At 43.1% G+C, this 62,010-nt stretch overlaps 3 protein-coding genes across 12 annotated transcripts in view; all 3 read right to left on the bottom strand.

Moving 5' to 3' along the window:
• Nucleotides 1–2,387, bottom strand: part of LOC113837605 (heat shock transcription factor, X-linked member 3-like) — a 4,382-nt gene extending 1,995 nt beyond the window's left edge. The window contains exons 1-2 of the mRNA XM_035450111.1: nt 1,738–2,387; nt 327–862 (exon numbers count right to left, since the gene is read on the bottom strand). Coding sequence (XP_035306002.1) covers nt 327–862; nt 1,738–2,208 — 1,007 coding nt within the window. The 5' untranslated portion in view covers nt 2,209–2,387. The remainder of the gene's footprint in view (nt 1–326; nt 863–1,737) is intronic.
• An 8,237-nt stretch (nt 2,388–10,624) lies between these two features.
• On the bottom strand, nt 10,625–16,511 carry LOC103158811 (melanoma-associated antigen 11-like). Of its 9 annotated transcripts, none has more exons than XM_035450169.1 (6): nt 16,264–16,511; nt 13,317–13,411; nt 13,008–13,124; nt 12,451–12,758; nt 12,254–12,325; nt 10,625–11,910 (listed from the first exon to the last, which is right to left on the bottom strand). In XM_035450169.1, the coding sequence occupies exon 6, from the start codon at nt 11,844–11,846 to the stop codon at nt 10,923–10,925; it is 924 nt and encodes a 307-aa protein (XP_035306060.1). In that variant the 5' UTR covers nt 11,847–11,910; nt 12,254–12,325; nt 12,451–12,758; nt 13,008–13,124; nt 13,317–13,411; nt 16,264–16,511; the 3' UTR covers nt 10,625–10,922. The 9 variants fall into 9 exon arrangements, with proteins under 9 accessions (XP_035306060.1, XP_027288045.1, XP_035306059.1 ...); XM_027432244.2 differs by lacking the exon at nt 16,264–16,511 and adding an exon at nt 15,647–15,675; XM_035450168.1 differs by lacking the exon at nt 16,264–16,511 and adding an exon at nt 14,340–14,922.
• An 8,624-nt stretch (nt 16,512–25,135) lies between these two features.
• Nucleotides 25,136–58,263, bottom strand: Tmem185a (transmembrane protein 185A). 2 transcript variants are annotated; one of them, XM_027432216.2, is made up of 7 exons: nt 58,088–58,260; nt 42,801–42,977; nt 40,225–40,432; nt 32,811–32,894; nt 28,626–28,802; nt 27,952–28,075; nt 25,136–26,737 (listed from the first exon to the last, which is right to left on the bottom strand). In XM_027432216.2, the coding sequence occupies exons 1-7, from the start codon at nt 58,123–58,125 to the stop codon at nt 26,493–26,495; spliced, it is 1,053 nt and encodes a 350-aa protein (XP_027288017.1). In that variant the 5' UTR covers nt 58,126–58,260; the 3' UTR covers nt 25,136–26,492. The 2 variants fall into 2 exon arrangements, with proteins under 2 accessions (XP_027288017.1, XP_027288019.1); XM_027432218.2 differs by lacking the exon at nt 32,811–32,894 and having other exon boundaries at nt 58,088–58,263.
• Between the last annotated feature and the right edge of the window lie 3,747 nt (nt 58,264–62,010).

Genomic DNA, 62,010 nt, shown 5'->3' with positions numbered 1-62,010 from the left:
GCTGCTGCTGTCCATGAAAGGGCAAGGAGGACCCAATGGTGTAGAAGCCAAGGCCCTGAGAACACAGCCCAAGGTTAGAAAGCTTAGCACACAGACTCCGGGATCAAATTTAAGATGTTTATTTACCAACTCGAGATCTATTTTTATTTAGTAAAAACAAAACTTGGTTCATTTCGGAAAAACTTTCTGAATTTTTGGTCTTCCCTGGACTGTGACTTTATGAAGTTGTTTGGCTTTTGAACAGCCCACAGAACATACAAGAGTTTTCTCCTTCTTGTTCTTCTTCTTCTTCTTCTTCCTCCTCCTCCTCCTCTTGGTCCTCCCACTCATCATCTTCTCCCTCTTCCTCCTCCTCCTCCCCTTCCTCTGCAGTGGACTGACTTAGGGATATGGCAGAGAGGGCAGCTTTCAGGATGGAATAGCAGGTGTCATACATTGACATCATATAGCCATACCTGAGGTACCGTGAGGAGCTACTGGGCACATTCCCCGTAGCTAAAGCAGGGACTGTAGCATTATCCGATGTGCCCTCTCCACATGGGACACTTGTCTGCTGAGGTGGACAGTTGTCTGGGACACTTTCAGGGATGTTGCTCTGATTGTATGTACTAGAAAGCCGGGTGGAAAGGTTGCCTGCTGGTGTCTGGTTGTTGGGCCCCCGCTGCTGGGACTTCATGCCATCGTGCTCTCTCTTTTGGAACCATTGGTAAAGTCCGGGAGGTAAAAGCTTCACCTTCTTTGGATCCTGCCCTTGTTCAACCACACTTGGGACTGGAGATGTTGCCTTGCTCACCCATTTCTTCCTCCTAATAATCTTCAGGAGCTCTGGTTTGTCTCTCTGAAAGTTGAAGGTTCTGTAGACCTGAAACAAAATGGCCTAGGTAAGCCAATTGGTAATACAGCTACAGCGACCCCACCGAATTACACTGGTCATTTTTGAGGTGGAGAAAATGACTGAAGTGGCTGGGGAGAGGGGTTATGTGATGACAAAGGACCCCAGTAAAGAGAAATGATTCATAGGTGCTACGATAAATCTTCCTGCCAAAAGCCTCCTGAGCCCCACCGCCACGTGTGAGCTTTACGCCAGCCTCCCGTCTGAGTTAGGCCCAAATGAATACACAGAAACTTGTATTAGGTTCAAAGCTGCTTGACCAATGACTAGGATTCTTCCTCTGTTAGCTCAGTCTCAATTATCATAAATCTATATATTTTATAAGACTTATCATTTCAGATGCCTTATTGGCATTCCTCCTTGCCAGTGGCTCACATCCTGCCGCTGGAGGAGACGAACTGGAAAAAGGGACCCTTCCTGTTTCTCCTTCGCTTAAATATGAGTCTCCTTGCTATGTCATTTCCTGCCTGGATCAGCACTTCTCTACTACATTTCCCAGAAACGTCTTTGACTCCTAGTCCCGTCTACTTGCTGTCTCATTGGCCAAACAGTATTTTAATTAACAATCAATAAGATAAGCATACACAGAAATACTTCCCCCATCACATAGGTGAAGGTGGTGAATATGTATGTGACACTAACTAGCTTCTCGGGGACTGTCTGCCTCCCTGCCAACATCTATGGGGCAGCCCGGAGTTTAATGTCAAAGTCTCTTACTTTCACCAGTCAGTAAACAACATAGTCTGCTAAATGAGGAGCTTAAAGCACTTTACTCCTGGGATGTGCAGATAGGAAAATGATCTCATCAGCACAAGTAGGAGACAAAGAACAACTTTGTACTTTACCATCATTTTTCTGCTCACTCTCGACAGGAGTGAGGAATCCTTTGGGCGAATCTTTCTGAACCCATACCGGTAGAGCTGGCGAATGAAACTCTGAAGGATTTTCGTTTCAAAAATCTTCCCTGTAGCTCTGCGGTGAAGGACCTCTCTCTGAAACATGTCTACCTTAATCGTGATGCTGTCTCTGTCTTCACTCCAGTTCAAACACTGGAAGGTCTCGTTCTGCACGATGGTCCAGAGCTTCCTGGGGAAGGGCTGTTGAAAGAGGTTGGTGTTACCTTCCTCATTCGCTGTAAGTTGGCCCCCTTGGACAGCTTCGTCTTGTATCCCAACTCGGTCACCTTGCCTCAACAAATTCTCTCTGTTATACACCTGTGACTCAGAAGAATTAGATTGGTTCTCTCTTCCTGGCCTTTGCCCTACAGGTAGGACCATCTTGGTGGCAGAGTCCATCCCCACATTCTGACTGGACATCAGAAGTATTTTCGACTGTAAACCAGTAAACTTCCCCGCAGATACTCCAATCAGCCTTTCCTTGCGCTAGAGATAGCCAACCAACTGTGGCCACTGAGTTCTGGCACCAGTAGTGAGGCAATCATCTGCTGATGTCATAATTCTCTTTGTTTGTCATATGATGTCACGGGTGGCCCACAGCCAGTCTGGGGAAGGAGACTTGTCTCAGTGTAGGGGAGTTTTAAAAAGTGTATAAGATTGTGCAGATTTTCAGAATAGTCTCCTGTGTCCTGGCAGGCACATTTGGACCACCCTGCATCAGTTCTGAAAAACAATTGACATTTCTTCGTCACTCCTCAGGATTGGGGGGGGGGGCAGGAAGCTGTTTCTTAGGTCCCTGATTGCTCAGGTGTTTCACTATAACTGGATCAGCTTGTCCCCTGAGTAGTGCTGTGCCCAAGTAGGACGTGTGGATCTAACTGTATTCTACACATTGTTACCTGATTAAGAGGTCACATGTACTTTGAATTTCTGTGAGCCGCCAGGCCTGCCACCAATTCTCCTTAGAAGTACCACTCTCTTCCATCTTTTCTCAAAATATGACATTTTCATGTTCCAAGGCACACACGATTTTGAGGTCTGATTTAACCATATTTTATACCCAGGACAGACCCTATTTGTTCAGCTATACATGACTATGGTAATTCAAACTTGAAAGGAACCAGGATGCTTGTAATGATCAGATAAGTGTCTGTGTGTGAGGTAGGGTGGTAAGCTCAACTGAAACTCACCTTCCAGAGGACTTGACCCAGTGGAGACATCATGTCTTTAGTATCAATCTATGCAAGAAGATAAAGACTTACACTGAAAAGACACAACCCAGACAGAAAGGGTCCTTTGCGCCTAGGCCCATTATGTGGTACACTTGTACCCCTCTGAAGGACAGCCCATTGCTTTGTGATGGTGTGTGTGTGTGTGTGTGTGTGTGTGTGTGTGTGTGTGTGTGTGTGTATGTGTTCAGTTTGGGGACAGGACAAAGAGGGTTCTTCCCCTCTTATCTCAAAGAATAGGATAAGAGCTTGAAGAAGATCCTCTACAGGTGTATTTCAGCCTAAAGTCTCTCTAGACATTAGGCGTGCCCCATGTCTAGATTCATACTTGCTCCATTGACTGTTTCTTCCACAGACTTCATAAGCCTACAATCAAGAAGTCTGTTTCTGGGGCTGTTGAGATGCCTCAGCATGAGCAACCAAGTTTTACCAACTCATGTTCTCTTAGATTGAAACAACATAGTGGGAGGAGTGTGACAATGTACTTCCCTTTAAGACCTTGCACTAGGAAGATAAGAAATAAAGTCGAACCATCAGAATGTCTCTGAGGTGGCTTAGATTCAATAGCTTTCTCTCAACCAAACTTTGTCACTTAATTACAGAGCAATATCCTATTTCCTACACAAATTCTTTGGTGGTTTTTCTTTTTTCATAATTTATAAAAATGTTGTAAATTGATATAAAATTACCTCATTTCTCTCCTCCCTCTAGCTGCTCTGAATAACTCTCCCTTGAACCCCTCTGAGCCCAACCACTATCAAGTTGATAACCACTTTCTCTTGGATAATATTTATTCACACCCCCCCACACACACTGCACACACACAAATTCCCCATGCAGGCATATGTGCACACATGCATAGAAATATCCTTAAGATTGAGAATGGTATTTTGTCCTGGCCTTACTGTCTTACTACTTGTTGTTCCTGGAAGGAAATGCCTGAGGCAGTGTCTCAGTGCAATCATTTTATTCTACTCCCTTGTTTGGGGGCCTCTTGTGAGGGTGAGGAATCCTGCCAGAACTAACTACTCACAATTCAAAGCAGGAAGGAACAGAGACACAGTGGGCTGAGGTCCCACAATCCCTCTCTTTAAAATCCCCATGCTTTAAAATATAAGGACAAGGACTGCACCAAATTTCACTTTGTATTTTTGTTTGTACCCATAGGTAAATGCTACTCTCATCAACCTCAACTAGAGAAGCTTCTCTTTGCAGTGAATGTCACTGAATGTAGAGATTCACAGCTCCTCAAGATGCCCAGAATAAATAATGGTTGAACGCTCAGCCTTAAGCAGGACATTTATACCACCCCACCTAAAGCGTTTGGGAGGCCGGGGAACATTGAGCAACAGGGGCCAGAGAAATGTCACCGCCAGATGATGGTGGGAAGTGCTGTCTTCAGCTTGAGACACAGCAATCGCAAACAAGATCTCACAGCAGAGGTTGGGTGTCTTCACTGGGCCTGTGTGAGACAGGGCCCTTCAGTAGCCAACCTTGGATTGGGGAGGGCACATGGGGCTTGCCTTCCTTACGGTTAGGTTACAAATGCTGGGATGAAACAGCATGGAAAAGAGAAACTTGTGGAGGAAAAGATTCATTTGGCTTAAGCTTCCACTGTTTATCATTTAAGGAAGTCGGAACAGGAACTCAAGCAAGGCAGAAACCTGGAAGTGGGAGCTGATGCAGAGGCCACAAAGGGATGACGCTTACTGTCTTGCTCTCCTGTAAAATCAAAAAAAGTTAAATGCTTGTATTTGGTAGGGTTTCCATGGCTGTGCTGTGATGAAACACCATGACCAAAGAAACTTGGGGAGGAAAGGGTTTATTTGGCTTATACTTCCACAGCACTGTTCATCATTGGAGGAAGTCAGGGCAGGAACTCAAACAGGGCAAGGTCCTGGAGGCAGGAGCTGATGCAGAGACCATGGAGGGGTGTTTTGGCATAATCCTGTTGTACACTGTGAAGATTTGTCACTCGGATTGGTTTAAGAAAAAGCTAAGTGCCTGGTAACCAGGCAGGAATCATAGACAGGAAAATCAAACCAGGAGAATGATGGGCAGGAGAAGGGCAGAGTCAAGGCGGATGCCAGCCAGCCTGCAAGGAAGCAGGACATGTAGAAAATGGGATAACAAGCCATGAGCCCCACGGCACAGCATAGATAAGAAATATATGGGCTAATTTAAAAATGGAAGTATTAGGTAGTAACAAGCCTGAGCTCTCATCTAAGCATTTGTAATTTATATTAAGTGTCCTTCTCCGTGTCAGTTATTTGAGAAGTGGCTGCCAGTGATTTGGAAATGGTCAGGGCAGGACAGAAACTTCCAAATACAGGGGGGCGCTGCTTCCTGCCTGTTTCCCCTGGCTCACTCAGCCTGCTTTCTTATACCATCCAGGAGCACCAGCCCAGGGACGTCTGTAACACAAATAAATAAATGTCCCAGAGACCGATACTGGGGTTCAAGCTGAATATCAGAAAAGCCAAGAAAAGGCCACTAGCCTTTTATCTTTACCTCAGGCTGAATGGACTGGTCCTGTCTCCATGAGCTGTCACCAAGCCTCAGACTGCAACCTTTCCTCAGCCTGGCTGGAGAATGAATGCCTTTCTGAGACCTTGCTTCTGTCTTATGTACTTCCCTAATGTTGGGATTAAAGGTGCGAGCTATAATTCTTGTTTAGACTGACTCACTCTCGAATACATCTGGGTGGCCTAGAACTCAGAGAGAGCCATCTATCTCTTAATCCCGAGTCCTACTGCCCACAATTGGCTGCACCCCCCCCCCGCATAAATTACTGTGAAAATGCTTTACTGCCTGGTCCTATGCAGGCCCTTTGTAGGGGAAGCTGCCCACTTAGGGGGTGGGCAGGGTGATGTAGAGTGAGAGTTTCAGGTGGCTGGGTTTCGCTTTCAGTTTCACTTTTCAGCTTGCTGTACAGACTGCTGCCAGGCCAGCTGGCTAGGTCGCTCTGTAACTAAGGCTTTTCCCTATTAAATACCCTTATATTTCTACTTGGCTCAGTATTGGTAATTTCCCACTTTATCTGGTGTCAGGAGGGCGTGGTCAGGCATACCCCTAAGTGGGCAGCTTCCCCTACAGCCTTTTCTCAATTGAGGTTCCTTCCTTTCAAATAACTCCAGTGTGTGTGTCAAGGTGACACAAGACTAGACAGCACAGCTTCCTTACTTCAAGAGGGAAGAGCCATGGCACAGTCCCAATCTGAACATAGTAAAAACCAACTCCAACTGTTCAAACCACCCAGCCCTCCATGTTTGGGAGCCAGGCAGTGGTCTTATGGGCTCCTCCAAAAGGCTTCGGTCAGTTCTCTGGCTTTTTGTCTTCTAGGCTCTGGCTAGCCACACTCCATATGGTGCTCTGGTGCTCATCTCGTGGTACTGGTATCTCCAAAAATGCTAGGGCCTCTTGCTGCAACTGGGCTTCACTTTCACCAATAGTAGTCTCTCCAGGGCTCTCTTTAGGTATCCCGGTCCTGCCACACAGTGCCAAGCCTCACCTGTTCTCCATGACACACCCCTTCACGCCTTCAAATCTGGTACCACCTGGGTGACTCTTATTCTACCAAGTTCAGCTGCCAGCCCAAGGTCGAGCCTTGGCCACTTCTGAAACACAGCTTCTGTGTGCTAAGTCTCAGGAAACACTGAAAGGTTCAGGCATTATGTTGGCCTGCCCCTGTTACCTGGTGGAATCCACTCAGGCAATACCCTGGTCAGCCCAAGGTTCCATGGGAAAGAAGTCTGCACACAGGTGCAGAGGACCCCTTTAAAAGATAGGCTCCTGCCCCTTTACTCCTCTTTCTCTCTCTCTCTGTCTGTCTCTCTCTGTGCTCCCCCGTCTCTCTGTTCCCCGCTCTCTCTCTCTATGGCGACCGGCCATGGCGGTCAGCCATTACCCTGTTCCTCTTCTTAGTCTCCCCATTCTACCGGCCCTTATAATAAACTTATAGTAAATATGTCTGTCTCAATATTTCTCTTTTCTTCTTTTTAAACAAAAGAATAACAAACACTCCTGCAAAATTTCACCTTGCTGAAACTGGTCTCTTCTTGATCAAAAGTAATTTCTCACTTCCAGCTGACCAGCATTGACTATCCTAGTGCAGCAAAGGTTTTGCTTCGCTGCCTCTTGTCTCTTGCTAATCACAGCCGATTCTTCACCAGCTAACCAGAACCACAGATTCTGAAGTCAAAATATGAGATGACCCCAATAGACTCTTTATGTGACCCTCTTACTTCCCTCTGGAACCTCACAGTCCAGGCTTCCATCCTCTGCATTTGTCTTAACATTCTTTTCTTCCAAGCTCTCACCAAACACCTCACCAAACTTAGAAGACTCAATGACCAAGGGTCCCAAGTCCTCCGACCATCTTCTCCAAAACAATATGGTCAGGTCTGTCCTGGCTGTACCCCACTCTTGGTACCAATGGCTGTTGTGGCTAGGTTTTCTATTGCTGTAATGACTTGCCATGACCAAAATCAACATGGGGAGGAGAAGATTTGTTTGTCTTACACTTCCACATCACTGTTCGTCAGTGAATGAAATCAGGACAGGAACTCAAAACAGGCAGGAACCTGGAGGCAGGAGCTGATACAGAGGACATGGAGAAGCACTGCTTGCTGGCTTGCTCAGCTTGTTTTTCTTAATGTACCCAAGTGGACCAGCCCAGGGATGGCACCACTCACACTGTGCTGGGCCCTCCCACATCAATCACCGATTAAGAAAGTGCCCTACCGGCTTGCCTGCAGCTGGACCTTATGGAGTCATTTTCTCAGTTGAAGTTCCCTACTCTCAGGTGACTGTAGCCTGTGTCAGGTTGACTTAAAACTAGCCAGTGTAGGGTTCTCTGGCTCCCTGCTGAGCTATTTGGATGGGTTGGTGTTGTGCTGACCGGGAGCAATAATGGAAAGAGGGACCAGGTGGGAGGGAGTTGCATAAGAGGAAAACATGCTCATGTGTCCAGAGTCCTAATGCAGTCACGTAATACATGATGTAGCCAAGCAATGCAGGGCCCCTTGAGCTGTCTAAGTATCTGCCTTAAAGCCAGTGTGTGTACCGTGCCAGATGTCACCTCTTATTATTATTTAAAGGTGGGAGGTTAAACATGGGGTGTCAGGGCAGGAATATGGGGTGCCAAATCATCAAGACTGCTCTTCCAGCTGACTTAGGGGGTGTTGACCATTTTGCGGGGCAGAAAACGCTGGGGTGCAGCCATTTTCTTGGGTAGCTGGTTGTTTCACTCCAATTCAGGCTGTATGGAACTCTTGCAGCCAGTCTCTGACCAGATGAGCCAAGCCTTAAAGGGACAGGCTACCCTCGGTGACTGACCTGACAGGAAGAGGTGGTCATACTGGAACATTCACAAGCCAGTGAGAGAAACTGAGGCATCTTCCCACCATGGAGCCAGGAAAATATTACTTTTGCCCTTCTGTGCATCTGCAATCTCTTTCTGCGGTTCTGCTTAGCATGTGGTGCTGGTGGCTAGTTCAGGCCCTTCAGGTCTGTCCAGAAGGCTACCCCACTGGTTCTGGGCTGCAGCCCATTTCTCTTCCAGGAGGGTTGAGCCTCATGTCTGAGAGCTTGTGGTTGCTAGGAAGGTGTGTCTGGCTCCATGTCTGGAACTTTTCTCAGCTTTCTCGGGCCTTTTACTTGGATATATATGCTCCCACGTTTTTCACCAAGTGGTGTTTCACTGCCAGGCCTTGGCCCAAGATGCTGTGGGGCAGTGATCGCAGAGCTTCAGTCAGTAGCTGAAACTACAATAGACTCAGGTGCAGATGCTGTGCTGATGATAACACCACAAATAAGACGTTACGGAGAGCCAGGAATAGCCCTCTCTTTGTCAGAAGTCTGCCCTTGGTCTGGTAGAGGTGAGAACTGCCTGAGTTATGGGTTCCTGCAGATCTCTGGCCTCCTCTCAGGCCTCCCATTTGTTAGGCAGCAATCAGGGACTTTCCCAATGCTGGGAACCTCAGGGTCTTCACCTGGTTAATGGGCTGCTTGTCAACAAGGCTAGAATATGTGTCCTATATGTAAAAGCCCTGGTGCAAGTGCCTTGTATGAGGAGAACTACAGGGAAAGGTAGGAAACAGGATAGCTAAGGATCCCGAATGATATTTCACGAATAAACTTCACTAAATCCTCCCACTCCCTGGACACATGTTTAAATCTGGGTTGCAACTGCACTAGAGAAAACTGAGCTAAAATGCAATCTTAAGGCTGGGGAGATGAATCAGATGATGAAAGTGGTAGCTGCTTATGCCTGAGGATCTCTTTCCTTCCCTGCAACCTGCATACAGGGGGATGCAACAGGGTACATCAATAATCCTAACACTACTTTGGTGAGATGGGAGAAGCAAAATGCGCCAGAATCTCAAGGGCCAGCCATCCTGGACTAGACCATGAAGCAGTAAAAACAAGTGAGATCCTGCCATCACAAGGTGGAAAGAAGAACCAACTGGACTTATGTCCTCTGGTATCTCTGTCAGCACGGGAGCATTCATGCATCCACCCTCATTCTCATGAACACTTGGAGAAATGATTTTTTTTTTTTACTTAAACTTGTCTGGGGGGCTTGAGCTTTGACTAGGCACTTGCTGCTCTTGCCGAGGACAAAGGTTCTGTTTCCAGCACTCACATGGAGACTTGCAACGATCTATAACTCGGCTTCCAGGGAATCTGGTACTCTTTACTGTCCTCTGCGGGACCAGGGTCATGTGTGTTACACCTAAAATGCAGGCACAACAACAATACACATTACAAGCATTTAAAGTTATCCTAGTAGGCAGCTCCCTCTTCCCTAACTAGAGATGAAGAGGCCCTGCCTAGGAGTTCTAGGCCTCACATTCCCATAATTCTAGCACATGGGTCAGGATTCCCTTGCAGAGGGTGGGGATAAACTATGCCCTACATGTGCTGTGTTCATCTTTAACTGTAGTGCCAGCACATGATTCTTCTCTGTACATTTTGGTTTTGTGTTTTGAGGTTATGAGGATACAACCCTCCTAGTTGTATGTGTTATCCAAGTGTTCAACCACTGAGTGACATCCCAGCCTAAGTCCTCCATGCCAAGTCCACCAGAAACAGCAAAGGCTCAGAGCAGTTTTCCCTTTTCTCAGCCATAAGTCGTTCGTTCACACTTCCAAAGGGCCTGGTCCTGGTTAATAATTTCTGAGACCTGAAACAGCCTTGCCTTATACCGCTGACATGAAAATATTCACTGTAGGGGAGTGCTCTGGAGACTTCCTGTACTTACATTTGCGATCTAAAGGGAATTCTCACTTTCTTCCTGGCAGGGCTGTTGATGTTGTACTTGACCTTGTCACGGAAAAAGGGTGGATAAGACTTTTCTTACATCTCGCTGCTAACACAGGTCCTTTCACAGAGTAGGTGCTCAAGATTGCATTCACCTCACTATAGCTTTCACTGCCACTAAACAGAACAGAAGACTAAAACTTGAAGGCAATTCTTTTAAAATTTATTGTTTTTACATGAAAATGACAAGTTCCTTCCCATTGCCAGGGTAATTCCACTTAGAATGCTATAGAATCTTAATACATTTTCCAAATTGGACATGTCATTCTCAACTGTTCAAAAAATGATAAAATTCTCCTAACGTGGATCAACAACAGTAGTTCAGTTTACAAACTATATTCATGAATTTAAAACATCTCCAATAGGGAACCTTGTAGTAACAGTAGCAACATTGTGAAATAACAAGAAAGCCCAAGTCACCCAGTGAGAACAGGAAGAATGAAACGGTTCATGCTGTCATTCCACCAGCACTCCACTGAGGGTACAAGTCCTTAAATGTCTGACTACCTGACCTGGAAACTGCCAGTGCGCTAGAATGGGTGCTGCTCAGGACAGTAGTATCATCTGCTGGGCGATTCAGGTCTAGGTCCTCTGCAGCTCATCTCTCAAAGCATCTGCATAACTGTAGGGGTAGGATCTGGGATCCCGCCTAATTATGCTGGCAAAAAACCTCAAGATTTTCATCTTGGTGGTTTCCGCATGGGCCCTGGGGCCCCATAGGAACTCATGGCTAGGAGGATCGCTGCCTGGCACCTGTCTGCACTCCAGGTATCTTTCCTGCACAAAATGCTCAGTGATGAGTCTCCTGGGCTCCCCGTATATGAAATGATCCCTCCCAGCATACAGCCCCAAACCATTCAATATGCGCCACAAGGCCTCCTCGCTGACACAATTGTCCTCTATGAAGATGATACACAGCATGATTATCAAGAGGCCTGTCTTTGGTATGCCTGGGAAACCATGCTGCAGCCCATCATAGGTGATCCCTAGAGCATGGACAAGAGAGTAGGAGTGGACAAGGGGATTCCTTTCTATTATGTCAAGCCCAAACATCAGTCTCATGCAGTCAATGGCCTTACTAAAGATCGCAGAATAGTATGCCTCATATTCTCTGATGACCGCATGCAAAATTTCTGCCCTACTTGTCACCTGCCCCCTCCTGTACTTGAGGAGCAGGAAGAAAACCAAATCAACTATCTTTCTATTGAGTTCCTGCTGCAAGGAGGGCTCAGGAAGGGCCACTTCACTAGCTTGGTTTCTAGAGGCCTCTGTAGATGCCCCCCCTGCATTGGAGCCCAGGGCAGCAGGAGGAGAAGAGGCTGCCTCAGCACTCTGGGGAGAACTGGGCATTTCTCCAACAGACACTTCCCCTGAGGTGGGGACAGTGGCCTCAGCATCCCCCACCTCAGCTACGGGGACCTGGGCAGCCTCCAGGCCCCTTGCAGGCCTTTGGGACTGAGTGTTGTCAGGGACGTTGAAGGTCTGGCTGTTCTCAGTAGGATCCATGCTGAGATTCCTTGGGAACACAGGCAGGACACAGTGCAGGTCACAGAGATGAAGACTCACAGGCCTGGGGCAGAAAGGGAGAGGGTGAGTAGACTCTGACAGCCATTCCTCAGGTGGCTCTCAAAAAGCGCCTGTGGGAGGATTTGGGTGGGGGGAGGGGGGCTCCGAGGCTAAAGGACTCTGGTACTGCACGTTCCTCTGAGAGGCTCAAAGAAGAAGAGACCCTGCTCCCAGGGTGTATGCCTCTTCTTGCCTGAGGGCAAGCCTCAGAACAGGAAGGCAGTGAGGTCACCTCACACCTCCTGACACCTGACTGGAGGTGGGAGTGGGAGAAGGGGGACTGAAAGAGCTACCTCAATTCAGTGTGGTTCATTTGGGCGAGCACAGGACAGGGGCCCGATTCTCACCTTGATGAATGGCTAGTTGAGGAGCTTCCCTGGGATCTCCGGGTCCAAGGTCTTTAAGGGAAGAGACTACTGCTGTGAGAAAGAAAGGAAGAGTAGGAGAGGGGAAGGAATCCACTCAAAGTGCCTCTCTTTTCCCACAGCCCCCAGACAGGCAGGTAGGTAGCCAGCACTCTGCCTGTGGCTGATGGGACTCTCACCTCTCACCAGGAGCCCTCACAGACCCAAGCCTTCCTCTGATGACCCAGGTTGAGGTAGGTCCTTCAGCTCCCTTAGAGCACTGACTGGAACCAGAGCAGGGGCTCAGCCTCGCAGCCCTGTCCGGGGCTGTTGTGAGACAGACACTGCTTCAGGGAAGTCTCTTGTGGGGCTGCCGTCTGGGGTCTGGAGTGGATTCTCCTTCACTAACCCCCTGGGATTCTTTCCTGGAACTTCCCAGGCGCTCACGTAAGCAAGGGCCGTGCTCAGACAAGGTCTCCCACTCTAGTGAAGTCACGCATGCCAGGCCCTGTAACGTCCCAGGAGTCAGTGTTGTGACACAGCCCATCCAGCCCTATGGGGGAACAGGGCTCCACTCTGCTTACATAGGAGTTCCCTAAGACCACCCTGAGTGCACCTCTGCCTTCCTTCTTGAGACCTGCTCTTCCAAGCAGGCCCCATCTCCACAAACACACCCTCTGTACTACCTCCCTGGGGCTGGGGTGGGTGGGGGTATGGCTGGAGTAAGCAAAGCCGGAGCGCTGACTCCGGGTCATACCCAGTCTGTGCAGTCCTTTTGCTCTCTGCTTCAGAGTCAGTCCTCAGGGGAGGTCCACACCCTGCAGAATCCCTCTGCTCTCCAGACCTGGCTGCCACTGCTGATCTGATATCAACCCTAGGCACAAGGTCATCACTCCCAGAAGAGGTCTCAAGCCAAGTAAGTCATGCAGCCCAAGGAAGCCAGGCACGGCAGCTCCCACCCCCCCTCCGGCCCCGGCATAGGAACAGGGGCATACACGCTTTGTACAGTCTTCTGTTGGGGAACAGGGCCCTCTTCCCATGTTCAGTTGTGAGCATGACAGCTTACCAGGATTCACGATGGAAAATGGGCTCCTCCTCCAGCAAGCACTTGTGCTCCCCTCTGGGCTGTGGTGGTACCCCCACGGTGCAAGGCTCACCTTCCTGAGAGAGGAGACAGAAGTGAACGTGTATCACCTCTGGGTCGCCAGGGCCCGGGTTTCTCGAGACTGGCAAAAGGGGCAGAGCCCTGCATTTTCTCACACATTCTGAAGCCTTCCTTCCTCTTCCTTCCTCACGACACCCCTCCTGACTCTCAGATCCAACTTTCAGGTCCAAGCCAAGTCTGAGCCCCCACCTTATCACCCCAGTCAGTCTAAGTCTGAGGTGACCGTGTGAGTCAGAGTCCACAGTCTGCACCCGTAACTAGTCGACGCTGACAGCAAAGACTGCTTGTGTATGTCTTGGACCAGAGATCACACTGTTTCCTCCTTGGTGGCCCTGGATCCCTACCACTACAAATCTGAGGGAGACCTTACCCCCAGGACGAGTCCCCCGCCTCCTTCCCATCATACAGTCTGAAGCAAAGGCACAGTCCATACGAGGTGAAGGAGGGGAAGCAGGTGAGTTCCTCCAAGTGCACCACAGCAGCAATACCATTCGGGAAGCCCCCAGATGGAGTGGTGCTTCTTAAGTCCACTTGGTTCCCACGTACTTGCTGAATGCAAAGCCACTGTGTGGTATAAGTGGACCCCTTAAAAATGTGATCCTTGAGCAGAGGGGTGGGTGGCGGCACAGGCCTTTAATGCCAGCACTACCGCAGCAGAGGCAGGTGGATCTGAGCGAGTTCGCAGCCAGCCTGTTCTACAGAGCCAGTTCCAGGGCAGCCAACCTTTACACAGAGAAACCCTGTCTCAAAAAATCAAAACTAAAGAAAAGAAGAACATTGCTCTCTGTCTTTGTGACACTGACTGACATGGTTAAGCACTGAATACTGCAAGCGGGCGCCCACGTGGTGCAGGGCCCTCTGCAGGGATACAGTGGACACAATGTGGGACCCACCCTCTCTCTGGAGTTTGTGACTGGCCCTCACCCTAGAGCTGGCAGACGCCTGTCTGGGATGCTCTTAAAGCAGCTCCTAGCAAGAGGTTCAGGCCAAGTGGAAGGTGAGACAGTAAGCCAGGTGTCAACCCTGGAGTATGGGAAAACTTTCCATTATGAAAGGGCCCTTGACATCCCAGAATCAGTCACCTGTATTCAGAAAACGTGGGGAGCCTGTCATAATCCTGCCAGGTCTGCCACTGGCTCCTAGCTCCCCAGTACCCATAAGCGGAAGAGCGGTGAGACCGACTCCCAGGCACCACAATCATGCCTTGAGTCCCCAAAGCAGTCCGGTGTGGCACGGCAAGCCTGACTGTCCCCCTCCTCTTGCGAACCTCCCAGAAGGGCTTCGAAGTCCCGAGAACCCGGATGCAAGAAGCGCCCACTGACATAACCGCCCTAGGCGCCTGAGCGCCTCATTGGGCGCCCCAATTCTCCCAGGCCTGGAGCACGACTGTACTGGTGCCCTCCAGGCACCCAGAAAGTGGTTCTGAGTCCCCAGTTCCCAGATACCCGAAGCGCCTCTCTGCCCACACGGCTTCCTCGCACCCCTGGCCACGGCTCTGAGCAGCCCACGTGTCTGGATGAGGAAACGCAGGCGGGAAGGGCTCCCTTCCAGGACCCTGCACTATGTGTCCAAGGCCCGCAAGTCCGGCACCCAGGAGAACAGCCTGGCTCTCTCCCTTCAGGGACCTCCCAGAATGGCTGCCAGCCCCCCAGTCCCGGGATGTGGAAGCCTTTGCGGAAGCTGGAGGGCCCTGTTCCCACGGGCACGCTCAGTTGGGGACAGGACCCTGGAAAACCTACACACTAGCCTGACTCCCGGCCTGTGCGTCTCGGCTTGGCTTCTGAGAGCCAGTCTCTCCCAGTGATGGAGAAAGTCATGTGCCCCCCCCACTCTGGACCCATTGCCGCCGTGCCTCCACGGGCCGCAGTGAGGGGAGGGCTGCTCCCACACGAAGACCCCGGTGAGGTGGCGGCACACACCCCACACTGACGGCCCAATGGTCACCCAGGGACCCTCTCACCACAGCCCACCTTCACAGTGCGCTCCAGGGACGACTGTCCTTCTTACTGCTGGGGGACAGGCCCCGTCCCTCCCTGCAGCCCTCACGTCCCTCCCTGCCGCCCTCCCTCGGGAAGAAGGCCAAAGATGGAGCCCGGCCGCGGCCCCCGACACCGGCACCGGATGGGTCCCCGTTATCCACGGGACCCCAGCAAAGTGCGGGCTGTCCGCAGGCCGCGTGCGAGGTCCACCTCTCCCGAAAGGGCCCCTTTCCTTCCCCCTGAAGAGCTCACCTCAACCCTGACGCGGCGGCGAGGACGTCTGCCTTCCAGGAACCTCACAAAATGGCGGCCAGCCCCCAAAGTGCCCGTATGGGGAGGGCTGGGCACACGTGGGGATACACCTGAGCCCGGGCAGGGAGAGGGGGGGATGGGGGTCTGTGGGGGGTAAGAGGGAGGGTGGGGGGAGGGGGGGGTGGTGAGTAGGGGGGTGGGTGTGTAGGGGGGTAGGTGGGTGGGAGAGTGTGTGGGAGGTGGGGGGTGGGAGTGGGGGGTGGGGTGGGAGGGTGGGGGTGGGGGGGGGGGGGTTGGAGTGCGGGGCCTCTTCTCACAAGTCATCCATGAGGCATCCTTTATACTGAAAGGAACTTGACAAATGGGATCTGAAAAGCCCCTCTCCGCAGTATGGAAGGCTGATGAGGGCTCCTTCTCACAAGTCAGCACTGAGGTAGATGTCCTTCAATCCCAAGGAGCCCCACATAACATCTCTCACACCCTACCTCCCATCCTGATACCTGGATATGGAAGTGTGTGGAGGGACTCCTTCTCACAAGTCAGCACTGAGGTAGGTGTCCTTCAATCCCAAGGAGCCCCACATAACATCTCTCACACCCTACCTCCCATCCTGATACCTGGATATGGAAGTGTGTGGAGGGCTGCCTTCTCACAAGTTGCAGTGAGGCAGGTATCAGTTATGATAAATCTTTTCGCCAAAAGCCACTCAGCCCCATCGACCTATTTATGTTTATGCCACACCCCCCACAAGTTAGGCCCCCAATTAATGCACAGAGACAGCTGTATTAGGTTCAGAGCTGCTTGGCCAGTGACTTGGATTCTCATCTGCTAGCTCAGTCTTAATTATCATAAATCTATATATGTTATAAGACTTATCTTTATAGAGGATGCCTTCTGCTGGCACTGTCTCTTGCTGGTGGCTCACATCCTGCCACTGGAGGATGCTAAAGGGAAAAGGACACTTCCTCTTCCTCCTTGCTTAGATATCAGTCTCCTTGCTATGCCACTTCCTGCCTGGAACACCACTTCTCTACTACATTTCCCAGAATCCTCTTTGACTCCTAGTCCTGTATAACTTGCTGTTTCATTGGCCAAACAGAACTTTATTCAACAATCAATAAGATGAACATACACAGTACATTCCCCATCATCTCCTCTTTTCTGTCTAAATAAAAAGAAGGATAACCTATGTTTTATAATAACGGAAGAAAACTATAACCATAACTATCTGTCTTCAACTCTATCAAAGACCACAGAAGGATAATGTATAAACTCTAGAATTGACAGAGACATCTCGCTACCTGGACAGTCACCCAAAGTTCTTTTGTAACGTTGGGGCATCCATCTTCAGCCCATAGGCCACAGTGTGTCTGGCACACTTCTCCATTTCAGCAGGAACCCTTCAGTACTGTCTTGTTTTAAGTTCAGCAGTCACTTTCTTGTGGGTCCTGCATGTCCAGTTTATACAGCAACAAACAGTCCAGGCAAGAGCAGTTTCTTGCCCAAATGGCTAATCTTGCCATGTTGAAAGCAAACTCCATAATGAGTTTCTTCGATGCCCATCCTCCTTTCTGATGTAATTTGTGTGCCAGAAGCAGTTCTGTCTCACTGCCAAGAAAAACCCTACATCATTTAAATGCCATATTTCTGTAAGTCTTTGAAAGGTTTGAAGAATAACAACCCATCTCAAATACATCTCTATAAATCTAGAAAACCTAACTAACCTAATTATAAGTTCTGACTATCATAGGCAATTATATAACCTGTATTCAATTATGCATATCTTTTTAAAAAGGTCTGTATAAACACAATACTGAAACAAGAGGAGACATATACCTATCACAAAATTCACCTTATAGTTGTATCAATAAATGAAAATCGATACCAATGCAAAGTATTCATTCCTATATCGTATTTCCCTTTTTTCTTTAAAAAAAAGATTGACTATGTTTATTACCATTTATAACCAACCCCATTAAATGAAAACAAACATTTATAAACAATATTTGGGGATTTGGGCGTCATTCTTTCTAAACTGCTTTCTGCTGATTGGGGACGATGTTCATACCATTGGAATCAGGATAAATCACACAAATCTGACCAAGTCCTTGTTTTTGTAGTCTGTAAGTCTGTATCATCTCAGCTTTAGGGGGTCTTGCTTGATCAAACCATATTAGTCTGGAAGGAATCCCCAGCTCTCCATTTTCTGTGGAAACACCAACAAAAATTGTTTTTCCAAGCATCGTATCCTTAGACTTATATTTTGAAGTCAAAGCCTTTTCAAAATGTATAAGTTGGATTAATTTAGCCTCATTTATAATCAAATGTATTTTACCAGCAGTAAGTCTTTCCTCGGCAATCAAACAATTTAAAGACAATAATATGGCATACAGTATCCAGATCCTCTGTGTATTTTTTTATCTTTATGTGGCTTTTTATTACTAAATTTTTACTTGTTATTGTTTCTTTTTTTTTCCTGAGACAGGGTTTCTCTGTGGAAATCTGCCTGCCTCTACTTCCTTCAGCAAATCCTACCGGCATGTGCCATCATAACTGGCTACTCTATTTCCTCCTGTTACATTTTCTCTACAAGCCTACATATACTTTTAAATGCAATGTAAACCTTTAGAGGTTTTTCTTTATCTGGATTTGTCTTTATAATCTTGGGAGTGACGAGAGAAAGAAACCCCAATAGCTCTGGGACAGCGAGAGCATATGGAAGCTGCTCCGATGCCTCTCAGCAGCCTGACAGGGCATACTGTGGCAGCAGGTATCCCTCTTTCTTTGGGAACCTCGGGGCATGGGGTCATCCCACTACTGACACCATTCTGTTACAATAAATCTTTCCGCCAAAAGACGCTGAGCCTCACCGACATGTGTATGCTTTATGCCAGCCACCCTCCCGAGTTAGGGCCCCAATTAATAGACAGAGACTTGTATTAGGTTCAGAGCTGCCTGGCCAATGACTAGGACTATTCATCTGCTAGCTCAGTCTTAATTATCATAAATGTATATATTTTATAAGACTTATCTTTATAGAGGATGCCTTCTGCTGGCACTGTCTCTTGCTGGTGGCTCACATCCTGCCTCTGGACGATGGGAAGAGGAAAAGGACCCTTCCTCTAACTCCTTGCTTAGATATCAGTCTCCTTGCTATGTCACTTCCTGCCTGGAACACCACTTCTCTGCTACATTTCCCAGAATCCTTTTGACTCCTAGTCCTGTCTAACTTGCTGTTTCATTGGCCAAACAGAACTTTATTTAACAATCAATAAGATAAACATACACAGTACATTCCCCATCAGGTATTCTTCAAACACAAGCACGTCCACATAATAGATCCCACACCTGCTTCCCATCCTGATACCGGGATATGGAAGTGTGTGGAGGGACTCCTTCTCACAAGTCAGCACTGAGGTACATGTCCTTCAATCCCAAGGAGCCCCACATAACAGTTCCCACCCCTAACTCCCATCCTGATACCTGGATATGGAAGTGTGTGGAGGGACTCCTTCTCACAAGTCAGCACTGAGGTAGGTTTCCTTCAAACCCAAGGAGCCCCACATAATAGGTCCCACTGCCTACCTCCCATCCTGATACTTGGATATGGAAGTGTGTGGAGTGTGGGGGACCGAATATTTCTGTTATGGTATATTTTGTGTCCTAGTCTCTAGCTGCTGTAAACAGGCCTGTAAAGCTACAGGTCACCATTGCATTTTTAAATGCCAGTAGGTCTACTATTGTTTACTATGGCCTCAGGGTCATATGCCTCCTAATTTGTATCTCTATTGCCTAAGCATCTGAATAGTCCCTCACATCAGAGGAGTTGGAGAGGTTTGTGAGTAACTTGTGAGGATGGAAGGTTAGGAGTGAGGGGCCAGTGTCCAGAGCAGAGAGGGTACAAAGAGAGAAATGTTTCCCTCGTGGTATTGGCAGGATGGTTAAGAAACTCCAGAAAGATGGCTAATAAAGAAATGACTCTAGTTCTACAACATTGAACTGAGAGCTCTCTGAAGATGACAAGATGCCTGTGTTTGATCTTTATCGCCGTTGGGTTGCTGGGATCTTCCAGGTCCACACACCCCCACTCAGGGCGAACCTCATGGCTATCGTGGGTTAAAGCTGAGACAAGCCAGGTCACGACAGTGGAGGGGCTCCTTCTCACAAGTCAGCACTGAGGTACATGTCCTTCAATCCCAAGGAGCCCCACATAACAGTTCTCATCCCCTAACTCCCATCCTGATACCTGGATATGGAAGTGTGTGGAGGGACTCTGGTACCCAGAGTTGGAAATTTGTGGAGGAGCTTTTCCCCACCAGTCCCATTAAGGAATCCCTTCATAGAAAGGAACCTCACAAAATGGACCCTGGCCCCCAAGTCCCCAGATGTAGAACTTTGGTGAGGGCTGTTTCCCACAGGTCAGCATCCAGTGTTCCTTTATACACAAGGGCCCTCACTAAATGGTTCTGATATGCAACTGCCCCTTGATGATAAATCTAGGACCCCACATGGGATCCTAGGTTTGAATCAGCGCCCCCCAAAAGACAAAATTTAGTCATCCTTCCAGCTCCAGGCACCTCACACAATAGCTCCACTTTCCCCAGGATATAGATGAGAATGCAAAACATCCATCTACAGAGGGCTCAGGCTCAGAAATCAGCCCCATGTAGGTGGAGGACCATCTGCAGGGATGCTGCCTGGTTAGAAGGACATTCAGTTTTTTATCTGAGGACACAATGTCACCCATTTCCTTTGTCAGCTCCTCAGTTCTAGCCCAATATCTGTAACTCCTGGCATTTGCATCTCGTTTCTCACCTTTCTGAGGATTATTCTAGACCGATACTCCCTTGCTTTCCCCTTATAGACGAATGTCCTACTGTAGCTAAAACCACTCAGGTTTTGAGTGGCCTTTTCATCACATGTATGTCATGTAAAACGCTCTCTTATTGGGTCTATTGATGCAGAGATCCCTAAGGACAATTTGATATTGTAGGAGTTCAGGTGTCTTGCTTGCCTGTATCCCTATAGAGTAGTTTTGTCTGTGGACAGCAGAGGCCATGGTCTGACGTGGACCCATGATGTGTACACAGTGGAGTCAAGAATTTCCTCTGTTTTATAAGGCAGGTGAACTTTGGACTTATTGTTATTTTTATTTACATTTAAGCTGCTAGCACACAATATAGTGGATTTGGTTATGGCATTTCATACATATTTTGTAGTTGCTGATTTTCCTCTCTGATTTCCCTCTTCTAGCCTCTTCCCCTCCCTTGTCACTTTTCTCCTTCCTGGTCCCTCATTCCACTTTTATTTCATATGTAACCTGTTGCCTCCCCTTTCTAACCCCCTATTCTCCAAAATTTTTCCTTTTCCATTTCATGTTTGCCTTTCAGTATCATGACATCTACCACACACTTATATACACACATGTAAAAATTAAAATGTACAAATCACATATGAGAGAGAATATACAATGTTTGTCTTTCAGAGTCTATGTTATTTGGGTTAATATAGTATCAATGCAGTAATTAGCTATCACAAATTAGGGGACTGGATCTTAACCACACATATCATTTTTGGTGTGTGGTCCTTTTCCATTTTTGTCAGAAGTGGTATTAACTTTTCATTTCATACAATACGGGTTTGCTTTCCATGTGTTGGTATCTGCATCCCTCACTGAACCATAGGATACAAATCACCAAGTTCTTGTCCATTTATAGCAAAATAGCCCACTTTCCATTTTCCAAAACCATGTTCTTTATTTCTGAGACTTCACTAGAATGGCTTTCAACATTCCATTTCATTATATAATGTGTATTATGTTAGATAACAGGATTTCAATAAGTTTCTCTTTTCCTTTTTTACCAAAATAATTTAAATTTCTGTCACTTTAAGAAAATAATGTTTTTCTAGCATATACCTCAAACTCTTCTAGTTTCTACTCACCATCCAGTTCCAAAGCCAATCTCACTTTTTTTCTTTTTATTAGTTTAGTTTACAGTATATCAGCACCACACTCCTGGTACCAAAATCTTTCTTAAATCAGATTGCCATAGCAAAACACCACACACTGAGTTAGATCCAAAACAGGTCCTCAAAATGGCATTTCTGATGACAATGTCCTAAAATGCTATCATTTTAGTAACTCTATCAGGACTCTGACTGGGTAAACAGAAGGATTGTTGTGTAAATAGAAAACTAACTCAACATTCCTTAGGGATTTCTGGTGGGTTTCTGTTTACCAGAAAAGCCACTGCTACTTCCATCTTCCTCCTCCATAGTCAACCACCCATGGCATCTAGTTCCTAATTAGCCCAATCCGATTACAACAGATCAAAGACCCCATGCTAACCCCTAGACTGTTCTGGACCTCACCCCATCCTCCACCCATCATAACCTCTTCAATAAAATGGACAAAACTTTTTCCTACTGGCTGTTGTATTCTGCTCTCGGAGGAAGACCAGCAATTTGTTTCCCAAACAAACTTTCTTTCTACACATGGGGCAGTCTAGTTCAGTGGTTTCAGTGTGCCTTGCTTACACATTGGATATTTAAAAATACCAGAAATTTACTTTCCTTATGTCAACCTCTAAGTTCTATTGCAGACATTACAGTCCCTAATAGTAGTACCGTGAGAGGGATGGGGCTCCCAGCAATAGGGTACCGAGGCTTCTCTAAGAAATTTATCTGTTGCCAAGGTGGATGCTCCAAGAGATGGATTGCAATAGAAAAAACAATAATGTGGGGATATCCTTCATGTTAGCCTCTGAATTTTCTGGAAAATTGGTAAATGAGAGTCTGAGATGGCTTGCCACTTCTCATGGCAGTATCTCATGGAGAAGTGTGGGGGAAAGATAAAGAGAACCCAAGTTGGATCTATATTAATGAGCCCTTCCTGAAACTCTAAAAACTGGAAGCTATGGGAGGAGTCAGGTAGCAAAGATGAAGAGAAAGAAATAGAGGCAACAAAAGATCACCACAGGGCCAACATTTGATGTAAAGGAAAAAAAATCAATGACACATCAAGCAGATGGTATGCTTCACAGTAGGCCAATGCAGAGACTGGTGATCAGAGACTCTTCTGCACTGGGATGCTGGAATTAGGGAAACACTTTAAACAAGTAGTGAAGGAGCCTCGAACCACCTGCCTTGTGAGGCTGTGGGGTTAGGTTGAGAGCTGTAGAGGCAGAGGAATTAATCAGTATAACCACCCATGCTTCCTGGAGACACAAGCTGCATAGCCTGAGGTAGTATGAGAAGAATCAGTCTCATATGAATCATTAGAGATAGATGGCTATCATTAGTGGAGGTTCCCGTGGATACCAGGGGCTATAGGACAATAGAGGAAGGAGGGGCACTACTGACGGAACTTGGAATTAGAAGAGCAATAAATGATGCCCAGTTTATTAGGTCCAACAGAACTCTATTCACCAAAGAGTTAAAAGCCAAGTTATTTCAGCCATAATTAGTGATGGCCTTCCTTTGGGTGATGTAGACATGAGAGTACAATGTGGATAGTAGTACCCTTTGATCAGTATGTTGCCAAAGGCATCATAAAATGACTCAGGTTTCCTGAGAGAGGGACATCACAACATATTTAGCCAGCCACCTCCTAAATGTGCTGGCAACACACGGGATGTGTCAGCACATGGACCTTTTGTTTCAGTTATCATCATGAAAAAGACAACATCATTGTCCTTTATTGTTTAATTGTGTAACACAAAAAATAAAAATCCAGAGACTGATATTGGGGTTCAAGTTTCAAGCTAAAGATCAGAAAAGCAAAGCAGCCAAGCCACTAGCTCTTACCTCTACCTCAGGCTGAAAGGGCTGATCCTGTCTTCACGAACTCTTACCAAGCCTCAGTCTGTTGCCTCTCCTCAGTGTGGCTGGAGAATCCAGTGCCTTCCTATTCTCATTGTGGCTGGAGAATGAATCTCAGAATTCCAGCTCTGAGAACCTGTTCCTGTCTTAAATGCCTCTCATGAATCCTGGGATTAAAGACACAATCTCTGTTACTCTTTTAGAGTGATTTCAATCTCATGTATCCCTGGGTGGCCTTGAACTCCGAGAGATCCATCTGCTTTTGTCTCCTGAGTCCTGAGATTTAAAGGTGAGTGCCACTACTGCTTGGCTTTTATGGCTAACTAGTCTGGCTGCTTTGCTATTTTGATGTCCAGTGGCTTTAATCATAAACAATATATCACCATAAATGTGACATGCCAAACTTTAAGCACAAGCCACGGAATGCCACCTTGTCTTAACACTCTTCAAGTCTGCCATATCATAGGAATGTAATGGCTAAGCAATACAAGGCTTCTGGTCAGAAATCATAGACCACATGTCCTTGCACACTGATGCTTGTCAAAACAGTTAATTCAAGGATGGTGAATAGTGATGGAGCTACAGTTATGTGCTTCTTTTTAAACATCACACAAAATAGGGGGTGGCATAAAATCTTCCAAAAACTCTTTAAACAGCTGGTCATGTTGTTGGGCAGGAGACAAATGACAGATGCACGAGCATCAGCCATCTAATGTGTCACAGCCCGTAGAAAAGTAGATGGTGGCCTGTATCTCTTTAGCCTGCATATGTGTCCCTCCTAGGGATAGACTACTACTGGGTCTTTGCAGTTATGGCAGCTGGCCTTCACAGATAACTTCAATTCCCTTGACCAGGAAACATATCAAAAAAGATGTAGATTGGGTTTTGTATCTGCATTTGATCTGCACAACCATTCATTCAGTGTGTGGTGCTGAGAGATGAGCAGAGACGTCTACTCAAAGCAGCTTTGATAGCCCATTGTCCTCCCAAAAGGACTATCTATCTCCAGACACCACCCCCACTTCCATGAATAAATAAATTCTCCACAATGGAGACACAGTGACCCCAGAGTACCAGGCCTTTGGGAGTAGTAGGCTTAAGCAATAATAGCACAAATCTCTTAATTTCCCCACAGGGAGAAGAGAACTGATTGTGCATAAAACAGGAGCAAAGCACCTGGCAGTTGAGTCTCAGCTACTGCTTCAACTTAAGGTTTTTTTCTGAAACACAGGGAGCTCAAGAAAGAATTCATGCATGATCTCTGGCTACATGTAGGGTATCTCTCACCAATAGCAACTGCTTGATTTTCCCGTCAGTTGCTGTCAAACATGACCTGAAAGACCAGCCAGTAAAATTCCCCTTGAACTGCAGAGACAGCTAAGAAAGCTAGACAAAACTGTGCACTGCAATTGCAGGTACATTTTAAAACCCTAGGAACAGTCTAGAAGGCCTCCAAGTCTTTCACAATGGCAGAAGGCCAACAGGTAGCCACTATGGATGGATGGCAAGTGTCTTTCCCTTTATATACCTTCTACTGCTGCTAGAAGCGACTCAGTAAACGATGCTCACCCTGCCTGCCTCCTTTACTTGCCTGTGGCAGCCAGAGGATGTTCTTCACAGAGGTTAAGAATAATTCCAGTTTCTCTACAAAGTGAAGTACACACAGTACACATGTAAAATGAACCATTTTATTGAACAACTACAGGAGCAAAAATAGTGGAATTAACCACATTTTTAACAGACCAATCAAAAAATACTACACCCTGTTCCCCCTTTCTCCTGAAACAGAACAGGCTTGCTGGAGGCCTGAGCCATGGGTAGGATCAGGGTCATAGTGGACTTCAATTATGTGTTACTGAAGACATTGATCAGGTGACCATGAAAATCCATTGCACCTCCTGATCAGGAAGATCAATGCTCCCTTTACTTCCATTGGGAAATGAATCATTTGATTTAGACTAAAGGTTATTGTTTTGTGTGATGGGTTTTGGGATGGCTATACCAGCAGAACCTGGAGAAACTGCTGACAGATGATGGCATCTATATGTATAATTTTTCTTGCTGGTGGGCAGACATTTCTGGACTTTGACAGAAATGCCTGGCTGTTTCTGACCAACCTTAGCAACCAGTGCCCTGGTCTCAAGGGGGCACTTCTTGGAATTTTAAGTTGATTCTCCCCTTTCATGTTGGAAAAGCACAGACCTTTCCTCACTTTTAGCTGTGCTAGAAGGAGCAGCAACTATGTAAGGGAAGGAACTCCAGGGTGTTGGTCATCATGGTAAGTAAAGGTGGGGCATCTGTCTGGGTTAAAACATTTGAGCCATCGACTTTTACCATGGCTTAACCCATCCATCTCCAGCACAAACTTGTAAAAAAATACTTTAACAGAGAATATGCTGTACAGAACTAGGATTTGACACTGTATATTACAATGCTAAAATAGCTGTATAAATACTATACAGGCATGTAATCATGCCATTGGAAGGGCTCACTGATAAAGCCCTGCAAACCTGCTGTCATTCTGTCTAAAGCGAAATTTCTGTACAGCAGGGACAGGGAAAGCACGGCTGGACTGTATCTGAACACAACAGGTGTGTCCAGACCTACTTACAGTCCCCACTGGCTACCTATAGCAATACAGTTGAGCCACAAATGGAAGTGGTCCCATAAGAACCACATCTTCCAATACTTTTATAGGAATTTAGCACTAGAAAATCTGCCAAGACCACAGATGTACTTTCTGCAGGCCTAGGCAGAAGTCATCCCTGGGTGGGTACCACAGGAAGGAGAACACACTTCAAGTACCCATACAGAAAGAAGTGGGCTCTTCTCTGATGTGTTACTGGCATCCACACTGGTAGATATCCTTAGTTCTGGCCACCTATGTTCTGTTATGAGTGGCTGGTTGGCACTGGATGCAAATGAGGTTTCAGATGGAGGTCCACAGTTCCAGGCCTGGGTCGGGGACAAGGGAAGTAGGAGTATGTGTTTCAGTGGACTCACACTCCAGCCCTGGTGGTGCGCTTTAGTCTGGCATTTCAATATTTAATTTGGGTGGAGGGAGAACATATTTGCCAGGGCTTTGGGTGATGACCACCCTGGCCTTCTTGCGAAACATGGGTGCAATTTTAGGAGGTTCTGGAATGGGAGTTTCTTCTGTTTCCTCATTATCTTCATGGTGGAGATCATATGAAATGTTTCCATATTCTCTCAAAAATGGGAATATTTCAAGCAGAAACTGGCAGAAATCTTTTCGAATACCAAACCACCCTGAAAAATAAGAATTTTTCCTTTCAAATACTGGGTTTTAAAGTCACATTTTGGTCCTGAACAATGAGTTTTACTGACATTATGTATCACTTCACTCAGTTTCCTCAGAAGTGAAGGCTGGCCAGGATCTAATTGCCCAATAAGCAGAGGAATTTAGAACTCCAGCTCCAAAATTCTCCAAGTGGAACCCCAGGCCAGTGGTGGCAGCACCCCAAGGTCCCTGCTGGGAAGTGATTCTCCAGCCTCCAATCAGAGCTCATGGTTGAAAAATGGTGAGGTAGTGCAGTTTTACATCTCCAGTCATCGACTCAGAAGGAAGCTACTGTTGCAGAGCTACTATGATAGCAATTCTCAAATACTGGCAAAACCTAGACCATGCCACCTTCTTCTAATCTTCTAGACCCACGTTAAACTATTTGGTGACAGTAATATTTAAGCAAAGTATTCCTGTAACCATTTGAAATCTGAGTAAACATAAGAAAGAATTAGCCAGAGTAGAGTCTGAGCTCATAGGAATCCCTCAAAGGAGGTCATTGGGGTGTGCTCTCTCTGTTTCATAGGGGACTGTCAGCTTGGTGCTGGCTCTCCCAGGATACAAAACACAGCCCAGCTTGCACTACACTTTAGGCTTCCCCCTTCCAAGTCTGTCAGATTGGTAATCCTCTGGGTCACACAGTGTAGAGCTTACAGCCTTATGAGGATGGTACCTTCCTCAAAGATCACCTCCAAAGTGCAAAGACCACCTCCAAAAGTAGCCTAGCTCCATGTAATGGAAAAGATTCTATTCCATTGAGCAGAAAAGGTAGAAAGGGACCTGGGGTGACTTGGTATTTTGTTGGGAGAGGTGGTTTTTCATGGATCCAGAAAGGATCTAGAACACATTTTTAAGGAACATAGACTGGGAACTCAGATACCTGCCATGTTTGGTCCTACCTCCACTTGTCCACTCATAGTGTGCCCTGGGAATGAGGTGTAACACAGACTAGCATCCCAAAGTAAATGTGATAGCATGCTCTTCCTATGGAGCACCATTCCCCTTCCTCATCTTTAAAGTACCCACAACAACTTCTAAAGTGGGGTCCTGAGATTCATCTTTTCATAAAGCACAGCACATACACAGAGCTCACACACAGGTACACACACAGGCACACACACACACACACACACACACACACACACACACACACACAGAGTTTCTTAGTGTATGGACGTACAGTGGTTTCCTCCTTTCTGTCCAAATGTTGTTGCCATCAGTGTAATCAATGAGAGCCACAGGGGAACAAATATTGGAATACAGGAGAAAGCATTGTGGCCATCCAATTTGTGAACAAGCAGGATCTAGACAAAGACAAAGTCAAGGTGGTATTGATGTATCACTGGAAAACGGACCAAGTCTGTAGCTGTCCCTATTGAAATTCCTTCCTGTATCACCTGTGTCATATCTGAGAAGAGGGAGGCTACCACAGGTAATAGCAATAAACCATTTATCCAGGAAGAAGGACCATGGGAGATTTTGCGTCCTTCCCAGGGCCAAACAAAAGTCCACCTATCTGAAAGATTCCCATTGCCAAGAGTTTTATGAGAAACTCCTCCCAGGGTTTGTTCAAAGGAGTCAATAATATCTAGTCTAGAATTCCCCACCAAACTCAAAACAAAACCAGGATGCCCACCCCTCACTTTTAGAAAGGAGAAGCTGGGCATTGGCAGATGCCTTGTAGCTACAGATGTACTGCTGTCTGTGAATTACACAAGCACATTCTATTCATCCTAAACTCCCTCTGGACTTTCTGCTCCCACAAGGAGAGCAGTGTACCTACATAGCTATGCCAGATGCATCCCAGATAGGGGTGGGGTGTGGGAGCACAGAGGCTTCCTGTAAAAAGCTTACCTCAAAAGTAAGAAGAGGCACAACAATGGTCATCCAGCTTAGTGCCATAGTTATATGTGTCCTGCGTTGTTCTGCAATCACATCCATAGAGCGCAGGAACAGAACAGACCAGACGATGTAATAGAGGACCACCAGGCACAAGAAGGACATGAGGATCCACAGAGGGACACACACAACCTGTGGAGGAATAGAAACACAATGTCTTCAGAGCTTCCCTGCAGCCTCTGGTGGCTACCATTATCACTTTGTTGGCTCTGTTCAGATAGTCAAGGGGAAGCATGACTACAGACAGTCCTGCCCAGGACTAAAATGGAGATAGCATAGGAAACATCACATTCACCATGGGAGTTTCATCCTGGAAATGTTGTCATTTGGCCTTCTTCCCTTCAGGTGACAACCTTTCATCAGGACCTCCAACTCAGCATATTTTAAGTTTTTTTTCTTAACACATTCCCTCACTCTCACGTCACCCATTTCACCATTTACTCACTCTGATGCTCCCTGCCTCTCAGTCATCCCCATGCTCCCTTCTCTCAATGACTCCCACGCCCCTTCACTTTCGGTTACTGCCACTTGCTCACTCTCAGTCACTTATTCCCACATTCTCAGGCTCTGGCTCTCTAACTCTGTCACTAATATGTTCACTTACTCAACCACGCATGCACACCTGCTCATTCCTTCATCCCCCAGTCATTCACTCCATCATGCTCACTCATACTTCCGCACATACCCCCCTCTGCATTTGCTCTCTTTCACTCTCACTCATTGTCACTCATGCATATATGCCACAGCACTGTCATTGCTTCTTCCTTCACAGGCACAGCACTGTCTCTTCCGCATTACTTCCTCTCACACACTCGTTCACACTCCCTTGCTCTCAGTCACACACTCACGTCTTCATACTTTCTCATTATTTACGTGCCCACTTGTGCCACTCACTCACATATACCATTCCTCAAATAATCTCTCACACTCACTCAGTCTCTCACTCTGTCTACCTACTCAACATACGAATTCCTCCTCACTGTTCCATTCTCATCCTGTCAAATCTCCATCACACTTCCGCACACATCCCCACTGTCACATTCACTTGCACACTTCCTCTCTCTCATTTAGCCTCTCACATACTCATTCACTCAGAATCACTTTTAGTTTCCCCTGGAGTTACTCAACATCACAGTCACTCCTTCTCCCAATCACCTATGTGTATGTGTGTGTGTGTGGGGGGGGGGTGTGCACAGGAGGAAGTCTTTAGTTTTTCATTGAGTCCTTTGAATATTTGTCAGAAGTCAAAGTCTTGACATGTACCTGCAAAATGGTTTCCTCAGCCAATAACCTGTCTTTTCCTTTTATTTTAAGAAGTCTAAATTTATAATTTTGTCTTATAGATTATACTATTGCTGCCATTTATAAACAATGCTTCATTTAATTGCAGGCTTCAAATATTTTCCCCTACCTTTTCTTCCAACAGTGCTATAATTTTGACATTTTATCTTAGACCTGTGATTTGAGTTGTTCCATGACTTTTAGGCCTCTTGAGTAGCTTGGACTTCTTGATTACAGTTTTTGCTACAAAGTCTGTTTATGTATAGCTTCCAATAGCTCTTCTAAAGCACATCTGTCATGGTGTTAATTTATTGGCACTCCTTTCATGAGTACACAGTGACTTTAGCAGCTTCATTTGCTCTCTCACCAATTATAAGATATATGTTGTCAGACTGCTTTATCAATTTGGATCTCTACAGGGTTAAGGGTCAGGATCTCTCTACTTAATTGTGGAAAGTATTCAAGATACTTTTATTTCTTAACACAAACATGGATGTGGACACGCACACATGCACAAACATGCACACACACACACACACACACACAGACTCTCTCTCTCTCTCTCTCTCTCTCTCTCTCTCTCTCTCTCTCTCTCTCTCTCTCTCTCTCTCTCCTCTCTGTCTCTCTCCAAATATACATTAAGCACCAAAGAAAACAAAATTCATCCAAAATTTAAAACACTGGTATAACCCCTTGAGATAACAGTCTCATGTAGCAAGGCTGACCTTGAACTTCTGATCCTCCTGTCTATACCTCCCAAGTGTTAGTATTAATATGTGCCACCTGGCCTGGCTTATTCAGTAATGGGAATTGAACCCAGGGCTTTGTGCATGTTAGGCAAACACTCTACCAAATGAGCTACAACCACTGCCCAATCTTCTTTTCTAAATTACTACTTGAAACCATACTGTATTCTCTAGTGTATAGCTTTTACAACTTATCATTGTACCTTAACTTCTCCACCAACTCAGTCACTTTTAACCAACCATCAATTGAAGTCATGGTTTAAAGGATGACTTACTTAAAAAGCACAGGTTTTCTGAAAAGCAAGTTGGAAGGCTATAAAATGTGTGTGTGTATATATATATATATATATATATATATATATATATATATATATATAATCTCAGAGTTCCCACCCACCTACATTTTTCTTTTTGAAAAGATTTAGTTTAATTTTATGTGTAGGGGTGTTTTACCTTCATGTATGTCTGTGTACCATGTTTATGCAGTGTCCATGGAGGTCCAGAAGAGGGTATCAGATCCCCTGGAATAGTGAACCATCAATCCAGCCTCATATTTTTACAAAGTATGTGTATGGATGTGTGTGTGTCTGAATGAATGAATGAATGAATGAATGAATGAATGAATGAATGACATGCCATGCCATGAAAGTAAAATGGGAATATTTTGGGAAGTAAGGGACAAGAGAAGGTAATACATGGTAAAAGAAAGACAAATATATGTTTTCTCTTATGTGTGGTACTTAGATTTAAAAATTTATATGTGACATGAAAGTAGAAGGTGTCTGTTTCAGATGAGAAAGAGCTAGCAGGATGGGAGAACAAGAGAGGGTAATGAGGGCAAATTTAGGCAAACAACAATGAATGATATACACACATGAAAATATCAAAATTAATCCCATTATTTTCTACACTAACTAAACACACTAATAGAAAGTCAATCTGTTAAAAACTTTCAGTCTTCAGGTTAGAAAGATGGTTTAGTGGATTAGAGTGCTTGCTGGTCTTGCAGTGGACATGGGTTCCATTCTCAGCACCCACATGACACATCATAACCATCTGCAGCTTCAGTCTCAGGGAATTTTATGCCCTCTCTTCTGGCATCCCCAGCCACTAAAGGTATATAGTACACTGACATACATTCAGGGAAATTGTCATATACATCAAAATAAGAAAATCTCAAAGAATTTTTTAAAATTGTTTTCAAAGTTTCTGTCTTATAACTCAGTAATGCCTTTTCTAGAATACTTTCTAAGAAAACAATAAAATACTAAACAAGGATTATTGTACCCAAAAAATACACCAGAGGTTTGAGATAAAAAAAAATCTGGTAATGTTGCCAGGTGTTGGTGGCTAACGCCTTTAACCCCAGCACTCTGGGGGCAGAGGCAGGTGGATCTCTGTGAGTTCGAGGCCAGCCTGCTCTACAGAGCGAGTTCTAGGGCAGGCTCCAAAGCAATACAGAGAAACCCTGTCTCGAAAAACCAAACAAAAAATCTTGTAATGTTTACAGAACAGCAGGATAACTATGGTTGATTATAATTAAATGGTTCAAAACAGCTAAAATATATTAGCATTTTGAACATTCCTTGCACAAATAAATGATAAATGTCTGAGGTAAGAGTGTAATAAAACTGATTTAATTATTACATATTATAAATATACAATGGATGATATGACTGTTCCCCATAAACAAATATAACTAGGGTATCAGCTAAAAATTTAGAAAACTTATGAATACACATGGGAACATTTTGAAATCACAAATACTAGTGGCAAGTGAAACATCTAGAAACAAGGTGATGGTTAATAAATGCAACTTATGAATCAATGAAGCCTTAAATGTTCTGTTTACAATGACATATATTGATGTGAGCAAAAGCTTACCCTGTACTAAAACACAAGAGCAGGATACAAAATCTTACACACAGAATAACCTCAACAGCTTATGTACAAGGGAATAAATAAAACCTACTATGTTAGTTCCCAGTGTTCATATTATGTGTGATTATTAGGCTGCTGCTCATACTTGCTTGTTTTTTTACAAGTCTCCTGCAATAGATATTAATTACTTTTATAATAAAATGTTTGTTTGAGGGTTTAAAAAGCTACGTACAAGCCAGGGCCAGTGGATGATTTTGTCCAGTCTTAAGGCAATGAATATAAACTGGAGAATGTTGACCGAACACAGGATTTCTAGCTAAAAATGAAGAAAAGAAGCAGTTAAACAAGTTGCATTTAACACAGTGGTTATTTGTTCAGCACAATAGTAGGCAATGCAAATTACAATATGGTAAAACATTAATACTACTGTGCTGCTACTGATCTTTTGCCAACAGAAAACCACGGTAGTATCATGCTTAGGGGAATTGTGCACAGGTGTTTTGTCTCGTCCTTATGGTCAGTTTGTGCCTTGGCCATTTTGTTGTTCAAGATCTGCGTGCTATTGGCAGATAATGACCTTTTTTTGAAAAGAGAAATAAAAGAAAAGGCAATCTGCAGGATATTTCCTTCAAGCCTCTTTTTTGTCCCTACTGATAATCATCTATACTTATAACCACCCTCACACTTCTTTTCACTGCTTACCCAGGGTTCGGCCCTAAATCCCATGCTTTCCTTTCCAACTCATTGAGGACTTTCTCACCTCAAGCCAACACTTATAGATTCAGTGCTGCATCTAATTCTGACTATGCTACTGACCTTTCCCAAAAAGAAACTAGTTGCCTGTGGTGGTCTGGATGTAATTGGCCCCCATAATGTCATAGGGAGAGGTACTATTGGGAAGTGTGGCTTTGTAGGAGTGGGTATAGCCTTGTTGGAGGAAGCATGTCACTTTGTGCTTTCCTATGCTCAGTAGTGTCACAGTCGACTTCCTGTTGTTTGTAAGATGTAGGAGTCTTAGCTGTTTCTGCAGCACCATGTCTGCCTGCGTGCTGCCATGCTCCCTGCTATGAATGATAATGGATTAAACCTCTGAAAGTATAAGCGGGCCACCCAAGTTAAATGTTTTCCATTTAAGAGTTGCCATGGTTATGCTGCCTCTTCACAGTAGTAGGAATCCTACAACATTGCCAATTCCTGATTAAACCCAAAATGTCCAAATACAAACAAGTTAACTTTTCCTGTGATTCAGCACCCCCAGCCTAACTCCCTTTTCTACTGCAGTCCAGCTTTGTGAGACAGGAATGGCTACACGAGGCCCTACTTGTCTCATCCTCCATTCCAAGCTACTGACAACTCCCATCCCACAAGGAAACTGCCTTTACAAAGGCCCTCAGTACCAACAGGCAGAATATTTGTACCTGCATCTTAATGGGCTATTTGGAGAATGTTTTATGGTTGGCCAATTGCTACTATTTGAGTTTCAAGAATCCTATTGTACAGTCTTGATATCATGTGAATACTCAGAGATTTCTTCTTGGGCTCCCTTTGCAGTCCTTAAATGGTTATACTTCTAGAGATTTCTTCTTGGGCTCCCTTTGCAGTCCTTAAATGGTTATACTTCTAGCACCCCAAACTAGATGCATACTAGTGAATCACACACAAACACTCACTCACACCACCTGGTTTACCATGTTACTTAGTGATTAGTCTGCCAGCAAGTAGCCATACTGCTGGGCAACAGGTCCAGTGTGTAGATGCCACATGGTTCTCCTAAAAACCCCTGCCATTAAACTGATCCCCAACTGAGCTCACTGTCTTCTGAACCCTGTCCCTCCCCTTTGCATCACTGAAAAGCAACACAGCGGCCTGCTGTGTTCTCAGCATTCTCATAGTCATCACATTCTGCCCATTCTCCCAGCCAACCTTCTCTTGAAGGCCTCACTCACCATTAACATTATGGCTTCCTAAGTCTGGCCCACTTTTTCACCAACCCCACAAAAACCAATTCCACAATTCTGGTCCTTGGAAGGTAGATGACCCTTTGTAGCCAAAGGTCCCCAGGCTGATGTCATCTGGAGACAGACTTCATCCTTGTCTATAAACATATTTTCACTCTAGAGAACTCTCTACCAGCTCTTCACCCACATCTTCCAATAATATCAGCTTTTAATCATAACAACTGCTAAAAATCCTGCTTTTAATATTGGTGTACAAACAAAGGTAATATAGTGCAAGACAAGGGGAAAAACTACAAACCATTTGAAGCTAGGAACGTGCATGACACAAGTATTGGTCAGTTTTGACACAGGTATTAGTTTTCCTGGTGCACTGAGTTCACTGGGATGATGAGAGCACCTCAGTGCATATTTATGAGACATTATTTATGGTGTGTGTGTGTGTGTGTGTGTGTGTGTGGTTATATGCAGGACTCACCCATGTAGGTACATATGGAGACCAGAGGTTGAACCTGGGTATCTTCCCCAATTATTAAATTTCTCCACCCAATTCATTAATTTTTATTTGGAGACAGGGTCTCACTATGTTGACCTGGCTGGCCTGGAACTCACTATGTAGAACAGGCTGGCCTCAGAGATCTACGTGGCCTCTGCCTCCTGAGTACTGGGATTAAAGGTATGTGCCACCACTACTATATTTTTTGAGATAGGATATTTTATAAAGCCTGTAACTTAACCTACTGCCTAGAATGGCTGGCCAGGAAGGCCCTCAGGAGCTGCCTGTTTCTGCCTCCTTGCACTGGGATTCCAGGAATTTGGCTCTGCCTGGCTTTTGCATGGATTCTAGGGATCTGCGGAGGTTTGAATAAGAAGGCTCCATAGGCTCATATATTTGAATGCTTAGTCACCAGGGAGTGGAACTATTTCAAAGGATTACAAGGATTGTGAGGTATGACCTTACTCCTTATCGGAGGAAGTATGCTATTGGGAGTGGGGTAGGATTTGAGGGTTTTGTTTTTTTGTCTTTTTTTATTGTGTGTGTGTGTGTGTGTGTGTGTGTGTGTGTGTGTGTGTGTGTGTGTGTGTGTTTTGACAAGACCCAGTCCATCTGTCTGTCTTCTCCACACCTCTGTGGATCTGGATGGAGAGCTCTCAGCTCCTTTTCCAGCATCATGCCTGCACGCCACCATACTCCTCACCATGATGATAATGGACTAAGCACTGAACTGTTAGTGAGTGCCTAATTAAATGCTTTCCTTTATAAGTGTTCCCTTCCATGGTGTCTCTTCACAGCAACAGAACACTGACTAAGACAGAACAAACTCAGGTCCTCATGCCTTCACAGCAAGTACTTTAATTGATGAGCCATCTCTCAGCAGTGCATAGTTTTGAAAGCTGAAGATGTAGTCCCTGCTCAGGTCATCTCTGTGCAAAGGTTCCTGTTCCCTAGCTTCTACATGTCTCTCCTATTTTATTTCAGGAATATCGTGGTTACTCTGGGGTCTACTGGTTGACCAGTTTTTCTTGCCCTATTCTTTAGTATGCCTGGAATATGCTGCCTTCTACTCTCTCAACATGTAGCTCACTGGCAGGTTCTAGGTCTTCCTTTATATCTCTGTGAGAACTTCTATTCTTGATTCCCATAGCTTTCCTTTACTGACATTACACATTCTTGGTATACCTAACATCTTGGGGTCTCCACTGAATCTTGGCTTCCCTCTCATAGCTTTGCACATTGTCCTACAAGGGACTATTTCTTGGAATTCTGACACTGGCACACACTTCCAGACACCACAGGCTTTCTTTTGAAATAAGAGTAGAATACTTTGAGACCTTATAACTACTGCATTCTGCCTGTAAAACCAACAACATGAGGATGATACCAAGGTCCGTGACTGCTTACACCATGGCTACAACAGCCACTGAGTCCGTGGATGGAAAAACATGGGGAAACACTTCCAGATTTCCTTGTGCAAACTCAGGACCCTGGGTACTCTCTTGTAAAAAGGGAAAATCTTACTGAAACTGTAATTCTTGAAAAGCTCTCAGAGACACCTTCCTATTGTTAATGGCATAAAATAGTTGACTTTTTAATGTATCTAATATTCTCAGATGCCATACTTCTTTTAGCCCCAACTTCACATGTCTTTTTACACCCAAGATAGTTTGAATGAGAAATTCCCCTCATAGTCTCATACATTTGAATATTTTGGCCCTGGTTTGTGGTACTGTCTTAGTAAGTTTAGAAAGTGCAATCCTGCTGGAAGAAGGATATCAGTGGGGGTATGATTTAAAGTCTTGGGCTTCTTATGATTTTTTCTCTATGTTTCATGACTGAGTTTGAGGATGTGACATCTCAGCTTCCAGCTGTTGCTATCATGCCTCCTGCCTCTGTCATCATGGATTCTTATCCATGTGAACAGTAAACCTAAAATAAACTCTTCTACGAGTTGTCCTGGTCAGGGTGCTATCAAAGCAACAGAAAAGTAACTATTACAAAACCCAAATTGTAGTCTTTTTAACCCTTTCTCTTCTGCTTTTTGCTTCCAATTCTTACTTTACTAAGTTCTTCTGACTAAAAGCTGCTAGCAGTATGTATTCTGCAGACTGAATGCTGGACTACCTTGAAAGTTTTTATGGAGGGTTAGTTAGTTCATCACATTTTAAATTTTTTCTTTTTAAAACTGTTTCTCTGAGGTATTTTGGTTACTGAGATACAAAAGCTAACATACAGTGGTCAGTAGTCTGAAAAGATAAATTATTGAAACGAACCTATTGCACTGGGCCTCAGGCACTTGTGCCAGGTCCTGGGGAATGTGGCATAGAGCTGAGTAAGTACAGATAAAGGAATATGACAATGAATAAGGCATTGGAAACAGAGTAGTATAGAAGAGCTGCTCTGTGAATAGAAAGAAAAAATGTAACAACTCTTTTCTCTTTCAAATGAGAGAGACAAAAAGAAAAGTTTCTAGGATAGGTGTTGCCAACTTCCAAAACAAATGTGGAGGAGATAGACCTGTAAAGAGAGATGGAGAACATGGAAGATTTTTAAGAAGGGCAAAGCCTCAAATATCCCTGTGAAATTAGAAGTCATGTGTATAGACTGATGGTACTAGTCTGCACCACTTAGATCCATTGCTCCATATTGACTCCCTCACCTCAACTCTAAGAACCACATTTGTTTCTTAGTTGTAATTTTAAAAAAAACAGTGCAAGTGAGAAAGATGCCATGAGACAGAGTTCAAGTGGAGGAGACTTTATTAGGGAAAGGGATCATAAAAGGGACACGAGGAGAGAGAGAGAGAGAGAGAGAGAGAGAGAGAGAGAGAGAGAGAGAGAGAGAGAGAGACAGAGAGAGAGAGAGACAGAGAGAGAGAGAGAGACAGAGAGAGAGAGAGAGACAGACACAGAGAGACAGAGAGGCACACAGAAAGAGACACAGAGACACAGAGAGACAGAGACGGGGAGGGAGGGACGGACAGACGGATGGACAGACAGACAGACAGAGGATGGGAGGTGGGCAGGGCCCCTTTAAAAGGAAACATAGTGAATGTGCACAGGTGGTGCTCTTAGTGGCTGCAGCTAAGGATGTATCCTGTTAGAACCCCAAGGACAGTCCAGTACAGATGCCTGAATACTAACAATCTCTATCATGAAATTTTAGTGCTGTATATATTTTGTAGATAATATACTGGGTGAATATTTGTGCTTTCCTTCCTTTTTTTTGGTTTCTCGAGACAGGGTCTCTCTGTGTAGCCTTTGCTAACTTGGAACTCACTCTGTAGACCAGGCTGGCCTCGAACTCACAGAACTCTGCCTGCCTCTGCCTACCGAGTGGGATTAAAGGCGTGTTTCACCACTGCCCAGCTATACCTGTACTTTACCCATGAAGAGAACATAACTTTCCCCATTCCTAACCATAATCAGTACTCTTTGAGGTTGAGAATGCTGGCCCTGTTAACTCAATGTCTGCCTGAAGCTACAGACCATAAACCTATGGTGGTTTTGTCCATCAATCAGGAGACATTTTCAGCAGTCTCTGATAAGCAGCCAGAGGGGAGTAATACAAAAAAGAAGTGGTTGGATTTTCTGGAGGTTTTTAGGAACTACAGAGGATGTAAAAGTGGGCTGAGAAAGGTAACCCCCCCCTCCACAGTGTACCTGTCCCTGTGAGGCACACTTGCTCCATGGCTTTTCACCACGTCTATAATACTAAGATTCCCTGTCCATCAAGACCAAGTCCTTTTGATACTCTAGATCCTGTCCCTGTGATTTAGCTCTATCACTACTCCTCTCTCTTGGGACTTTTCTTTTAAACCTACACTTAGGTTTACCTTCCAATTCTATATGTTCTTTCCAGACCAGCTGAAGTTTTCTTTTTATCTGCACAAGTTGAAATAAGACATTTGTAGCCACACTCTGTACTTTATTCATGGGGGATATGCTCTACAATTCCCTGTGATGTCTGAAACTGCAGACAATACTAAACATTTTATATATTGTTTTATTCCCAATATACACATACCTATGATGAAAGTTTAATCTATCAATTAGTAACAGTAAGAGGTTAACAACAATAATCACTAAACAGAACAACTCTAACAAAATACTATAATCAAAATAGCATGCATGTGATCATTTTCCCAAACATCTTATTTTATGATACCACATTTTCAGACCACAGGTGAATACAAGTAACTAAAACCATGGAAAATGAAATATCACATAAAAAGTGTGGGGGGTGTATTTCTACCGATTCCCATTGTCCTCTAACTCTATGAGTACACTGCTTTGGGTCCTCAGATCCTTTGTAGTTAAATGCTCTGGCTTTGGATTTCGGCTGACTGAAATGGAATTCTGGCCCTTCTCCTTAATGTGTGGCCATGAATAAATTACCCTTCTTAGGAAAACAACTGCACCTCTTTCACAAGGTTGCTGTAAATATTCACTAGGTTGTTGCTATTTGTGAGGTGACCATCCAAATGCTTGGCCCAGATTAAGAATACTATGAATATCATCTACAGTTGTTTTCACTAGTACTATTACTAGTCTTAGTATTTTAATTTAATTCTGTATCTCCTCTTTTTGGGTCTAAGGGGCTTTCATATATAGATGCTTGAAAAATGTTTGCTGAAAGAATAAATAACACATGGGCATTATCAGGACAAGCCGACTAGAGGGCAGTTAAAAAGTGACATCATAGGGGATGAGGTAGTGAGACAATTCAATTTTATGTATCAATTCGGATGCATTATTGTACCTGTTATTTAATTAAATACTACAGTATGTATTGCCGTGACAGTAAAGTGGCCCTTATCCAAACAGTTGGAGGCTTTAACTACAAAGTCTGAGGGTTCCTGGAAGGGAAGAAATTCAGCCTCCAATCTGGAATGTCAACTGCTGAGTCCCCAGCCCACCTGTCTGCTCTATAAGTATCATACTTGCCAGCTCCACAACCATGTGGATCCACTCCTTAAAATCTCTCTCTTAGTGTCTATTTCTCTATCAATCTTATTGGTTATTTCACAAGACTGACAGACACAAGTAGCTTATAAGACAGGAAGCTAGGAGAAAGCTGAAGGCATCTCTTTCCTTGTAAACGACAATCTACAGTTAAGTTAGTCTGTTCTTCAAATAGGGTAAGAGACTGACATTAGAGCTAAAAAACATGATTAAATAAACAAATCTCACCTCTAGTGACCTGTCATGTCGAAAGCCCCAGACACATGCTGCAACAGACACCGGAGAAACAAAGAACAATGGCATGAAGACCAGAAGCCAGAAATGGCTTCCTCTCTCAATTCTGTCACAGACCAGAACTTCAAACATGAGCAGGAGCAAATGAATGCCCACAGCAATCAACATGGCTTTAAACTCCACACATGTTTCTCCTTCTGCTCTAAAAGGGGATGGAACAAGAATAAACGAAGAAAAAAATACACAGTTCAGAATCCTCAGTACAAGGAAAAAGCAAATACTAACTCAATTTACATTCCAAATTTCAATTGTAAACATGAAAAACCACAAAAGAGATAAAGTAGAGAGCTAAATTAAACTTACCTCTAACAGACAGTCTTTCAAATATTCAGAAACACTTACGTTCATAATTTTAAATTCAAGTATAAGTTACTTCCAAGTTTATTCTATTAATTACTTCTGTTGTTAAAAAAAAAAAAAAAACTTCTGACATCTTGTAAATCTCATGATCCTCACTTCTCATTTAACTAAAAACAATACAAATCTTACTTCATGCAATACTATAAATATAACTTTAGTTTCATCTGCAAGTATAGGTTATATTTAAGAAGATATGCAATTTTCTTGGGTAATTTAAAACTGAAATAAAAATAAAAGTCTCTTATTAATCTTTATTACAATATGATAATGAATTAAAATCTACAAATCAAAAAAAATTAAAGTTGGGCTCAAAATAAGTTTAATTAGTATGTAAGTATTAATATAAACTATTAATAAATTAAGATTTAAAATGTTTATAATGCACTTGAAAGGCCTAAAATTTTCATTCGAAATACAGATAACCATTCCTGACATACTTGTCCTATAGGTGATAAATATTCTAGAAATTAGGCCAAAGGGAAAGAGGGTCACAGGTAATTCCTGTAGGACTCACTAGCATATTCCTGATTAATGGTCAAAGGTGAATGACTTACTATACACAACTTAGATCTAGCCAGCTGCAAACACAGTTTCTTTCCTTTCTTGAAAAATATCAAAACAGAGAAAAGGTGCATATAACTTTTAAGTATCAATTAGTTAATTTCTTTTTGAGAAACAAATATTAGATCTCTGAATTTTTTCTCATAAAAAGAGACAGATATACAACCACAGATGGGGGCTGCACAGATGGTGCAGTAGTTAGGAGCACTTGCTATTCTTCCAGAAGACTTTAGTTCAGTCCCCAGCACCCACATTGGGTGGCTCACAATTACCTATAACAACCCCAGGGATCTATTACCCTTTTCTGGCTTCCATTGGTACCCTCATACATGGGGCATACATTCATACAGGCACAAGATCAAAAAAACAGCGGGGCGGTGGTGTTACACGCCTTTAATCCCAGCACTCGGGAGGCACAGGCATGTGGATCTCTGTGAGTTCGAGACCAGTCCAGTTTACAAGTGGGTTCTAGGACAGTAAGGACTACACAGTGAAACCCTGTCTCAAAACTCAAAAATAAAACTAAAATCTTGAAAATTATATTTTAATCTTTAAAAAAAGAGAAACATTCAGACAAGAACGTCCTTCATCGGCTAAGAGTCTTAGTGTGTCCCCTACATACCTATGGGTTATGCATTTTACACAGTCTAAACTACAGCATATTTTGTTTTGTTTTCTTATGTTTTGTTTTGTTTTGTTTTTTGAAACAGGGTTTCTTGGTGTAGCCCTGGATGTCCTGGAACTAGCTCTGTAGAACAGGCTGGCCTTGAACTCACAGAAATCTACCTGCCTCTGCCTCCTGAGTTCTTGGATTAAAGGTATGTGCTACCACTGCCTGTTTTTTTCATAGCTACTTTCAAAAGTTGATAATCAAGAATTTTGAAAGCTGAAGTGATGCCATCTTCTATATTTTTCCTATGAGCAGCTGTTTGTCTCTCTGTCGCCCTTTCTCTTTGTCCTATCATGAACTGCTGCAGTTTTCATCTTCCTGATAGACATTTATAATGGCCCTCACTCTCCATTTCCTCCACTTGCTTCCCTTTTCTCTGAGAAAGGAAATGGAGAGACTCACATAGAATCCAGCCACACCAGGCTGCCTCTGTTTCCAATGACCCTCAAAATTCTGCCTTCTTTCTTAAAGTCTGATTTTCAATTAGCACATTCCCTAGTTCCTATCTGAGAGACTCATGGCCTTTGGACCAAGCTCACTCCTTGACATCATTACCAGTTCACCCCAGGACTAGAATAGGAGAAAGGTAACCCTAGTTCTAAAAGAAAACTAGAGAAGTCATACAGAGTGTGTCTGTGCTTCTTAATCTTCTATGGTATAACATTTCTATATTTGGAGTTTTGGGGTTACATCTTTGGGCTATCTAGAAACAAAACCATCCAAATTAACACACTGTTTTATAAGAAAATTCATAACAAACATACAAGTTTTTAAAACACTGATGAGAAATGTTTGCTAGACTGAAGTGCTCATAAACCTTTGAATAGGAAGAAATTGTCCTTATGTTATTTCTGGTGAGAACCACCAAAAGTTTGTTCTCTCAAGGTATAGACCAGTGGGTTTTATAAAGCAGTATTACCGATATTGAGGATTCCGTGCCCAAACTCCAGTTCCAACTGATGCTCCAACAATAACCATTAACTTCCACAACCATATTGGAGCAAAGACAGCCCAGTAGCTCCACTGAATGATGCCATCCAAACGAAGGGCCAGTAGCACAGAGAACAGCAACAGACAGGCATAGATGAGGAATTTACTAGGAGAAAAGCAAATGATGAAAAAATTCATTTTTAATGGACAGCTGATAATGAAATGAGAAATACAGAAACATTTTCAGCTCATAAAAAGTCACTAACTCAGGGCTAGAAAGATGGTTCAACAGTAACCACTGGCTGCTTTTCCAGAAAACACAAGTTCAGTTCCCAGTACTTAAAAGGCAGCTAGCTGCTATCTATAACTCCAGTTCCAGGGATACAATCTCTTCTTCTGGCCACGAATGGCCCTGCACACACAGGGTACACAGACATACATGCAGGTAAAACACTCATACACATAAAATAAAAATGAATAAAAACACATTTTATAGTCACTAATTCAACAATCACTTATTTAAAGTTCTATGTAGAAGATATATTATGTTGGAGATTAGAAAACAAAAGTGAGTAATTAAGTCTCCTACTTCCAAGGGATTTCTGATAGAAGTCTATACAGAAAGGTGCAAATAAAATACAGTATAATATTTGTATAAATGGTGGTATGCCAAAGTGAGATGTGAGCTAGGAAAAGAAAGTATGTGATCTGATTGAGGCAGTAGCAAAAAGGGATGTGGTGACCACAGAGCTTCAGAGGTAATTGGAGGATTGTCAGACAGAAAAACAAATTAGATGACGAAGTGTTCCAAGCAGAAGGAGCTAGTTATACCATAACATGGAGAGTGGAAAACGTTGATAAGATCAAGTTCTGTCGCTGACTATTTGATCCCATTTTCAAAAAGGTATCCCTTTGGACATTAATATGCTAATAAAAATCAAAATAGCCAACTATGGTAGCTCACACATGTAATCCCAGCATGTAGGTAGCTGAGGCAGGAGGATCATTGTGACACCAGGCCAGCTTGTGCTAAATAATGAGTTCCAAGCCAGCCTGCAAAATAGCATGAAATCCTGTCTCAAAGACAAAATACAGGGGGGCAGTGAGATAGACGGCTTATCTTGCTTTTCTAGAGGACCTGAATTTGGTTCTCAGCATGGACACAAGGTGGGTCACAACTGCCTGTTACTCCAACTCCAGTAGATCTGACACCCTCTTCTGGCCTCTACAGGCATAAGCACACTAGTAGCATGCATTCACAAAAACATACACATATGTATAAATAAAAAATCTTTAAAACAAACAAACTACATGCAAAAGTAAAAAATGAGCAGTCATTTGTCATATTCACATGGCACACATTTCAATATATATAAAATACTTTAAATGGCTGAGTAAATTTCACACTCATCTACACAGACACATGCTCATCTCACAAATAGCACTTCCACTTCTAGCCTTCAACTAAGGTTTCTATTTTTTTGTTGTCACCTGGGGACTGTCCTCAGATACTACAGGTGTCTCTTCAGTCCTAGATCATATGTTTCAGTATCTCAAAGCCAACAACAACATACTGAAACTTCGTTATTTGATTTTTTAAACTTATATTTCTACCATATTTCTCAGGATACCAGTAAAAGAAATTTTTTTTGTTTTTCAGAATTCATATGTTTAGATAGGGCTCACTTAGATAAAATAGGGTAATAATACCCTTCCCTGCTGTTAAAGTGCCAAGGACTAACTCCAGGGCCTCACACATGATAGTTAAATACTCAATCACTAAGCCACATCCCTGGACTAATATCCCTATTCTAATTCCATAGTGTTCCAAGTTTTTCTGTCCTTTGGTTATACAATAGAACACAAATCTAGATTCTCCTTTTAGGAAACTTTCAGATAGAATTAAGGCTCTTAATCAGCTAACCTTTAAATAGGGAGGCTATCCTGAATTTTTCAGGTAGGCTCAAGGTAAAAACAGGAACAGGCTGGGGAAATGGCTCAGTGGGTTAAAGCATGAATACAAACAAGCATAACAACCTGATATACGGGTGCAAATGTGCAATCCCAGCCCTCTTATAGAGAGATGGGGGTAGAAACAGGAGAGTCAGCCAAAGTTTCCAGGCCAGTTAGCTTGAAGTACACTGTATAGTATCGGAAACATGAGAGACCCTGTCTCAAAAGGTGGAAGGTGAGAACTATCTGCTGAATGCTGTCTTCTGACTTTGACAGTAGAAGCTACATAACCTGAAATCTCTCTCTCTCTCTCCCTCCCTCCCTCCCTCCCTCCCTTCTTTCCTTCCTTCCTTTCCTTCCTTCCCTCCTCCCACTCCCCCTCCTACTCTCCCTCTCTCTCTCACACTCTAATTAATTTTGAAAAAAAAAAAACAGAAAGAAAAGTCAGAGTGATAGCAAAAGGGGGGAGATATCAGACACATTCCAGATGTGAAGAGTTCAATCTGCCATTGCCTACTGCTGGCTTTGAAGAAAAAATGAGTGACAGAATGGAAGTAGCCTCTGAAAGCTGAGAATGAGTTTTGACAGCCAACAGAAAGAACAACTTGAGCCCTATAACTGCAAGAAAATACATTCTATGTTTTTATTATCAGAACAAATTTTGTAATTTTTTTCTGTACAAGGAGATAAAGCTTCACAACAGCCAAAATTACTTTGGAAATGGACTAATACCCCTCAGATGACTTGATTTTTAACAGTGTCAGACTCAAAACAAAAGACCCAAATAATACACGTTATTCCTAGCCTCAAGAAACTAGACATCAAACTATCAAATAATCTAATTAAAAAATGGGGTACAGATCTAAACAGAGAATTCTCAACACAACAAACTCAAATGACAGAGAGACACTTAAGGAAATGCTCAACATCTTTAGTCATCAGTCATCAGCAAATCAAAACAACTCCGATCAGAATGGCTAAGATCAAAAACACCAATGACAATCTATGCTGGAGAGGATGTGGAGAAAGAGGAACACTCCTCCATTGCTGGTCGGAGTGCAAACTTGTACAGCCACTGTGGAAATCAGGATGGACATTTCTCAGAAAATTAGGGATCAACCTACCTCAAGACCCTGCAATACCATTTTTGGGCACATTCTCAAAGGAGGCACATTCATACCACAAGGACATTTGCACAACTGTGTTCATAGCAACATTATTCATAATAGCTAGATCTTGGAAACAGCCTGGATGCCCTTCAACTGAAGAATGGAAAAAGAAAATGTGGTGCATTTACACAGTGGCATACTACTCAGCAGTAAGAAAAAATAACATCCTAAAATTTGCAGGTAAATGGACAGAACTAGAAAAAAACATCCTGAGTGAGGTAACCCAGACCCAGAAAGGCAAATATAGTATGCACTCACTCATAAGTGGATACCAGACATAAAGTAAAAGATACCCAGCCTACAATCCATAACCCCAGAGAAGCTTGAACCCTCTTCCAGAAACAGATGGAAGCAGATGCAGACATCCATAGCTAACCAATGGGCCAAGCTCCTGGAGTATAGTCAAAGTGAGGGAGGAGAGATAATATGAACAAAGGAGTCAAACCATGATGGGGAAACCCACAGAATCAGCTGACCTGAGCTAGTAAGAGATCACTGACTCCTGTGTGACAAGTGGGGAACCTGCATAAGATTGAATTAGTCTCCCTTAATATAGGTGACAATGTTGTGGTTGGGACAATATATGATGCCACTGGCAGTGGGTCCAAGATCTAACACTAATGCACAACTGACTTGGTGGAGCCCATTCTATATGGCGAGATACCTTGCCCAGCCTAGACACAGGAGTGTGGGGTGTGGGGTGTGGAGAGGTGCCTTGGTCCTGTCTCAATGAGATGATGGGACAGACTTAGTAGACTTCCTAGGGGAGGAATTACCCTCTCTGAGGAGCAGATGGGAGGAGGGAGGGAGAGAGGGGGAGTGGGAGGAGAGGAGGGAGGGGGAACTGGGATTGTAATGTAAAAAATAAATTAATAAAAAATGTAAAAAGAAAGCATTTGGTATATAAAACTGTGAAATAAATCTGTGTAGAGCTACGCCACTAATTCTGTGGCAACAGAACTTAATACTGTAAGTTTATATATATCCCTGAAGTCTCTTTGACATATCATATATTCCAGGTTCCTAGAATTAGGACATGGATATCTTTGGGGAACCACTGTGCCAAACATATTATAATGGAACTATGGAAGACACTAGATGATGGAAAGACCTCTAATGGTTATGAATTGGCAGATTTCCTATTGCCAAAACATCCATGTTACCAAATGTAATCTCCATATGCAATGCTCAATTCCCATAAAAATTCCAATGACATTCCTCATAGAAATAGAAAAAAATCCTAAAATTTATATGAAATAGAAAAGGCCCCAAACAGACAAAGTAAATCCTAGACAATATTAGCAATGTTGGAAATATCACAATACCTCACTTCAAACTACATTACAGAGCCACATGTAACAAATGTAACACGGTCCTAGAACAACAGCAAACATGTAGACCAATGCAATAGAACAGAGAACTCAGAAATAAGTCCAAGAAGCTAGCGTCATCTGATTCTTAACAAAGATGCCAAGTACATGAATTGGATATAAGATAGTCTGTTAAATAACTGGATAGATATATGGAGAAAACTGAAACTATATCCTTGTCTCTTGTCCTGTACAAAAATAAACTTCCAATGGCTGAGTCCTCAACAAAAGATCTGAAACTTTGAGACTACTAAAAGAAAACTTATGGAAAGTTTAAGATGTAGTCAGAGGCAATGACTTTCTAAAAGCAATCCATTAGTCTAGGAAGTTGTAACGAGGATAAAAATAAGATTGCATTAAATTTAAAAGGTGTTTCACAGTAAAAGAGATATATAACTTAACGAACAGAGAGGCTACAAAATGTGAGAATGTATTTGCCAACTATTCACTTTCTGTCATTAACATCCAGAATATATAAAAACTCAAAATGTCGGGAGGACATAAGTCAATTAATGCATAAACCAATAAACTGAACCAATAATTTCAAATGAAGAAATAGAAACAGCTAATGAATATATGATAAAAGGGAAAAGCAAATCAAAACTACACTGAGATTTTATCTCATCCCCGACAGAATGATTATCATCAAGAAAACCATAACAAATTCAAACAAATAAAAATAAATACTGTTTAGGATGCAGTGAGTGGGATCTTATTTACTGCTACTGGTAATATACTAGACCAGCCACTAAGGAAATTAGTATATTTAAAAATGTTTCAGAGAGGGAGAAGGGGTGAGCAAAGGAGCCAAGACTGTGCTGGAGAAACCCGCAGAAACAGTTGACCTGACCCAGTGAGAACACAAAGACCCTAGTCGCAAAGCTAGGGAACCAGCATTGGAGTGAACCATGCCCTCTGAATGTGGGTGCCAGCTAGGAAGCCAAGACAGTCTATGGGACCTCTAATCGTGGAGCCAGTGTTTATCCCTAGTGCACAAATGGACTTTGGGAGCCCATTCCCTACTGCAGCCCAGATACAGGAATGAGGGCCTGGGCCCTCCCCCAAGTGATGTGATGGACTTTGATGGTCCCCCCTTGGAGGGCCTCACTATCCCTGGGGAGGGGTGGGTTGGAGGGTTGGTGGGGAGCATGGGAGGATGGGAGGACAGGGAATGTGGGATGGATATGTAAATAAGAGTGCTTCTAAAATAAAAATAAAATAAATAGAACTTCCATATGATTCAACTGTATTATGGAGTATAAAATCAAAAGAATGGGAAGTTAGCTTCTAATAAGATAGCTGAAGAACTAAGTTTATTGTAGCAGTCAGTATTCACATTAGCAAGATTACAGAATCAGCCAAGATACCCATCAAAAGAATTAATAGAGAAAGAAAATGCGGAATATATATACAATACAGTCTTAGTTGGCCACAATGAAGAATAAAACTATGTCATTTGCAAGAAAACTGATAGAATATTAGATTTCCTGTTATGTGAAATAAGCAAGACTCCAAAAAGACAACTGTTACATGTTTTCTGTTATTTGTAGAAAGTAGAAATGACATGAAAGGGATATAGAATGGGAAAAGGAAGAAGAGACAGCAAAAAGGGCAACAAAATGACTAAATATGAACAAACTATACTCTACACATGTATGAAGCCCCTTATAGGAAAAATTCATATAAACAACATACTTTATAGTGGTTTCTGAGTCTGGGGAATATGAATGACTGTTAATGATTATGAGGTGAATAATAAAACATCCTCAATTTACATAGTATTGAAGGCTGCACAATTTTATGGGATTATTTAAAAAACACTGACTTTCCAACTTTAAGAGTGACACTTGGGGCTGGAGGGATGGCTCAGTGGTGAAGAATACTGGCTGCTTTTCCAGTGGTTCTGAGTTCAGTTCTCAGAACCCACATGGTAACCCACACAATCTACAATTGTAGCCCCATGGGATCTGATGCCCTCTTCTGGAGTGGAGATGCATATACAGACAAAACACCACACACACACACACACACACACACACACACACACACATCTTCAAAAAGAGTGAATCTTATATGTAAATTGAAAGTCAACAAAGTTTTTATTTTAAAAGTACAATAGTAAACACATTACATACTATATATCTACAATTTTACAAAAATAATATTCTCCAAAACCATCCATTTCCAAAACTGTATTCTAAACCTCACATATTTAGTATATAGTATCAATTCTATAGGTTTACAAAATGTAAAGTGTCTAGCTTCACAGAAGTCACCCCAAATTATAAGATTCATATTTCATTCATCCTATGGGAGTATGTTGTTTTAGTTCAAGTATATAAATACCTGGCTTTCCAGAGATACACAGTTCAAAAATAAACGAATATTTTAATAGCTCCTTCAGATAATGGTGGGAATTCAATAGCATACTTCAACTCAATGCATGGTGGTTACTTTCCTATTCTGAAAACATTTATTTATTTTAAATTATGTGTATGTGTGTCTGGAGGGGGGGGTATGTACGGATGAGTGTGATGCCCATGGAGATTGGAAGAGAACATCAGATTTCTCAGACTGAAGTTACAGGCAGTTGTGAGCCACCTTGATAGGGGTACTGGGAATTGAAATATGGTCCTCTACAAAAGCAGTAGAACTATCTCTGAGCCACTGAATCATCTTTCCAGCCACAGTGGTGGTTTCTTTCTTTTTTTCTTTCATTCTTCCTTCCTTCCTTTCTTTCCTTCATCCTTTCTTTCTTTCTTTCATCCTTTCTTTCTTTCTCTCATCCTTTCTTTCTTTCCCTTTCTTTCTGTCTGTCTGTCTGTCTGTCTGTCTTTCTGTCTGTCTTTCTGTCTGTCTGTCTGTCTTTCTGTCTGTCTTTCTGTCTGTCTTTCTGTCTGTCTTTATGTCTGTCTGTCTGTCTGTCTGTCTGTCTGTCTTTCGAGACAGGGTTTCTCTGTGTAACAGCCCTGGCTGTCCTGGAACTTGCTCTGTAGACCAGGCTGGCTTCGAACTCACAGAGATCCACCTGCATCTGCCTCTAGAGTGCTGGGATTAAAGGCATGAGCCACTACCACCTGGATAACAGTGGTGGTTTCTTAAAGGAGAACTTCAATAAGTCTGAAATCTCATCAGTGAACTATTTGTACTCTGGTATGTTAAAATCCATTGGTCTTTCTTCTGTGTTGAGTATCTCTTTAATCCCTGCATAGCTGTGCAATACTATGAAAGTTGATAAGAAATATCTATTCACTATGTTATGCAGATTTTTCCTATAGTATATATGTCACTATACAAGAGCAAACACATCACTTATAACTACCTACTTCATTCAACTGCTTTAAATGCTGAGAGGTGGTCCAAGTCAATGGTAGTGTTTACAAGATTTTGACAAAAATCTCATTTTCCTATAAAATCTAGAGTTTACCATTTTTAAAAGTATCATGAGTTGTTTTGCCTTGAAATATCAGGTACACCTCTAACATTTTCAGCATAATGTTTGCCAAAGACCCCAATGCATCTTCTAAATGAAGTATCCCATGTATACAATAGTTTTAAAATCAGGCACACCAGTGCTTTTTCCTCCATTAATCAGTGTTGTATCAATCTACTACAGACTTACTGTTCTTCTCAACTTATCACATGAAGAATCAAACCAGTGTTATACCCCAGTGCCAAGATAAAATGAAATTATTGTGTTTTTTCCTGTTTCTGAAGGTGGCATTTTAAAATGCAAGTATGTAGTATCCTAATAATCTCTCAAGTTACCTCTAAATGCCATTAAGTTTTCACTTTAAGGGCTAGAGAGATGGCTCAGTAGTTAAGCGTACTTTCTGTTCTTATAATGTATTTATTTTTATTTTATGTGCATTGGTGTTTTGCCTGCATCTATGTCTGTGTGAGGCTGTCAGATCTTGGAGTTACAGACAGTTGTGAGCTGCCATGTGGTTGCTGGGAATTGAACATGGGTCCTCTGGAAGAGCAGTCAGTGTTCTTAACCACTGAGCCATCTTTCCAGGCCCCACTTTCTGTTCTTATTCAGGGCTCACATTTGGTTTCCAACACCCACATGACAACTAAAAGCTTTCTATAACTTCAGTTCCAGGACATCCAATGCCCTCTTCTGTCCTCTGGGGGTACTGCATGCATGTGGTGCATACACATCAATGCAGGCAAGATACTCATACAGATAAAATAAACATTTTTCAAGATACTAATTTGAGAATTGACTTTCCAAAACACAAACATTTGGTGCTACATTCAAAGCAAACAAATGCCTTAAAAATGGCGTTACATCACCCACATCTGGATTAGTAACATTAGTGTCTTACCACTGGGCCAGGCCACAAAAGAGAATGTCCTTTTTGAAATGTATGAGGAACTTACTGCTCAGGCTCATGAATAGACACCAAAGAGCTGACTCTAAGTACAAAAGTTTTAAATATTGTTTTCTTCAAATCAAAAGAATACAACTGGACTCTTTAGACCCACTGAGTTTCCCCAGTAAAATCTCCTGGCTTAAGTAGAGTATGGATACAGGTGTATAAGGATGCAAGTAAGCTGCCCCCCCATGCACACATACCATACTCTAGGTGACATATTCCTGCTTATGGCTTGAGAGACTAGCTCCAACTGACAAACTATTGATATTTTCACAAACTATTAAAACGACTAAGCAAAACTTTACTACCAAACTGGAAATGTTTTTGTGAAATTTTTAAGTCACTTTATTAAGATGAAAAATTACACATACATACTAATATGTATGTATGTATGTATGTATGTATGTATGTATGTGTGTGTGTATGTGTGTATGTATGTGCGTATGTGTGTATGTATATGTATGCACAAAATGCAGATGAAAACAAACCATTCTTAAACAATACTAGAGAGAGTCCAGGCCAGTGAGAAGTTCTTTATCTCCTACTTATTCCATGTGATTTCTTAGACATCAATTCATTAAGATAAAGGTAAGCGAAAACATTGTGCAAATAGTATATCTTATATATTGGTTTTGTAGCATTATTGAAGAGACACATTATAAAAATCACATTGGGTAATAATTTTCCTGACTACTGGTTCATAGTTTAACTATCAGTTATAACTGATCATATATTATTAGTTATATAGCATCTACACCTAAAATTCAGTACAAGACCGCTGTCTGAAATTTTTAGTCACCTTGTACACTTATGACCCATCACTAGGCAAAGCAATCAGAAAGTCATAGCATAATGTTAGTAAACTTAATTCTCAGGGTCCTAAGAAATCAATACCTTCTCCATTACACTACTTCCTTCCTACAACAGAATTTTCCAATGGTTTATGCCACTTTGTATTCAACATGTATTCATTCAGCACATTTATTCAGTGCCTCAAAACCCTGACCCTCAAAGGAATCACAGCTGATAAAAACTATGTATATAAGTTATCAATTAATGGCAATATTTCTAAAACCACAAATTATACATGCAAATAGAACATACATCCTTTGACCATTCTAATTGAAAGTAAAGCATTAATTCCACTATGTCATTGCTCAAATCACCTTGAGAACATTCCTCTCAGAAGTGCCTTAAGAACCTGAAGTACATAATTTTGGAAATAATAATAATAAATAGTGCCAAATCTTTGCTGAGAGTGGATTTGAGTTCTGGAAACTGCCAAAATTCAACAGAGGCAAATTTAGTAAATAAGATAATGTGGTCAAACTAGGTGGCAGTATTTTGGTTCAAAAATGATTATTATAATGCATCATTACAGATTTTCTTAAACGATTTGTAAAACTGACTCTAAAGGCCATTCTAGAATATTAATAAAGGTTCTAAGCAGTGGAATGGGTATAATTTTTTCCAACTTCTTTGGATGATAATGTTTATTTGGATATATAAATACCAAGATAAGGTCTGCTTTGTATTATCCTAAATGAAAGGTCCCTGTTTTAATACTCAATTGCTGTAATAAAACACCATGACCAAAAGCAACTTGGAGATGAAAGTGTTTTCATCTTATACTTCTAGTTTAAAAGTCACTTAGGGAAGTCAGGGCAGGAACTCAAGCAGAGAGAGAACCTATAGGCAGGAGCTGATGCAGAGGCCATGGAGGCTGCTGCTTACTGACTTGTTCCCCATGGCTTGCTCAGTCTCCTTTCTTATAGAACCCAGGACCACCAGTCTAGGAGTGGTGAGTCCTCTTATATCAATTGTTAATCAAGAAAATGCCCCACAGGCTTGTCCACAGATCAATCTGCTGTGTGTGGGGGGGACTTTCTCAATTGAGGTTCCCTCTTCCCAAATGACTCTAGCTGATGTCACGTTGACAAAACACTAGCCAAAATGGCCCTTCAGTATACCGGACATATATAGTGGGGCCAGCCCCTAAGAAGGCGTGGCTACAGCTTCCCCTACAGACATACTCTGTCATAGAAGGAAGTGGCATGCAGGGTAGAGCAGAAAGCTTCAGAAGAAACCTGACCTGCTTTAGAAACCTGATTTGCTTCATAACTGACTGTTTGACTTTAGAGAAGTCCAGACTCTCTAAAATAAAACTGTTTGAGGCCAGAGAGATGAATTGATAGGCAGAGACACTTGCCAGTGACCTGATGACTTGAATTTAATCCCCATGACCCACACATGGACGAAGAGAACTGACTCCTTTAAGCTGTTCTCTGACATCCATACGCACACTGTGCCATATGTGTACCCCCCAAAATCAATAAACAAATAATGTATTAAAATTAGAAAATAAAATAAAATGAGGCTGTTATCTGATATGTGGGGCTATTGTGAAGAATAAGAATAATGAAAAGTAAAGTGCCAATACTGTATTGACACATGGAGGATGCTCATAAGTCATAGCTATTATTAACAACTATTAATCAGTAAAAGTCAAGGCAATATTCCATCAGTGGCTTTATATGCCCCAATAACAGATGTGCAGTTATTCATTATCAGTAATGACAGTACACTCACACTGACAGATCACTGACCTGTGTTTTAAAAATGCAATCTGTAAGGATTATTTGGAGTAACTAACACTATGTACTTTTTTTACAGTGCTGGAGAGAATCAGGCCTAAAGTCCTGCACATGTTAGAGAAGTGGTCTACCACTGAACTACATCCTAACCTCAACAGCATTTATTTTTAAAATACCACACACATTATCTGTAGTGACTATCCCACACTGCCCTTTCTTTTTAAATAATTATTTTAAAAAATAATTTATATGAATGGTGTGTTGCCTGCATGCATATCTGTACAATATGTGAATACCTGATGCCTGCAGAGACCTTTAGTGAACTTCCACCAGCAATCACATTCATCTTTTTCCTGATTTCCAATGAAAGACAACGTACAAAGGATAAAGAATGGTTTTAGAAGATGGAGCATATAAGAAGTTTGCAAAGATAATTTACTTCATTAGTATTACATGTCCAAATAAAGAAACACTCCCCCCAAAGGTATTTTTCACTCTTTGTTCCAGTCTAGGGTACCCAAGGGATACACCACACTTCTATCAGGAGCCCACTACAGATGAGCCAGTAGGCCAAGCAGAGTTTTCACAGCCTTCCATTGCTGTATGGCTACCAGGGATGAAGGGCCTTCTCTAACAAATAACAACTCTACCAAAAGAGTGGACAACCCTGAGGCCTTGTCATGTAGTCAGGTTGTCCATTTAAAGCCACATACACCCAAATCTCTACCTCCAAGGGACATTCTGGAATTAGTTTCCATTTCTGTATACTTTGAATAGTCTGTTTAATCTATAAAGGTATTAGAGGCTTCAGGCAGTCAAGAAGGGTTCCTGGTAAACATAGCATATTTCAAGAAGTTTAGGTTGTATAACTAAAAGTCAATTATGAAAAGACGTTCATGATCAACCAGTTCTGTGGCAGATAGAAATAGGTAGAGGGAAAGCTGTCTGCTCTTCACAGCTGGGTGCTAAACACTTTTGAATCATTCTGTGTTACTACTATTTCTAGAAAATTGACAATATAGAAGTGAATTCTCACTGACTAAAACTTGCAAGGTAGGAACCACCAAACCATAACAGTGCCTATTTCCGTGATACACAAATAATCTCCAGAGCACATTCTCCTTTACTGTCAATGGAACAGTTGCACTCTGAAGGGACATAGAGAAAAGAAAAATGATAGTCTATACAACCAGCAGGAAAGCAGTCGTTGAAAGTAGCTCTAGACTGTTCCTACAGGCTCTTCTGAGTTATCATTCATTTCACAAATACTTACAGATGCAGCTATTATCTCATGCATATAAACAACAGTAATAAAAGTCATGGGTTTGGTCCCATAGCTTGAATTTCAGTAGGGGAGAGAAATATTAAACAAAAAGACAAATGCAAGAGCACAGATAAGTGCTCTAAAGGGGCACTGTGGTGTTCTACAGAGTTTGTGTAAACAAAGGTAGTGAACCAGGTTGGAGAAGCCAGGACAACTTCCTTTAGCAACTACCAAGTAAACAGAGATTTCAATGGTAAATAAGAGTTAACCAAGTCAAGGAGAGAAGGAATCATCCCTATTAAATAAGTAGGTATATTGAGATCATGGAGTAAGAGGAACATACATAAATTGGTTCAGAATTAGAAGACAGAGAACAAGACAGCAGCACAAATATCTAAGGTCATTAGCACAGGGTGTTATCCTGTCTACACCCCTCAGTTTGCTCTCCAGATTTCTGAAAGGCTTTTGTCAGCATGAAGCAAGATTAAAACACAATGTCAAAAACTAGATCATCCACAATACACAAAACAGCACCAGCTAAGAAAAATCTAACCTGTTAATATACCTGGCCATTGTAGTCTTGAAACATCTTTAAGCTAACACTGTTCCTTCCCACTAAGAACATTGAATTAGAACAATGGTAGGCTACAAAAGACCTTTAATTTTTTTTTCAGAGAGGGATGCATTTTACTCCACGTAGAATTCAAGCACTAATAAGTGTGCGGATGATTATTATAAATCTCTTCAAAGTATTTCATTATAACTTTTAGACTTGTATTCAGAAGGAAAAATGCTACAGGAAACACTGGTTAAGAGAATTCTCAGTGGATCACTATTTGCTTTCACAGCTCTTAGGTAACTTGGAACACTACCTTGCAGCTTCTGGACTAGCTGATCCATAATAGACAAGTCACAGAACTTTCTATTTGTAACACTGCAATCAGCCATTAATTCAGGTTCAATAACTTTGTGAAAAATTATACTTATTCTGCAGATGAAACTGACAGACAAGTGAGTTGCCCAAGGACACAAAACAATTCAGCCTTTCTTTCTTTCTTTCTTTTTATCCTCTCCAAACAATGAAAATACACAAGATGTTCCCAGCTTCAGAAACATCCCAGTCGTCCTACTCCTAGGACAAACCCTAACTCCTAGGAGCAGCAGAGGGAAAAACTACAGTGTATTTACTCTAAATGAACTCCTCTCTGCAGAATACCTTCAAGACCAACAGTGATGGCCACAGATCAAGGCCAGAATACGAACACAAAGACAAACAGGAGCACCCAGTCACTATCAGTGGCTTAATATTTTAAATGTTACCACCCTCAAGGAGACTGCACTCCAAATAGTCCCCTCTCCCTCTCACTCCAGTTCTTGTCCAACAAACAGCCACGAGAATGATTCCGCTGGGCTGGAAAAGTTCAGGAATGCACAATACAGTAAATCATCTATCTACCTCCCCTTCACTTCCAGGCTGGGACTGACAAGCATCTTAGGTGCCTAACATAGGACCTAGCACCCGCAGCAAGAGTAGCTTACTTAAGTGCCTGTCTTCCTACTTACAAATAAATGAACAGATACTCCTTTTACATAGTAATGGACTTAAAGAGATTAGTGAAGTGAACTCATCTCACAGCTTATTAAAGAAGAGCAAAGAATCACTTGGTTACCTATGGCCTGGTCTCCAATGTAGGTCTTAACTCAGTTTACTTGCAATGACGTTTTGTAAGTGTCTACTATATGTCAGATGGGGTGGGTGGGAGGTGCTGTGGAAGGGGACAACCAGGAAGTGGTTTCTGCTTTGGGAGCTCACAGCCCCGCTGAGGGAACAGTTTTAGAACAGTTTGGCAAGTGCAAAGACAGAGATTTATACTTTACTCAGTGTTTTTTCCACACTGCCCATTAGGTATTTCAAGTCTGGGAAATAAGCAGGGCAGTATCTACTACTTGCGAATAAACTCACAGCGAAGGCTAAGAAAATGCCGTATGGAAACGATCAGGTTCACCCCAAATGTATTATGTAAGATTTACCATACCCTGGCAACCACTCTAAAAATGCAGTATCTCAGTTATCGGTTCGATAAATAAACAAAGAAACGGCGGACAGGCATAAATCAACGGAAACCCCCCCAGGGCTGGAACTAGAGGAAACATCTGGGAAGGTGGCTGGCCTGGGTGGGGGTGGGGAGTCAGGGTCAAGTGAGATGGCCCTGGCACAGAGAGTGGGGACAGGAGAGTAGTGAGGGGGGGAAAAAGAAATCGAGACAGAGAAGTTGGAATACTAAAGAAAGAGGACGGATAGAGAGCAATAGGCTTCCCTCCAAGAGGACACAGCTCCAAGCTGGGCAACTTGGGCCACGACCGATTGGTTCCAGTTGCTGCAGGAGGAAGACTGACTGACTCTGAGGCCGACATGGCTTTCCCGAGAGCAGCTGGCAGCCAAGAGGAGCCTCGGGCTGCAGCACCCACCGCGACCGCCTCCCCTCTCCCAGCCGCTGCCAGAACCCAAGCCCCCGCCTGGCACCGCCAACGCAAGCGCCTCACCTCGGGTTGAAGTCCTGAAAGAGGCCCCTCAGGTTCATGGCGGAGAACTTCACCGAGGCGGCCTCCTCTTCCCCCCGCCCCCCACGCCGCGAAGCCTGCGCCTCACAGCGGGTTCATGCTGCCAAAGCCAGCCGCGTCAACGCCTCTGCCGGCAGAAACCCGAGCAACCAACCGCCTCTGACAATCCTTCCGGCTTCCGTAGCTGGGACGCGCATGCGCTCTCCCAGAGCTCGCTGGACAGGGAGGTTCCAGGCTGGCTGCCTGTGTTCTTTTTGCTCCTCACTACAGGCCTGCCAGGCAGACAGAGGACAAAAAAAGGAGGGAAGGCATGGAGAACTTCTGGGGTAGGGAGTGCTGACTGGGTGGAAGGAAGCCCTCGAGGGAGAACAGAACGTTAAACTGGAGTCCTGTAGTGGGATCATCACAGACACCTGTCACCTTGGCCACCTGTCATCCAAACCTATACCAAGATCTGGAGGTTTCCCCAATATTGACTGAGTCTTGAGCTACACCTGCCACAGTTATCAGTAAATCCAATTTGCATATCAACTTCCTTTCCTTGCCCCAAGCCTACCCAGATATGCGGACCATTCCAAATTCACATTTTCCTACACCAAAGTCATCTATCCTGTCAAAGTCATCTCCCCATCCTGGGTCTCCACTATCTTTTGCAGCTGGTCTATTCATCGGGGTGCCCAAACTGGAGACGTGGAACTCATCCTTATCCTAATGTAGATCAGAGTCTCTTTGGCTCCTGTTTGTACTTTGTGGTGGCTTCAAATATGGCTTTCCCACTCCCACCCCATACTATTTACAACTTCCAGATTTATCTTATTAAGCAAGTTAACATCTTGGAGGCTTAGATTTTCTTCTCTGCAAAATGGAGATGAAAAAAACCTACTTTTCCACCTTGGTTAGGAAATTTCAGAAAGATCATGTGTAATGCATAGCCTACTTTATGTTAGATGCTCAAAGAATGCTGTTGTTACCTGTTGTTCTTTTAAGTGCCAACCTATTTAAATGATTCTATTTGCTTTTCAAATCCAATAGTGTTATACAACCTCATAACAGAGGACTTACTCTACCGTCTTTACTTCCAGCCAATTTAAGAGTTGTTGTTCTTGTTGTTTTCATGAGCACAGCAATACCTTAAACATTAATCTGGAATCATTATGGGTAATAGTCATAATTTTTTTACAATACCGGAGTTTCATGAATGGCAATTTTATGTTGGTTAGCCCCAGGGAAAGCTACTTTGCCATGATGTGTCATCTTTCTTCTGGAAACTTGAAAACATTCTGCAAGTGGTAATTATGCTCCCTAACACCCACTGGGAAATAGATATTATTATATGAGTGATTTATGAGTGAGTAACCTGAATGAAACATCCAGTTGCTGAAGCACCATGACCCTCTGTCAGAAATTTTGATCCACCCTGTTGTGGAACATTTCCTTACACTGTGCGAAGATATGTCACTGTGATTGGTTTAATAAAAAGGTAAATGGTCAATAGCTAGGAAGGATTTCCAGATACAGAAGACGATGGGAAGAGGAAGGGCTGAGAAACCAGTCAAATACAGACTGAGTCAGACACACAAAATGGGATAAGGTAAAAGCCACATGGTAGAATGTAGTTTAATAAAAAAATATGAGTTAATTTAAGTTATAAGAGCTAGTTAGAAACAAGCCTAAGCTATCTGCCAAGCTTTCATAATTAATAAGAAGTCTCCATGTAGTTATTTGTGAGCAGTTATTTGCGAGCTGACTGGTCAGACAGAAAAAGAACTACTACACCACCTTCCCTGGCCATCCTCCAGATGATGCCCAGTGTCTAGTCTGGAGAACTCATCCAGTGAGTAGAAAAGAACAGAAAAGCTAAAGCATAGAGAAGCTTGCATAATGTGCCCTGTGCAAACTAGCTAGTGAAGAGGGAGGAACAAAGATGCCACAGCGTTCCAGCAAAGCAGAGGTTACATTGTTAATAAAGTTAACTGCCAATGCACAGAGTAACCAGCATCATCTTATTTCCTGAAGGTTTCACCTCAAGCAGACATCAAGAAAACAGCTTGTAATCTCCAACTCTTGAATAACTTGTATCACGGTTTTCTCAAAAGCTTCATGGGAAATGGCCAGGCAAGTTGCTTAGAGTCCAAATGCTACTTTTGGTGAATTCTCTGGTACTCCCAGAACTGAGACACTTTTCTATGGGCTCATGGATTCAATTTTTGTACTTCCCTCTAGGGTAGGCCATGAGGACATCTATCCTACCCGGAATACCATGACAAAAATATACCAACTATTGTCATTATGTTCTTTTATTTAGACAAGCCAAATTGCCATATGAAAATACTGAAAGTATTGACTACACAAAGCTTTGGTCTTCAGTCTTCAAAAGGGGGGGATTACCTTGACTGCCTCAAATGCACTAGATACCCAGTCCTGTGCTCTATTAGCTTTAAATATTCATATTGGCCTCCATGACAGACTTCTGAAGATCAGAGACCGAAAGGAGAGAGTCATACTGCATCATGACACTTAAGAGACCTGGATTGGTAGAAGGAAGCTTTTGTTTGTGGCTCAGATATCCACGCTACTAGGGGTTCTTCTCTGGGCTTCATTAGCAGAGTGGAAAGGGTATAGATTTAGAAGACTTGGGTTAAACAATAGTTTTGTCACTAAATTCAGTGGGAGAAGTAACAGCTGGAATCAATTCTTGGACCTATTAAAGATGGTTGATATATCCTGGGGGATAGATTGACAAATTCTTCATACAATGAACACAGAGATACCAGTGCCCAAGACTGATCTATCCTATGTTTCCGAAAGTCTCACCCTAAGTGCTACCAACTAGAGAATTGCTGCAGACCCCAGGACTTTGTCCGTTTACAAAAAGCAAGCTAGGCCAGATGTGGTGGCACACACCTTTAATATCAGCACTCAAGAGACAGAGACATGTTGATCTCTGAGAGTTCAGAGTCTGTCTGGCCTACATATCTAGTTGCAGAATAGCATGAGATGCATAGAGAGATTTTGTTTTTAGAAGTGCAACCTACATTTTCCTAAGAGAACCTTTTGTTCCTGAGTTTAGTGTGATTTTCCTAAACCTGTAAATTTTCTTGTCTTGATATCTCCCTGTGAGGTGGCTGTGTCTGGAGTCTGGACAAGAGAAGTTTGCCAGACTATAGAACTCCATTTGGGAACTTGACAATCTGGAAGAGGGCTTGGGAGGTCAGTGGAAGGGATGAGAGTACCTATGGTTGTGATGGTATCTGCAACTGTTCCTTTGTCTTTTTCCAGAGACTAAGTAGCAACCAACTTAGGGAAACTTCTTTTAGGACTTGTAACCAGAAGATCCTTAGAGAGGACAAGAGAGTTCCAAAGTGGCCAATCTTGTACCCAGAACAACACCAAAAGAATAACACCAAAAGAATGTAAATCACCTACTGTCATGGTATTGGTGATCAGCAACCCTCAGTAGATTTCTTACCTCCTGAAGGATAAGAGACTGTTTTCTATAGTGAGAAATTGCCAATACGGAGTCAGGTAGAAATATAAGGGTATTTAATAGGGAAAAGCCTTACTTACAGAGCGACCTAGTCAGCCGGCTTGGCAGCGGTCTGTTCGCAAGCCCAAAAGAGAAACCGAAAGCGAAAACGCAGTCACACCTCACAACCTCGCAAGCTTGTGAGGGCATGGTCAGGCACACCTGTAGCCAGCCCCTAAGTAGGCGTGGCTACAGCTTCCCCTACAGTTTTCTATTGGGAAGAATAGTGGACCTGGACCTTCAGAGCCAACATGATCTACCTGTGTCCTCTCCAAACTTTCCCAGCTGCCAAGAGTTTTAGAAAGCCTTTTCAAGTAGATGGGGAGGATAGGATCTAGGGAACTTCTATTCTGGGGCTCTATTTCTGGATTGCCAAGGT

Source organism: Cricetulus griseus, chromosome X (genome assembly GCF_003668045.3).
Source record: "Cricetulus griseus strain 17A/GY chromosome X, alternate assembly CriGri-PICRH-1.0, whole genome shotgun sequence".
In the NCBI taxonomy this organism is placed as follows: Eukaryota; Metazoa; Chordata; class Mammalia; order Rodentia; family Cricetidae; genus Cricetulus; species Cricetulus griseus.
The sequence above is the reverse complement of the archived record's forward strand: the minus strand, read 5'-3'. Positions and strand labels throughout refer to the sequence as shown.

Coding starts and splice junctions, on each gene's coding strand:
- LOC103158811 (XM_035450169.1), bottom strand. CDS start 11,846: ATGGATCCTACTGAGAACAGCCAGACCTTCAACGTCCCTGACAACACT.
- Tmem185a (XM_027432216.2), bottom strand. CDS start 58,125: ATGAACCTGAGGGGCCTCTTTCAGGACTTCAACCCGAG. Junction 32,895..40,224: donor GACATGACAGGTCACTAGAG/GTGAGATTTGTT, acceptor CTTCATTTTTAG/CTAGAAATCCTGTGTTCGGT. Junction 28,076..28,625: donor TGCCTCTTCTTACTTTTGAG/GTAAGCTTTTTA, acceptor GTCTTTGTCTAG/ATCCTGCTTGTTCACAAATT.